Here is a 72,089-nt window from a genome sequence, read left to right as displayed (position 1 = left end):
ATCAAAATAGATATGGAAAAAGCTTTTGACCGTATGGAATGGAACTTTCTATTTGCCATCTTGGCTAAGTTGAGTTTCCACCCCACATGGATTAACTGGATCCGCATCTGCATCACTTCCCCTTCATTTTCCATTCTCATTAATGGTAGTCCCTATGGTCTTTTCACTCCGGCCCTTGGTCTTCGGCAAGGTGATCCCTTATCTCCATTCCTATTTATTTTAGGAACGCAAGTGTTCTCCAGGCTGCTTCATCACTTCCCCTTCATTTTCCATTCTCATTAATGGTAGTCCCTATGGTCTTTTCACTCCGGCCCTTGGTCTTCGGCAAGGTGATCCCTTATCTCCATTCCTATTTATTTTAGGAACGCAAGTGTTCTCCAGGCTGCTTCAAAGACAATTCTCTATTGGTCTTCTCAAAGGTATTAACATGGCTCGGTCTTGTTCCCCCATTACTCATATTTTGTTTACAGATGATCTTCTTATATTTGGTAAAGCTACCTCGTCTGAAGTGTCTACTATAAAAGATTGCCTTGATTCCTATTGTAAATGGTCTGGACAAGCTGTAAATACTACTAAATCTTCGATACTGTTCAGTAAAAATACTACAGCTTCGCCCATCAACAATATCAAAAACATTCTTCCTTTTAAAGCTACTTCAGCAATAGCTAAATATCTGGGACTTCCTCTGTTCATTGGAAAATCAAAAAAGGAAGCTTTCCAAGATATCTTGACAAGAGTGCTCAGGAAAATTGAAGGCTGGCGAGCCAAAACTTTATCTCAAGCCGGTAGGACTGTACTAATCAAAGCTACTGCTTCTTTCATCCCTTCATACACAATGAGTACCTTCCTTCTTCCAAAATCTTTCTGTACAGCTTTGGATAAATCTTTCAAAGATTTTTTGTGGGGATTTCCTAAAGGGAAATCTCGTAATCTCTTGCTCAAATCTTGGCGCTCTATTTGCATTCCTCGTCATCTTGGAGGCTTGGGTATTCGCAATATGTATGATGTCAATCTAACTCTGGTTACAAAACTTGGTTGGAAGCTTTTATCCAATCTTGATTGTCTTTGGGTTAATCAGCTTCGGGAGAAATATATTTATTATGGAACCTTCTTATCTTCGCCAGTGGTGTCTAATGCTTCTTGGTTATGGAAATGTATTCTTCATTGCAAGTCACTCCTCACCTCTGGAGCATGTCTACAGGTTTCTATCAATTCTCACTTCTCTATATGGACCACTTCTTGGATTCCTACCTTACCAAATTTCAGACCTAGCCTGAAATTTCTAGGTAATAGGGAGCAACCCTCTTTGTTTATTTCAAATCTTTTAATTCTAGGATCATCTATATGGAATATTTCTAAAATCCTGTCCCTGTTTGACAATCTTTCGGCACAAGAAATTCTCAAAATTCACATATCTCCTTCTTCTGCACCTAATTATATCTGGACTCCTCTGCTAATTCAGGAAAATTTTCAATAAGCTCCGCTTATCTTTCTATCCTAACTACTAATCATCCTGAGTTGATTGTCATTTCTTCCCAACCATTTTGGAAACATCTTTGGAAATTAAAACTAAATGATAGGCTGAGACTTTTCTTGTGGAAAGTTGCATGGAATATCCTTCCCACAACCTCCAGAATTAATTCCATATTACCTTTCCCTAATAGATTACCAGTTTGTTCACTTTGTAAAATTGGTGATGATTCTCTACATCACTTATTTTTCAACTGTATTATTGCCCGCTTTGTGTGGCGAAATTCCTTTTGGCCTCTAGATTCTTCACCCTTCAACTTCAGCACTATGGCACATTGGGTTCAACAGATTATTTCTCCAGGGACTTCCCTGCATATTCCTCCAACGGATCATCATAAATTTCAGATCTTTGCAGTGGTGGCTTGTGATCTCTTGTGGTTTTACAGAAATAAATCTCATCATGAAGGAATCAGCATTGATGTTCGCCTTATCTCTCAGCATATCAATAGGGTTACTATGGAGCACTTCAATGCTTGGCATCCTTCTCTTCCCATTGTTATGGAGAAATGGCAGCCTCCTCCACATTCCTGGGTGAAAATTAATTTTGATACAGCTATCAAAGGCTCATTCTCAGTCCAAGCTGCGGTCTGTCGCAATTCACAAGGAAAAATTATTCATATGGCTTCTTTGCTCTCCCCCCCTTGTCAACCAAATTATGGATAAGCCCTTGCTGCCAAGTTAGCTGTCTCGATGGCTTCATCTCATCATCTCGATCTTTTTATTTTGGAAGGTGATTCACAAGTTGTCATTTCTGCTATACATAATCCGTCTATCACTCAAGATTGGAGGATTTCTTCTCTCATCATGAATACAGTTGGCTCCATCTCAGCCTCTTCCTCTTGGAAAGCTCACAAAATCTCTAGAAGTGCAAACTTCTGTACCCATCATGTGGCACGTTGGGCCGCAACCAGATCTTTTTCTGGTAGCATTCCCAGTTCTCCCCTTCCTTTTTCTTCACTTCCTATTGTAAGTGGTAAAGACCCCCCCTCCATCCCTAGTGATGGTAGGAGTCTTTCCACCTAGTTTTCTTGCTTTCCCTGTTTGTTTGTTTCAAAGTATCTATATAATAATAATAATAATAATAATTATACCAATTTATAATTATAGCAATTATATAACCACATAAATTATCACCAATTAAATATAATAAAAACAATAAATCAATCCGCACAATAATTTGCTCTATAGTCTATATCATCTACTCTATCTGCTGCATCATCATCTGATTCAATAGTAAGATCTTTAGGAATAGCATCTTTGATGACTATTTATTTCATGAATTGAAGCAAAGGCCAATTTCTCCCTGTACCCAAAATAATAATAGCTAGCCTAGCTGCCTAGGCCCTAGACCATAGAGCTCCACCCTAGCCCTGAATCATAAATACCTGTATAATGTATATATCTCCAAATCGGTTTACGATCGAGAGGTAAAACGCTACAAAATTGCCCATGAATAATACTTGTTGTATTAATTTTTTTTAACAAGATCGATTGTCATATCATTCACAGTACGTAGAAGTTCTTTAAAAGGCCATGCATGAAGGATATATACATTAATCCTAGGAATTATATATATACGTATCGGATAAGAATTCTGACCTCAACAATGAAGACTATGTCTATAGGTTATTTCATGACTCATGAGTATAAAAATGTCCGAAAAGAAAAAAAAAAAAAAATAAATAAAATTAGGAGAAGTATGTAATTGATAATGAGACCAAAAAAAGAAATTTTAACAATTAACATTGATCCCTTATCGGATGTTTCTAAGCATGTTTTTTTTTTTTTTAACAAAAAAAAAATGTAGAACTGTAGAAGTACTTATATAATATTTTATATGCAAGTTGACGTGGTTGCATGAGTAATTATTACGCTCAATACATTGATTCGGCTCCACCACCACTATATTAATAACCAGTCCTTAACTTAATTTGTCTTCCCTATTTATATATGCTTCTTTAATCTAAATTAAAATGCACAAAAATTTGACTAATCATGTTTGCAAGTAATTAGAATATGTTCTGTACATTGAATATTGTCTGCGTATTTTGCCAAGAACTTGCTAGAAAGCGAAAGATCTCAACTTAGATTTGGTCAATCAGTAAGATTCCAAAATATATGCATCTTTGCGAAGATCTAGCTTACTCGCATTTTAAAGATCTTCTATTTATTCTAATATATATTGAATTTGAAGATATTCCAAATCCATATAAAGTATAACGTCTTGATGATATATATATATAAAAAAATGATGTAATTATTACGAGAACTTTAGGCTTGATGATTCATTAATCATAGAAGGTGCACTTGTTTGACTTTCAGAAGTGAATAACCATGACGTGCATTTTTACGACATTCGTGATGTGCGACATGCTTTTGATACGAGTTCTCTATGCATGACGAAAGAATTAATCCCGCATTATGCTGGTTGAATATATAAAAAAAATATTGAGAGGGACTGCTAGTGGGATTCGATCCCAACTATTGGTCATGATAAATCTCCCATACATATATTTGATTAATTAATTAGGATATGCTGTTCCCTATTATTAGTCCTTTTAATTAAATGAGAATTGCCATGAACAGTTCAACGACCATGACACAATTAATTACCATTATTTTGTCCTATTTATAGGGGGCAGGCTCCAACTCTTTCGACATGGGGATCGAGAAATTAAGCTCACATAACAAACTTCCAGAGAAGCAGACACGGCGTGATGTTGGTCCGGCTCATCTTCTACCGTAGCATCAAGAGCTTAGAGACGAGCCGGGACCAATATCACTCTTGTATGCTTCTTTGCATCAAGATTAATTTTCCTTATTTTCTCTTTTCTCTTTGTTTTGAATATATTGTTAAACCTCATCATGAGCAGCACTTAGGCTTGGGCATTTTATGTTGCTATAAGATGTTTTCCTAAGAAGTTAATTATTGTTCAATTTAGGTACGTACCATGCACAATTAGACAAAAAAAAAAAAAAAAAAGGTACGTGCGTACCGTTGACCCTAATACAATGTTGCACAGTCAACCCCTCCAAGCAATATGTACAATTCAGACATTTGGGTCACTTTTATACGGTAAGCTCTGTTGCTTTCCCATTACCCGGCCACTTGTAGATTAATTTATTCTGTCATTTTTCTCTTGCATTTTCGTAACCGATAATGATCATTTGCAACTAAATAGAACGTACGGCAAGAATATGAAGACAACCACACGTAATAAATCAAGAACATCAGAAATATTAGATAAGAAACAAAATGGTTAAAGTTGAAGTTATTCATTTGTCAGGCCTCCTACAACAGTGGTTGGTTAGTGTTAGAATTAAATATATCCTGAATATAATATTATTGATTTATATTTCCTAGTCTAGATTGATTTGTATTTCTTTCTGTAAGTCGATTTAGATTTATTTGTATAAGTCGACTTTATTCAACTATGAATAGGGACCTATGTATTGTAAACAACTAATTTATTAGGCATAATGTAGCCATTTAGGTTTTATTTTGTGAACATAAGTCATAGGCTGAACCACATAAATTCTCTGTATCTTTTCTCTCTCTTACTTCCACTTTTATTTTATTTTAGATTTATACACAAATCTCAACGGTTTATGATAGAATCTGTCTTTTCTGATGCTCACATATATAAGTGTTAGAGTTTTTCTGAGTGCCCATGCATGCAGGGTACGTAAAGGGTGGCAAGCTTCCATATAGTGGATGATCGATCGCTTTGTTTATTCTGTACATAGTGCATTAGTGCAACATTGATCAGGCTTGTTTATTGTCCCTTCGATCAGCTTGCATGCATGTTTATTGGCTGAAGAAGAAAGATACAAAAGCAGCAACAGGAGCACCGTACCATACCTTCGAGTTCTTTAATTTGTATAACTCAAAAACCAAATATTATGGATAATTTGTGAGCCCCCAAATAACATGCCATAAATTATATATATTGGTCTCACAGTGCATGTGGAATACTATTTATTTATTTTTATGAATAAGAAAGAATAGATAGAACAAAACAACAGAAGAAACAACAGCAACGCGCCTCATGTTGATCACAAAACCAGCCAAGGAAAAAAAAACCAGCTATACAATTACCCAACAAGCAAGACATCCTCTGCAATACTCGAAGAATTAATTGATCGACCAACCATCTATTAATATAAGAAGGCCTAAAACCAGAGAAAGAATTGATACTAAACCTTACATGTAAAGGGATGGCAGAACATGTTGGGGTTGTCCCACATTGGTTGTGGAAGGGGTTGGTGGTCAGTTTATAAGTGTGAAGGAAAGCCTCACCTCATGAGCTAGCTTTTGGGGTTGAGAGAGGCCCAAGACCACCTAACACTGGCATCAGAGCCCAGGTTTACTAACAAGTCTCAGGCCCTATAATATGCGGGAGAAACAGGTTGTTCCTGCTCCGACCTAAGGCCCGATGTGTAAGGGGGAGATTGTTGGGGTTGTCCCACATTAGTTGTGGAAGGGGTTGGTGGTCAGTTTATAAGTGTGAGGGAAAGTCTCACCTCATGAGCTAGCTTTTGGGGTTAAGAGAGGACCAAGACCACCTAAGTTTGAGGGAAAGCCTCACCTCATGAGCTAGCTTTTAGGGTTGAGAGAGGCCCAAGACCACCTAACACTGGTATCAGAGCCCAGGTTTACCAACAAGTCTCAGGCCCTATAATATGCGGGAGAAACAGGTTGTTCCTGCTCCGACTTAATGCCCAATGTGTGAGGGGGAGATTGTTAGGGTTGTCCCACATCGGTTGTGGAAGGGGTTGGTGGTCACTTTATAAGTGTGAGGGAAAGCCTCACCTCATGAGCTAGCTTTTTGAGTTAAGAGAGGCCCAAAACCACCTAACAGAACATTACCAGGCCAGAAACATTCATGTTCTTCCTAGCAAACAATCTTGAATTCTCGATCTTTCCAAAAGTAAACCCCAGCGGCGGCCAACATTATGAGCTTAACAACCAAATGTAAGAGAGAATTGCCCTTCTTCCCGCTAGCCACATCATGTCAAAAATCACTCCAGCCAATAAGAACAAGACCAAGGTAAGTGACACTTGCCAACCAGATCGAGAACACCAGTTAATTACTTTAGAGAAATTACAAGAGAATGTAATTAGAAAATAATCCAAGATTTCATTGTCACTATATATTAGAAAAGGGGCAAGTAAGACTAAGCTAGAAAACGCAAAGTTAGCAAATTTAGTGTTAAAACACATCGTTTAGGTTGTATTTAGGGTTATGATTTAGAGTTTTGTCGGTATAAAATAGGGTTCAAGATCGTTCAAACAAAATAATGCAATCCCTTGAAACCCTATAGCTTGTTCGAATGAAGCATGCAGCCGCAGAGTGTTTAATACTAAACTGTTCCTCACCTATAAAAGCTAGCCTTATGACTTGTCAAAAGACCCTTAGGTTGTATTACATTGTTCTTGGAGATCAGTTCTCTAAACACTATTAATTAAGTCTAAATAGATTTGATTTCTCTATTTGATTATCATTGTTCAAATTATATAAAACCTTTTACCCGGCCATTAGAGTTCTGGATTCTAGCTGTAACGCACCCTAGTCCCAAATTAATTGGGAACACGAATAGTCCAGATAGAGTCGGTGGTTTATAAATTAATGAGCTCATAGGTGTTAAATCTTACATTGGTTTCTTACTTTGTGATACTAAGATTTATAAGTAATTTTAGAAAAGCTTCAAATTGACTAGTTTTTTTATGATAATAAATCGAATATGGCTAGCATTTTTCTTAGGTTGTACGTTACAGTAAGGGACAAGGTTTGTTCATGAAGTTCTTCAAGTAGAAATTAAAATGGTCAAAGATTCTTCAGCCACCACGATGGAAGATGAAATGGTCGTTTGCCGAGGTTGCAAGCCAAGTCTTGGGTTACAAAGGTTGTGTAAGTTGACTAGTTTTTAATGACATAAATATTCTATAGTGTATACATTTGGAGCAGGCTGGCCTCCAAATTAGTTTTAAATTTGAAAAGTTCTTCAAAAGGTTTTCACTTTATTACCAAATTGTTGTTTTGATTTTTGATTTTTTTTTTCCCCTTTATTTGATTGTGGTGATTTTAACCGTAGTGTTTGCATTGGCTTATTAATTGTACTTGTTGTTTGGTACCCTGAAGTGTTATAATTAACTTAATTGGGGTCTAAAAATAATTTTTTACAAAATGAAGCCAATTTATGAAGGTAGGAATTACTTTTTGGACCATATTTTTGCCATAGTAGGCTAGTAGCATACAGCATTTGTTCTAGTAATTTGGACATCAATCATGTAAATTCTTATGAGAACTTTTTATGTTGTTGCATAAGATAAATGTAGGGAAACCAAATTGCTTATCCAAGGCAAACAAATTAATTTCATGTAATTCTCGTCAGCTAGTGAATAAAGAGTATGGAGAACTACACTTACAATTCTTGATCTTTCATTACTTTTGACAAAAAAAAAAAAAGAAAAAAAAGGAAAAAAAAAAAAAAAACATTCTAGGATTTAGATATCGGTCAAAATTTAACAGAATTTGTAAAAATATTTATGTCTAAATTTTTGAAAAAATTTATATATTCTTTTTTTAAAAAATAAACACATGGGTATTTTGAAAATTTTGATAAGATTTAATGAAAAATTCTAATGGAGTGTTGAAATTAAAAAAAAAAAAAAATTGAAATATGAATACCTTAAATTGATAATTTTTTAAAATTTAAATACATTTTTTTTTTAAAATAATAAAAAATCAGAATTTATTAGTGAAATTCTCCCTAAAAATAAGTTGAGAAACGTCCACCCTAAAAGTCAGAGAGGAAAGAACAACCAGTGGGACTAATTAAGCATCATAGAGATAGCCAATCAGCCAAAGCATCTGTCTTAAACCAAGGGAAAAACAAGAATTATTTGACGAATATTATGGAAGAGTGTTGTTTTAATAGTATCCTTTAAAAAATGATGTGGCTTTTAAAATTACTGTTTGATCAAAATTCAATTATGATCAATCACAAGACAATGGTTATTTTAAAAGCTACTTCATTTTTTAAGGGACACAAGAGAGATCGACTTCTAGCATTACTCCACTTAAGAATACATATGAATGGTTTTTAGGGTTTTTTTTTTTTTTTTTTCTATAACCAAATAGTTTTGACGAGACATAAATTTAAAATAATTTTAAGTATTTTGTGAATTAATTATTTTTTAGGGTTACTTGTAAGTATTTTTTTTTTTTTAAAAAAAAAAGGAAATTTTTTTATACTTTTATCAAACACATGCAGCCATATCTATATATCCTGTTAAAATAATAGATTAACAATTGGATGTCTAAAAGGCCTGAGATGTTAAAAAGTGATAAATATTATATTTTATACTTCACTGTTTGGTTTTATTGAAAAATAGTATTTTACATGTGCTGCGTAAAGACAAAAATAGAAAAAGAAAAAGAAAAAAAATTATATATATATAGCTTTCTGTTTCTTTTCTTTTACTACTGATTCAGTGATGACTAGCTAGCTAGATTGACAACCAGAACAGCTCAAATTAGGGAGAATTGCATGTGATAATTAATGGATGTTGCTCATGTCCAACTTTTAGGAACAATTTGAGAATGAGAGGCCTGCACCTTCTAACTTTATTTGTAGTATACGTATGTACGTTTCTTTTAAGGAAAGGTAGCTAGCAAGGCTCTTATAATCTGGAACGTCGAAGCCTGTTTTATATAATACATGAAGTTTTATGAGGAGCTAGCGCGCATATATTATAAGTCAAGTTTATAGTCTGGGTTTGAAAAAAAAATGGTGGGAAATCACAAAAGCAATCACATATATATATACCATCAGGCCGGCTAGGGTAAGAGATAAAAGTATACTAGCTAGCTAGATTATCAAATTGCACCCTGAATTTTCAAAAGTGACTGAAACGGTTGGCTAAAAGCTGCCCGGCCATCCGAGCTAATGCGATCGATCGAGTAGCTTTCGATAAATACTTTGAGAAGCAGCCTTGGCCTACATGGGAGAAGATATTTGCAAATTGACTGTTGGAGTACATGAAAGGGAGAGATGACGCTGTTGTTTGGCAAATAGATTTACACAAGTAGTAGATCGTTAATTTTAAAATTAGTAAAAAGTAATAATGTGATATAAAGTAAAAAGTATTTGTATAGAAAAGTATAAAAATTTTATATTGTAATGAATTTTTTTATTTAAATAGTAATAAAAAATTATTGATGTGATATAAAAAGTGAAAACATTTTAATGTTGATTGTTATTGAAAATTAAAAAAAAAATAAAAAAAATTAAACAGTAATGTCCCCTACTTTGTTCTGTCCCTGGCGTTTTCAAACAAGGCTGACATGCACTCGCACACACTCATGAATTGGATCAAAGGGTGCAGTAAATGCGTGTTATTCTCCTCTTAAACAATAATTCTTAAAAGTTTCCAGACTTTGGTCCCGTTTGAAATTCATCGTTCACTTTCCTTTGGAATTTTTTTTAATGATTGAAAAATATGACTGATGGAATATAAAGTTGAAATAATTCATATAAAAAAAGTAAAAAAATTTGTTTTGTAGTGAATTTTTTATTTAAAAAATAATAAAAATGTTGATGTAATATAAAAAATGAGAAAAGTAAAAAATGTTTTGAAATATATGTTTTCTGAGAAAGTAAAAATAAAGAAAAAAACATTTCAAACCGGGCCATCAATTAATTGAATGGCATTGCTCATAATTATAATAGTACTGTCAATCTCAAATAGTACTCATTTCTGCAGTTATATATTCCCAATCATATTTCCTCTATAGTACTGATTACGTAGGTTTGTTTGTAATAATTGCTAGATTTTTAATATTTTTATTTCTTTCCCCCCCCCCCTCTCTCTCTCTCTCTCTCTCTCTCTCTCTCTCTCTCCCTAAGAATTTGAGTAATATTTTGAATTTTGATATGTACGCATATATAATAATTATGTGAAAGACATTTAATCCAAGTACTTGGGCTTGATCGATATCCCAATTAAATATGAATCTAAACTGTGAGTCATTGTGTGTTAATAATGTATAAAAATCGTAAAAGTTGTAAATTAATTTGTTACTCGGGCGTCATAAGATTATTTTGTGATTTATAGAATCTTTCTAAAAGCATTATTATCATGTAAATTAAGGCCGGCGACCTAAAAGCAGACATGGAGTGGCCCGGAATTTTGACATCTCAAATATGGGTCCCTGGCCATATATATAGGAATCCAGGTTATCTAACAGTATAAAATAAATTAAAAAAACAACAATAAAAAAAGAGGACCCTTTTATTTTTCCCAAAGTTTAAATTGGCATGGCATGTTTATCACATAATCTTGCAACGACCCTTGAAATGACTAATTTTATGCTCAACTTTGTGTTTTCTCTCTAATTATGCTTTCCAATCTAATCCAAATTAATTAAAATGCTTAATGGCCGGGAGGACCTTTAGCTTTTCTAGCTGAGCAAATCTAGCTAGCTCTAGCATCAGGAGCTAAGCAAATCTCAAAATATGTTGCCTTTTCAAGTATTTAATTAGAATGTATATGTCAATGGCGGACCTTTAGCTTTTGTATCTAACATCTTCAAATTTTTTTTTCAAGCAATTGGAATATATATGTCCCATACACCGAACTTATCTTTTTCCTTGAAATCTCAATTCAGATTTTGTCAACCCCTTATATTCTAGAGCATATATATATGCTTCTTTTCCAAGATCTTACGAGCAATTTAAAATCCTTTCCTTTCGTTTTTTTTTTCTTTGTTCTTTTTATCAAACAATAGGATATTTAAAAGTCACTATTCCTGCTAGCTCCATAATATTTATACCCATCAAGTTAATTATAATATTTTAAGACTGCTAAACAATTTTAGAGATTTTATTGGATGATTTACAGTTCAAAAAAAATAAAATTCTTTTGGTTATAATTGAATCCTCAACATCTATGATGTAACATTATAGATTGAAAATAACCACCCCCCCAACCTCTTTTCATAAGATGTAACATTTTGCTGTATAGGTGATGCGGACGTGATTAATTTCCATATCCCACCAATATATATGGGACAAGCTAGAGATAAATTTCAGAATCGTTTCACACCCCCAGCTAGTATTAATCAACAAAATAGCTGGTGCATCATCATTGTTTGGCTTGAAGCTAGATTCAATAACTATATATATATATCACGTGCATTTCTGTGAAATTTTGGTGATGTACGTACGTATACGTATATACTTTGGCATAGTATTCATACTAGCTAGTTTTCATGTCATAACAAGAGAATAATTATTCCTCTCCATTATGCAGCTTTTTTCAAAAAGTTGCTGGATATATTCCTAAATCTTGATCACGATAAATCTCACATATGGTTAGTATATGCACGTCATTAATTAACAACATACAGGATCCGTCGAGAAAAACCTTTTCAGTCCTATATATATGTAGGAAGGAAGCTCCATATATCATTCCCAGCATAGGGAGGTGAAAGCTCAGAAATCTCTAAGAAGACAATAATATTCCTGGGGAAGTAGACAAGGCGTGATATTGGCTTGGCTCATCTTCTGCTTCACATCAAAGCTCTGAGACGAGCCGAACCAATATCACTCTTGTATGCTTCTTTTCTTTCCATATTTTCCTAGCTTTTTGTGTGTGCGTGTGTGCATGTGTGGAATATAAGCCGTGATCAACCTGTTGAATGATAACAGAGGTACGTAGTTTGATATCAGAAAAACCCCTCTTTCTTTAGACTCTTTGTTGGTACAGTTTCCGGTATGGTGACGTGTCGCCTGGTGATTCGCTGCTGGGTTCTGATCTACTACCTCAATCGTGCAAAAAGAACAAACAACTCGTCGGGGGTGCCGACTACGCCCACTCCGATGCCTAAGTCAGTTCAAATCAATTTTCTGAAGAGTATTTTCAATCTCAATCTCAATCTCAAGAGCTCAGAGAATTCGTAGTCTCACACCTGGTGTGACGGTTTTATTTATAGGCCAGACTTGCGGTCTTACCAGACTTCTTGACGCCTAGTTGGATTAGGAGTTTGAGTCCTAGCTTGGTTGAACTTTAACCATATCTTCAGGGAATTCGAATGGGATTGTAGAGTCCGGAGTTGATTGCGTTTGTACCTCTTTAAACTTGATTCCGTATCAATAACTACCTTATCCCATTAATTATGGAATTGTGGTTTTATCCCTGATCTTCTGGGATTCTATCTTTATAGCATTCTAAGACGACTGCGGTACACTTCAGCTAACCTCCGAGGTGATGATACCCGAGATATGTTCGCTCCGACTTGGAGATCTCGGGATATCGCCGCACCATAACAGGGTTGTGTAAGGCCGAGATGTTGTTACTCCGAGATGTTGTCGCACCGGCTTGATATCACACCGAGGTGTTATTACCCTGAGGCGTTATTACTTCGAGACTCAAATATCCGAGATATGTTCGTTCCGATCAGACTAGGAGATCTCGGAATATTTTATATACCGTAACCTGGAATGTTAAGACCGAGACGTCTTTATACCTAGACGATCTTTTCTTTGCTGGGTCGGAACGAGTGTCCGAGACTTAACTCCGAGATGTTTCTGAATCCACGTGTCCCTAGGGTTAATTTTATCCCTAACACTCTTGTTTCCAGAAGAATTGACATGCTGTCATAGGTGTAATGCTTGACTTATTCTTCATATATTTCATGCATATAGACTTTGATTAATCATCAGAGATCGAACGCGATCTTTTTTGACTCATGCATTACCACTATCCTGTTCCAAATCCATTTACCCATCAAAACGATGATAAGTTGTTTTGTGATGATCCTTTGTTTATTGCAGTCACTTTAAAATCAAAATATTTCAGTTGTTGTGAGCTTATTTTGCACTGATCGATACAAGGAATGTTTCAAGCTTTGAGAGATTTATATTAGACATCTTACGATCTTCTGCTTTGTATGAGACACAACCATCTTTGTCCCGTGGCCTGAAAGAACTTATGCTTCCAAGAAAAATAAAGCAGAAAGCATGCAAGAGTAAGCTTACTACGGCTATGATTCTTAGAATGTTTGTTTTGTACTTTAATTGTTTTCTAGGATGAAAACCAAATCTAGGAATACTGCCAACCGCATCAGACAACAGCAAGGAAAGAACCTCCATAGCCATAACAAATAGGTAAGGAGAGATAGGATCTCCTTGCCTAAGTCCCTTCTTACCCGGGAAAAAACCCACTAGTGATCCATTAAGAGCAATGGAAAAATAGGGGCTAGTTATCATCCACAACAACCCCTGCCTCATCCTTAATAGACTTGATAAGATTAGAGGAGTTCCTCACTTTAACCATTTTATGGAAAAAAAACTGGTATTACTATCCCCCAAATTCAACCATTGGACTCTAGATTTCTGCTTTAAGAACTTCTCCTCAGCCAAAGAAATAGTTACGTATTGATGTAAACACTCCTTTTCCCTTAATCGACATCTCATAGAACCATGAGAATTTATGAAAGCAGCTTGAGCAACATCAAGATCCTGCCTGGCTTTGATAACTCTCTGCCACAAACAACAAAAAATCTCCTTATTTTTTATTATCAGAATCTGCTTAACAGCTTTGAATTTAGTATAAAGTTGGAACATTGAAAAACCAACTTGATCAATATTCCAGCCCTCCTTAATCCAATCCAGAAAATCCTTATGGTCAGCCCAAAAATTGAAAAACTTAAAAGGCTTAAGACCATAACTGACATACTTCTCCACCGAAACCAGAGCAGGTGAATGATCAGAAATACCTCCAGCTAAAAATTCAACTGAAGTGTTACCATAACCAGATAACCAACTAAAATTGGTCATAACCCTACCCAATTTCTTGGATATAAAGGCATCTCCCTCCTGTTTATTAGACCAAGTATGAAAAAACCCTGTAAAGGTCAAATCCTCCACCTCCAATCTATTAATGCAGTCTCCAAGATCTCTTTCATAACCAGAGAGATCAGAACCTCCCCATTTTTCCTGTAAAGACCTCACAACATTAAAATCACCCCCAATTATCCAAGGACAAATCCATATATGATCCTTAACACCAAACATTTCCTGCCAAAGCAATCTTCTCTCAGCCCCTTTCGTAGAACCATACACAACTGAAATAAATCAACATCTCTTATCCTGAGAAATTATCCTACAAGTAATAATTTGCTCATGAATAGAGATAGATTGAATAGCAACAATATTCGGATCCCAACAAATCCAAATTCTTCCCAAACAATGATTATCATAGTTATGAAACCAGCCCCACTTTGGAACAATAAAATCTTTGATCTTCTGAGCTTTCTCCTCCCGAATTCTAGTTTCCACAATACAAATAATAGAAATATTCAATTGCCTCACCAACTTTTTAACCTCTTTTTGTTTGAAGGGATCATTAAGACCCCTTACATTCCAAAAAAGGATCTTCATCCCCGGGTTGGTGAGAACCCTCTCTCAAAGGGAACCCCATCACCTTGATCTCCTACAATTCTTTTCCCTTTGTCATTAGAAGAAATGGCTTTTTCAAACACCTCTAGAAAAGTAATAGGAGTTCTCAACGCAACCCCTTCATCATCTTCCTTATCCAGATTTCCTCTACCAATAGCAGCAAAGGAATTTGAGAGTCTAACCCCTTTCATTTTTTCCTTTCCCTTAGAAGGTCCTAGGGATTTCCTCACAACCCCAATTCTGTCATCAGACTGCTTAGATATTATAACTAACGTGTCCTTAATTAGGTGAGGTGGCCAAAGTGGAGACTATCATTGAAGCCATGAATTGGAAATGGCACCTAATTAATTAGCCACCTCCTTTGACTGGCAATTAAGCCAATTATTAGCTCTGGCCATCCCGCTAATCTCAAGCTTAATGCCGCGCTTAGTGATAAGGCGAAATATAATGGACCCATGGTACCATGATTCTCTGGCTGGCAATTCCAAGACGAATGGCTTGCCCAAGGCATCATCCAGCAGACAAATCAATGTGCTCTTTGCAATCTTCACCTGCAAGACCTCAACCAATTTGTTCTTCTCATGCACACACCTTCTCGATCGATCGGACCAAGTCTAGGGTTCTCTCTGTCCATGATAAATGGAACTTAGCCTGGGACCAACGTAGCTAATTAGAGGACATAATGCATTAATGAGTTGACTATGCTATGTATGATTCTTAAGCTAAAGCTTACTATCTTTGTATTTTGTACTTGGAATGAGAGGATCGGAACAACATAATATATATACTTGACCCCAATTTATAACAATATAGGAAATATCTCAATTTTATCACACAGTTCCAATTATCAATTGAATTAACAATTAATCAAACCAAACGCTAGGTATTATATATGCTACCAAAATTCAAATAATAAGCAAGTACAACAAAACGATTTTGGTAATGAAGTAGAAACTTTTAAATAATTCTTTAAAAGAAAAACTATTTTGTCCAACAAACCCCAAAGGAAGTCCACTAGAAGAAAAAAAAAAATTGTAGTCTAGACACATGCTTGTAACCCAGCAAACGACCCATTTTTCTTTCACCGTAGTGCCTCCAAAACTTCTGATCTTTGATATTATATATCTCGAATCTCCTCCATGATGTAAGGGATATAATAGTATAAAGGATATAATTGTAATACTAAGACTTTAGACTTTTGTTAGTTAAATAGTTGAGCTTTTGTTAGTTAGTTAGCAGATGTAGGTTGAGAGTATAAAAAGCCCAATGTATGGGAAAGAAAGGTTATCGAAAGTGTTGAAGTGTTTTCTTAGAAATTGTAATCTTGGAGCCTTTTTGAGTGAGCTCGAATCATCCATTCTTGGAGCTTTGGCTGAGCTCGAATCAGCCTATTCTATCTTCAATGCAATAGTCTACGTATTCATCATTCAATTTCCATTCTTTTCTCTATCTTTTAGATTACAAAATACACAAACAAAATCAAAAAACAAGAAAGTTCATTACAAGTGGTTGGTCATTGCTCCTCAGGGAGTTAGGAATTTCGAATGCATATTCTTGTGCAACACCTTGCGAATTCACAACACCGTTGTTCCCTTTGCTGAACCACTCACGTAATTTCTCCATAGCCTGGCGTAATTCCTCATCAATTTGCCTCCGTAAAATCTGTTGCTGCACTTTTTGGTTTGCTTCCTCTTCTTCTTGCATTTCCTTTACTTCTTGTATTACCTTTCGGAACTGGTAATCTGCTTCACGAAGTCTTTGAATTTCTTCATGTTCTTCTTGTATTTCCTTTCGGAACTGGTACTTCAATTTGCTGATAAATGATTCCCAATTGCCAATCAATCCCCATCGTTCAACGTCCCCAAACCAAATGGCAGCTTCCCCTCTCATGTGAAATGCAGCAATGGGAATTCGGTCCCAAACTGGAGTTTGATAATATTCAAAGAACGTGTTTGCCTTAAAAAGCCAGGTATTAGGATTTTTACATGTAAATCTTGGAAATTCCAATCTTGCAGGACGGGGTTGTTGGTTTCTTTCCCGTTGATTCTCATCACACCTTCTGCCAACCCTTCTTTTTTCATAACAATACTGATTCGCCTGAGAATCCTCTTCTTTATTTTGTCTCTCGTTCTTTCTTCTTTCTTCAGAATACTTGTTTTGGAACTGCATTCTTGGATTTCTTGCACTGCAATTGTTCTCCATGGATTAACTTTGATCCCGTTGCCATCTTGAATGTATATTTCTCCTGATTGTCGCCATTGTTCGATCGAACGGCTCTGATACCACTTGTAATGTGCTTTTTTGTTTATAGAATATTTTCTATGATTTAGATGGAAATGGATATGAAATTGGAATGGATATTGATGAATTTGTAGAATGAAAGAATGGAATGGATAAACTGTATATTGAAATTGATAAAAGGTTGACTAATTCGAGCTTAGTCGGGCTCCAAGAATGGTTGATTCGAGCTCACCCACAAAGGCTCCAAGAACTACACAATTCTGAGAATTCCCTTACACAATCGATAACCTTTATTTCTCATATATTGGGCTTTTATACTCTTAGCCTACGTCTGTTAACTAACTAACAAAAGCCCAACTATCTAACTAACAAAAGTCTAAAGTCTTATTATTACAATTATACCCTTTATACTATTATATCCCTTAAACAAGAAAGTTCATTACACATGAACTCGCTCGCTTGCTGCAGCCCAAAACTTCGGCCGCTAAAGGTTTTCTTTTTGTGGTTTAATGGTAACGTAGAGAACAAAAGAAAGGTTTCAATTTAGGCACAAAGGTTTAGAATCTCTCTCCAAAGTATTCAAAAAAAGTCTGTCTCACATTGAAAATTGTGCAGGGTATGCTTTAAATAAGTAGGGTAAAACCTGTGTTTAATAAGGTAAGTCGGTTTTAAATAAAAAATATTGTCTATTGCAACTTCAATCAATCTAACATCAATCCACTTTGATCGTACTTTTTGGGTTTTAGTAGTACTAGACTTTATGCACAAGTTTGATCGTACTTTATGTATCAGATTTTCAAACTTTTGTTGACAACTCATTTTAACTTAATAAGCAATGAACTTCATGAAAACTTTTCGTTAAATACATAATTAATGTAGCCCTTTGAGTCTGAATTAGCTTTCCAACACCATAAAACTTGCCTTTTATATGATGTCGGAATCAAAAGATTTAATAGTACTTTCACTCCAACTAATTTTTACTTGACTGTGCGCATTCATAAATTTGAATTCTTGAACTATTTTGAACCCTAACTCAAGTACTACTAAATACGACCCAAAAAACGCTCTTGTTTTAACACTTGAATTTGGCAACACAAATATAAAACCTAACATATACTTTAGGAGATTTAGAACCGCTACCAATGTCCTCCACTATATTATTTTATGAGTTAGGATGAGATTCAATCCCATGGATTAACAGGGACAGAGCCAGACATTTTAGTGAGAGGGGGCAAAATTTTTTTTTTTTTAAAGTAGGGGTTAAAGTGTATATATATATATATAGCGAAGTAAATTAAACATAACCCATTTTTTATATTTTTATTATTCCCTTCAAATTAAAAATAATAAGCAAAATTGAAAAAAAAGTTTTTTGAAAAAGTAAAGAAAACCGATTTCCAAAGATTCAGATAATGAAAGAAAAGAAAAAAATGTCTTAGTTTTTATACTGAAATTGAGAAATTTCAATTGGATGAATTGTGTGCTTCTCGACGTTCTCGCAAAGCTTTACCAAGATAACATGGCTCCTGAAGCTAACATTATTTTGCTCCTTTTGTTAGAACAGCCAACTCTAACTAACACAATAGCCCATTAATTGTTATACAAAACACAATATATTCTACACAAAACACATTTTGCTAAATGCAACACAAAACAAATGAAACACATATCTTTTAAATTTTTCTAATGCCATCTAGCTATATTGAAATGAATTTCCATTTTACATTATATTTATTCTTTGCCACACATCCTTAGAAAATCGAGCTTTGCCAGGTGTGTGACTCATCGAGTCCACACCTATCTTCTTCCAATGCACTGCTTTACTAAACCCCTTTCATTTACTTTGAACAAAACATATGCAACTTTGTAAAGCTATGTTACCCTTCTCAAACATGTATGTTGCTACCCGTGAAATATTAGAGGAAAAAATTTTAACAATGAAGCTATCGTTCCAAATAAGATGAAACCAGTTGACGAGATGATAAAAGGGAATGGGCCAAGGGGCAAAAAAAAAATTATTACTAGGGGCCAATAGGCAAAATATCTTATAATTTTTATTTTTTATTTTTTTATGATTTAATTATAAAACAGCACCCAAAGGTTCACATATGCTTGCATCTTCAACCGGTAGGGACAAGAATGATACGCTTCATGATTAGGTGCTTAATGATGTTTCATTTAGTTAGTTTTTTTTTTTTTTTTTTTTCTTAAGAGTTGAGGGGGGAGGGGGGGCCATGGCCCCTACCGGCCCCCCTTGCTTCTGTCACTGATAGCAACTAGGTAAACCAAGCAAATCAACAATAAATCAAATAGAAATTACAAGAATCACTTACATAGGGGAATTTCCGCTCAATACAGAAAAATTCACCGAAAATCGCCTTTGTTCTCACCGGGAAAATCCTCCACGAAAGCATTCGGAATACGCGCCCTCCGTCGACCCACCGTTGACCGGACCCCCGGAAGGATCGGGTCCCTCTATTCGGTCCTCCAGCCTCACGTGTTCACTCTCAGGGTCTGATCTCTCCCTCTCCTAGGCTCTCTTCTCGTCTCTCTTCGTGTATCTCTCTCCCTCTCCCTCTCGATCTCTCTCTGTTAATCTCCCTCTCAATCTCTCACTCTTTCTATTTCACCAAGAAAGGAAGAACAAGAAAGTGAAGGGAGAAGAATCAGGAGAAACTGGGAGGAAGAAGAGAAAAATAGAAAACGAAGAGGAAAAGAGAAAGAAGAAAGAAGAGAGGAAGAGGGGGCTGTAGACAAGGAAGAAAACGAGAAAAAAAAAATGGGATTTTCGGCAAGAGGGGAGAGAGAGAGTGCCGGAGATGGACATAGAGTGAGAGGGGGTTGTGGACGAGGAAGAAAATGAAAAGGAAAAAAAAATATGATGTGGCATTGCCACGTTAGGGTATAGGGATTTGGGAGTGGGGAGTTTGGTGTATACCTAGCATTTCCTATGATTAATTCATTGTTCGCGTCATTTAAGAAACCAAACACTAATTTTTTTTTTTTTGTTTTTCACATGCAGCTTGCAAATTCTTTTTTTTTTTTTTTTTAACAAAATAACCGGAGCTACCATAGATTAATCTGAAGAGGCCGAAGGAAAATACAGTGAATAGAGGCACATCAACACTCTAAGTCAAAAAAATCTGACTTGGGTGATGCCTACAAATAAACAAATATTATAAGGACAAATGTTTCAGTTACTCTTTAACAATAAAGCACTCCTAACAAAGAAAAGATGGCTGATCTAGCTAACAAGCCATAAAAAGTCTAGTAAAATATGCAAATCTAACAGACAGACTTTCAAAAAAAATTCTAAAAAAACAGAGAAAAAAAACAACTACAGAAAGCACCCAACACAAGCCGGCGTCGAAAGAGAAATTGCGCCTGTCTTGCAAGATCCAGCGAAAAAACATAGATCTGGACTCAAAAGTAGATGTAGAAGAAGAAAGCTCAGCCAAACTTTCGTCGGCAACACAAACGGAAAGGTCGCTTACTTACGAGACGTCTTGTGTTAGCCTTCCTGCCTGAAGAAAAAAGAAAAGAAAAGAAAAGAAAAGAAAAGAAAAGAAAAAAAAAAAAAAAAAAAAAAAAAAAAAAAAAAAAAAACAAACAAACAAACAAACAAAGCTCCATAGCCTTAGAATGACTAGGAGACCCAAAGCTTCATAGCCCTAGAATAACTAAGAAAACAAAAGCTCCATAACCTAGAAGGATTAGGAGAACAAAAGCTCCACTGGATCGAAGCTAGTGGGAAAACAAAAAACCTTCATAGCCCTAGAAGGACTAGGAGGGAAGCACCATTGGGCACGCCCCCCTCCTCCTCAAACACCTCTCTTCTTCCTTCTTTTTCTTTCTAGGGCCGGCTCTCTTATGTCTTTCTCCATCAGTAGTTTACATGCGAATTGCAAATTCTGAACACTACTCTAAATAAGAAATCACTACAAAAAACTTGTATTTTAGTCACGTGGCTATAGTACCCAGTATAGCCACGTCGCGATTTTGCTACATGGTGATTACCCACGTCGCGATTTTGCCATGTGGGTAATCAACCATGTAGCGAAATGCTTTGCGTAGGTAATTAGCCACGTGAATTTTTGCCTCGTGACAAAAAAGCCACGTAGCTAAAATATTCATATTTTTTCTCCAATTTTTTTTGGAATTTAATTTTTTTTTGGAATTTTTTGAGGTTTGAAATTTTAGCCATATGGCACATAAAACACGTGGCTAATTTATTGAAATTATTTTAATTTATTTTAAGATTTAAAATTTTAGCCACGTGGTTTATTGGCCATGTGGTAAATAAACCACGTGATTAATTTATTAAAAAAAATTAATTTTATTTAGATTTAAAATTTTTGTTACGTGGTTTATTGGTCACGTGGCACATAAACCACGTGGGTAATTACTTCCCTCCAACCAATTTCTAATTTCCATCCTCTTTAATTATCTCTTTAGTCGTTCTTACTTTTTCTAAATTCTCCCCCCCCCCCCCCCCCTTTTTTCATTTTCCTTGCCCCCTTTAACTTTTCTTTTCATTTTCCTTTTATTTTTTCTTCCTTCTTCCCCTTTTTCCCACGCAGGCCTTTTCTTTCTTCTTCTCTCTTCTTCTTCTTCTTTTTTTTTTTTTTTCTTTTTTTTTTTTTTTTTTTCACACAGAGAGGGAGATGGAAGAGGGAGACTGAGAGAGCTAGAGAGAGAGAACTGGAGCGTTTCTGAGAGAGAGTTGTGGTTGATGACGGCGAAGGAGTCCGGAGGGTCACGACCCGACGCCGGTGAAGCCAATCGGGTGTTTTTCCGGCGTTTTTTGGGTTTTTTTTTTGTAGTTTCATTTCGCTCCATCTCTGGTAAACATGCATCTCTACCGGTAAAACTGGAACAACGACGTGGTATTTTTGGTTTTTGTTGGTGATTTTTGGTGATTGTTTTGTGATTGTTTTGGTGTTTTGTTGGTAATGCAGTCAATTGAGGATTTTTGGAAGATTTTTTGGATTGGATTTCATGGGAGAAAGAAGGGGAAGATTTCGCCGGCTTTGAAGAAGTTTCCGGCGAGGGAAGAAAAATGATTTTAGCGACGTGGGTTAGTTCCGCATGGCTAAAAGTGCCTATTTTTCTTTTTTCTTTTTTTTTTAAAAATAAAAATAAAAAATAAAATATATTTAGCCACATGTGAGTGGCACGTGGCTAAAAGCCATGCGGCTAAGTAACCACATGTATAAAAATACCACGTTGCTAAGTGACATTTAGCAACAACTTGATTAATCACTTGGGACCCACGTGGCTAACTGCAAGTGGCTAGCAGTTAGTGACGTGGATGACCCTCATCCACAAGGCTAACTGCATGTGGCTAAATATCAAATTTTTTGTAGTGAATTCTATAACAACAGAGAAGAAGAGAAGAAGGAAAAACATTACTAAAATATTCAGGAAAAAATATATTTTATAAATTACAAAAGCAATTTATGGCAGTTTCTAATTATTGAAAAACCAGTAATTCTAACAGTTAAAAAAATAGTTAAATATGACTGTTAGAATAACAGTTGTACACACGTAAATAATAAGCTCGTATGTGACGACTAACTGGGTGATACAACTAGCATGTGTTTACTCAAAAAATTTCAATCTAATATAAGAGTAAGATAAAAGCTTATAAAGCACACAAAAAATTCATAACTTTTTAATGTGGGATAAAGAGTAGTTGAAAAAATAAATAGAAAAAAGTTAAAATATTCAAATAGAAGGAAAAACTTAAATTTTCATAAAATAATTTTCAATAGAATAAAGCTTACTTAAATAGTTCAAGAAGTATTGGTTGACTAACTCGGGGAACGTTAACGTGAAAACCATTTCTCTAGAATTGTCATTGAGCACAAAATATATATAGTTTATTTGATAGGATTTGGCCATATCTCGATCCTAGCTAGCCATTATCTTCTTTAATATATACCATGTCAACACGACTGCATTTGAGAGAATCACCTATGGGTACATCAATATATATATTTGGGCACAATTTTAATTTAAAAATTTAAGTTAATGAGTTTGAGTCCACTTATATATGTATATTAACTAATATTCATTTTATTTATTTTCTTCAATGAGACGCAATATTCACATGTGTACTAGCTCATAACTAATCTTTCCCTTCACGTCTGAGTCTTTTTCACATTGACCTAATTAACTCATCTTCACAAGCGAGTCATTTACAAATCTAAGAGTGTTACGTGTACAAGGGTTGCATTAATTGTTGGTCGCCAAATGCAACTTTCTTTAAAGAGCCATCCACACTCTTTACCAAACACTTGCATCAAAGACCATGACACTTGTTTAAGCAGAAGCCATACATAAATCTCATACAATTTTTTTGTGACAATAATTGTTTGAAGTCATTTTAAGTAAAATAGAGATGAGTTATTTCATGATCAATATTTCATTTCATATATTTAACGGTGTACATTATATCACAAGAAAAAATATATTGCTACGTAAGTCATTTAAAATTTATAAATAACTGACGTCATATCCACTTTAGCCTTGGACGCAAATTCGCGCGTATTTAAAATATGAAGGTTCTGCCTACCATTTCTTTTAGGCAGTTAGAAAACTCACAACCTTCATATTTTTATGATCACGAAGATGATCACACTGTTTTGGAAGTTTGTTATAGTTTTCTCTATGATGTTACATTTTGAAAAACTGGTTGACTGCCTAGGGGCTAGGACCCTAGAGGTAGATGCAGTAGACCGATTGGGATTGGAATTTCCTATAATTCTTGGTCCTTTTGTACTTCGGATAGGGGCTAAATATATGCTATGCAAGGCTTTTGATGAGGCCTTTTGCCTGACCAGGGGCTCCTTTGTTCGTATAAGAATCACCTATTTGAATAAGTGAGCTAATTTCACCCTACCACTTGTGCACTTGGAACAGTAAATTATAGGAAATTCACATCTAAATATGGTTGTCTACAGGCGTGCTGTTGCCTGAGTGCACACTATATATCCTAAGCCTAACCAGCATGCATGGTCAAATAACGTAACATTAATATCTAGACCCGATGGATGGAAAATGGACATTTCCTGGTCATCAAACATGGATTTTGGAGGTTTGTAGAGAGCTCATCCCAAAATGATATATGCTCTTTTGAGGAAGCATATATAGCTCTCAGAGAAGATCGATAGGATTGTCTCCTGATCATTTCTTATATTGGTGTTTTACTTTATCTTCTTTTTCAGCCAGAAAAGCACCTGATATATTCCTCTAAATCCATCTTTGTGTCTTGGATTAGATCATTGCTCGATCTCCATAAGAAGATGCTAATTTGTGTAGAACCTACTTATGATGGATGCTAATTTGTGCAGCTAAAAGGAATTCTTTTTAAGCGTTCGTTAAGAATCTGAATGTAAACTTCGACTTGATGGTGGAACCTACAGTGATGGGCTATTGTCAAATTGGGTCAATCTAGTCGAATTGGTTGTTGGGTCTCTTCTATGGGCCGATTGAACTTGCCCCGAATAGCATTATTTTCATTTCAAATGAAATTATTTTTATTTGTCATGTGCATGCACTATAAACGGTTAATTACATCCTATCCAAATCCGTAGCCATCAATTCTTGTTTGGGAGGAAAAAATCTGTTCAACTTTAACAATTTTCCACATTCTTGCCCACAATTTCAGCTGACAACTGACAATTGACAAGTCGAGCATACCCATCAATCAAACAAAACAGAGGACAGATTTTCCTGAAACATATTGATCAGGCCACGTTACGTACCCTCGTGTTTGTGTTTGGAAGCAGCTTTGTCATAGCATGACTTCTTGATTTATATTAGATTCTCCGAAGATCGATCATTTTGTTTTGGAAGATTTTGATAATTTTCTTTGAAAAAATGGTTGTGGGTGTGGATTTCTCTAGAGGTAGCTGGATAGCTGTCCACATTCCACAAGACTAGTGTAGCCTGAAACTTAAACAGCATTTTTATTGAACTAATTAAAAGAGAAATGATTCATTTTTAATAAAAGAGAAATGAATTTTTTTTTTTCGTCTTTCGATCTTCCATTCTCCTATATGTCAAAATTACCAATGAATTTGTACGATCCATCAACCGTCCATGTTATCTTACACATGAACCTACATATTCAAGAAATTATTTATATATAGCATGTCTCAATGCCCGTATAGAGCCAATGGAAATGAAATGGCTGCCAATTGCCTAATCATAAGAGATATTATTGGACGTTTGTAAAGCTCAGCTCAAAATGGCATATGCTCTAGCTTATCATGGGTTTTCTTTTTAATTATTCTCTTTTTGTATGGACAAATGAATGTTCTTCTTTCAACCAAAAAATCACATGATATATTCCCTAAATCCATCTTTGCATCTTGGTCACATCTTTGCTCTCCATAAAGATATTGCTAATTCCTAGAACGTACTTGCAAAAGTTCGGTATATACTCAAAATTGACCACATTGCTGAAAAAAAGTCAAAAAAGAAAAGCATATTAGAGGAAAACACAGACCATATTGCACAAAGAAAGATATGTACATATTATATGTCTTATTAATTTTTAGCTGAAGTTAACAAATATGGTAACTATATATATGTGATATATATAATTGATAATACGCTCATAAAAAAATATATAATTGATAATACTAATGAGAAATGTAGAGATAACATATCTTTAAGACTTTAAATAAAAGTTCAATTTAGAAAGGAAAAAAAATCTTGCATTGCTGCACTATTGGCAAAGTTGTTTCATTTTTAAGTTGTTATTGAAATTCACCCAACAAGGAACTCTATAATGGATGTAAAGAAAACGGTCCTTCTTAGCCCAAAAAGCCTACAGTTTACTTCTTTTTTTTTTTTTTTTCTTTAATTTGTATCGTCAATTTTTGACACGATCCGCGAATTCATTATAAATTCAACATAAAATTAATGGATTAAGGTTAAGGGGTTTGACTCGTTTAACTAAATGAGTTAGGTTAATATTGACTTATATAATTTTATATCAATGTCTCGACATGATTCGAATCTGACACACAACATTTAAAATTGACAATTTTTTATACGACTAACGAACTCAACACGAATTTAACGAATTAGAATTAAAGGTTCTAATCTATTTAATTAAAGAGGTCAGATTAAGGTTGCACTATACCTCCAAATAAGCTTTTGATTTGGATACTACTGTAGCCCACCTAGGGCCTATAACTACATGAGAGCCCCTTCTATCAGGCCAAGGCAGAAAACCCTTGTTTTCTGCCCACCAATTACATTTCGACACGTCATCTCAACCAAAAAAACTCAGAAATTTCAATTGTTGTTGAAACACAGGATTCCGCCCCTGCCCAAGCCGACATTCCGCCACAGCCAGGCCGGACGCCGCCGCACCGCCCAGGCCAGACCACGCCGCCAACGCCCGTAATGGACTCGCTGCCACCGACCGGGTCGGAAAACCAGCCAGGCCACCCCCAGGTTGCCGATCCGTTCGAGTTCCGTTCGTTGCCGATCCGTTAGAGTTCTGACGCCATGGAGTTGCCGATCCGGCCGTTGCCGCCGAGCTCGAGGTCGGAACACCAGCCAGGCCACCCCCAGGTTGCCGATCCGTTCGAGTTCCGACGCCATGGAGTTGCCGATCCGGCCGTGGAGTTGCCGCCGAGCTCGAGGTCGGAACACCAGCCAGGCCACCCCCAGGTTGCCGATCTGTTCGTTGCCGATCCGTTCGAGTTCCGACGCCGTGGAGTTGCCGATCCGGCCGTGGAGTTGCCGCCGAGCTCGAGGTCCGGCTTGGCCGTGTGGGGCAGTGGCTGGGAGGAGGATTTTTGGAAGGAAGGAGGATGATCCGGTGTTTTTGCCTACACTTACATTTTTGTGTTTTTTTTGTTTCATGCTGATTTGTCACCTTGCTATTGGTGGGCAAAAAGGTGGTGGATTTTGCCACCACCGAATAGAAGTTATTTCCTAACTACATAGGTTCACCTAGCCACCTTTTGACCTTCAGTTGGCTTCATTAATTTAAACTCTACATGAATATATCACGGAGACCAATCTGTAAGAGTACTAATAGCAGATTCCCAACTATTTTTCATATATTTAGGGAACAAAACTATTTTTTGCTTTCCTATAAAAAAAATCTCACAATATATTCATTTACATTTCCCTATATCAATTAAATATTATTTTTTTTACTCTTATTATTTCTTTTTTCTCTTTTTCCTACTTTTTCTCTCTTCCATATATCAATTAAATACTCTTATTTTATGCACTAGTAGCAGTTTCTTACTATTCATTATCAACCCCCTCATCTAAATATAGGGCATCTGCTGTGGGAGATTTTTTGATATTTTTCATGAAATTTTCTTTAAATATTGAAATGGAAATCAATATAAGATAACTGCTACTAGTGCGCTAAGATGGATATGACATGAAAATATTCTTAAAAATCTTCATAACTTTACGATGCCCAATTGCACGAAAGATGTTTTAAGATATTTGTCTGCATATCCCCCAATCGTTTTTCTTTATTATTTGTTTTTTATCGAGAATCTAAAGTATAGGGGTGTAAATCCGGAGCGGGTTCCCGGGTATTGGGTGAAACCCGGGAACCGGCTCCGGGTATCCCGGGTATCGGGGGTGTCCGGGTACCCGGTTTTACACGGGTACCCGGGTAAAACCGGGTATCCGGTCCGGGTTATATTTAAAAAATAAAAAAAAAAAAAAAAAAAAAAAAAATTGCCCAATTTTTTGAAACTGAATGCTGTAAATAATTTCAACCGAACCCTTGTAATTGTCTAACTAGATCAGTAGCCAATAGAGTAATAAAGTCCCATTATCCTTGATGTTTTCTTAGCCAAAAACTTAGTAGTAATGCCCAGAATCAAGATTGTTATCTAATTTATCTGATTTACAGAAATCTCATAATGTCATTGAAGAGGGAAAAAGAAGTAAAGAACAATGTAATAGGCATTATATTACTGATATAAAATAAATGAATTGAACCACCCCTGAATGTGTACAGAGAGAAAAGATGCAATCCACCATAATGCATTAATTCTCATAAACATATTACATATTAAAAAAGTTCAAACTTCAAACCCAAAAGTCCATAACTAAAAGTCCATAGACATTAAAAAAGTTCATAACCAAAAGTCCATAAACATATTAAAAAAGTTCAAACCCAAAAGTCCATAAACATATTAAAAAAGTTTATAACCAAAAGTCCATAAACATATTAAAAAAGTTCATAACCAAAAGTCCATAACTAAAAGTCCATAAACATATTAAAAAAATTCATAACCAAAAGTCCATAAACATATTAAAAAAGTTCATAACTAAAAGTTCCCAGCATGGTCCGGTTTCTGGCTTTTTGTAGCTTTGCCTTTGCTCTCAATCATCTACAACTACAATAGAAGGAAAAAAAAGAAGAAGAGAAGAGAATTAGTTAAATGAATAAATAACTAAAATGAATTAATAATAATGAAAACTAAAATGAATTTATAAACATTTACCATGCTCATCAAACATTTCAATAAAATTCTCATACTCCAAGCCTCCATTGCTCTTTAACCAATCTTGTGTGCAAACCAAGGCCTCAACTGTCAATGGAGATAAAGAACTCCTAAAGGGATCCAATATGCGTCCTCCATTGCTGAATGCAGACTCAGATGCAACTGTAGAAATAGGAATGGCCAATATATCACGGGCTATCTCTGCGAGGATAGGATATTTAGGTGCATTAACCTTCCACCAAAGTAAGATGTCAAATTCATTTGTTGATGCTTCACACCCATCCAAAAAATAACGATCCACCTCCGACATACACTCCGAGTTGCTCTCTTCCTCAAGGTGTTTCATGAAAACCTTCATATATTTCGTCTCTGTAAGTGCATCATCATCATCATCAACATCAACACTAACATCTATAGAAGCAACACTTGAACTTTCCACACCCGCATCAAGGTTAGACAAATGCCTCCCATATAACTTATCATATTGCTCCCACAAACGGTTCAAGAGGTCTTTCACATTTGTCTCGATTTGTTTCGCCCAATCAGAGCCACTACATTTTTCCAAATAATATTTTAACGCCTTCAACTTGGTACGCGGGTCAAGAACATGAGCAATATACAACAATAAGTTAATCCTTTCCATAGTCCCCCAATACTTTTCATATTTTTTTTTCATATCCCAACTCACTACACTAATGATAGGATTACAACTCATACACCCATCGGCCAATGTCTTTATAATAATACAAAGTTGAATGAAATATGAGTTGGAGGTGACATGATGAGTTGAACTAGAAAACTTCAATGTGGCTTCATAAAAAGGTTTCAAAAACTTCACAAATTCCCTAGCATTTTTCCACTCATCATAGCTAGGAACAACAAAAGGATTACCATCTTCCTCCCCAAGTCGAGTAAAAGCTTTTTCGTACTTCTCAGCCGCACTCAACATTAAGTACGTAGAATTCCATCTTGTTTGAACATCTAGACACACTGTCTTCGTACTTTGAATTTTTTCACACTTTATGCATTCTTTAAACCTTGCCATTCTCTGCGGTGAAGACCTCACAAATTTCACTGCGTTCCTAATATTAGAAACACAATCACCCAATCCTTTCAAGCCTTCATTTACAATAAGATTTAATATATGAGCGGCACACCTCATGTGAATGAATTCACCTCCCAAAATAGAACCTTTCTTGTCCTTCAACTTCCTTTTCATATAATCAATCACCACATCATTGACTGTCGCATTATTAGCTGTAACAGTGAACACGGATTCAATCTCCCATTCTATCAATGTATTTTCCAACATTCTTCCAATATTTTCACCCCTACGACTTGAAATCAAGTTAAACTTGATTATTTTTTTATGCATTCTCCAACTAGAATCTATGTAGCTAGCGGTGACAACCATGTAGTTCAAATTTTGAAGAGATGTCCATGTATCAGTAGTGATGCAAATTCTTTTACCCCTCAAAGAAGCCTTCAATTTAAGTTTTTCTTCCTCATAAAGTTTCATGCAATCTTTTTGTAGAGTAATGCGACATGGTAAATTGAACCTTGGTTCAATTCCATTTATCAATTCTCTAAACCCATAACTCTCCACATGCCTAAAAGGTAATTCCTCCATGATGAAATATTGAACAACCAACTTCCTTATTTTAATCGGATCGTACTTCACAAATCCTAGTTGGGTGGTAGTGGTATGGGAACTACCGCTCTCTGACATTTTTTTAAATGACTGTTGCAAGAGAGTTTGACCTTTGGGTACACTGCATTTTTCCAAATCTCTAAGTGGAGAGGTTGGACAGTTATAGGTAAGGTGGTTCTTCAAAGCAGTAGTGCCATGTCTCCAGTGACACCCTAACATCTCATGGCAATGATTGCATGCTGCCTTAGGCTTTTCCTTGTCAATTGGTGTCACTTTTGTAAAGTGCAACCATACTTTTGATTGATTCATAGCTTGTGATTTGTTTTTGGAGGGATCCAATTCAGTTTGCAAGGAAGGCGAAGGGGTTTCAACATTTGTAGTTGGAGGCTTGTCATGTGAATCATTGTCATTGACATTTTCCATAATAGGCCTAGTTGGAGCATAAAAACAATATTACACTTAATAGTATTGACCATACAATAAAGAACCATAATAATATAAAACAACATTAACAACATAATAATACAAAGTTTCTTGCAATCATATTCATCGATAATATGAAAAACAATAAAACATGCATAAATTTAATTATTTTCTGGATTGTGGCCAAGTTTTTATACTCCAAATGAGGTTTCTGTGCCCTTCTTGGTTTATGTAACTTATTCCATCTGAATGGTCAGGACTCATTCTTGTTTTAAGTTTATTAGTGGTGGTTGAAAATGATCTTTTGGGCCTGGCCTAATAAGATCATCCAAACTGGAGGGTAGTGATATTGCCTCTGAAAAGGCCAACATATAATTTTCTGTTGATCATGATGCAGGTTAAAGATCAAGGAGAAGGCTGTACTAACTTATGTTTTCTCTAAATATGGAGTACAAGCTGCTTTGGCTTCAGAGGAAGGGAGCTAATCAGTTTACTGTAAATCATTTGAAATTTGATAAGATGAGACCATTACTACAAATATGGAATGGAAATGACATATGCATGAAGAAATTATGGTCCCCATGAATTTTTTGTTGGTGCTTTTCATCTGGGTCAGATGATAATTGATAATTGATCAGAGAACCTGTTCTGCGACCTCAGATGATGTAAATTTCCAATTCTGGGCACTTTTGATCCAGCCTGAAGCAATACTTTCACTTTTGTGTGAACACGAAGTATATAGAGAAAACGAAGTATATTTCCTAGGATTAAATTAAATTTGACCAACCAATCAGATTAAATTTCCTAAATGCATCAGATTAAATTTCCTAGAGAAAACATGAAATCAAAAGTTTGACCAACCAATCAGATTAAATTTCCTAAATGCATCCAGATCTTTGTGTCAAAGAAAGAACCCAATTGATTTTATAATTATTGTTGCTATCTACAAAAAACAGACTCAAATAACCAACACTCAGAACAACCCAACTCAGAACAAACCAAAACAGACAAGAGATAATGAGATATATTATTTCTTACAGTGATGCCGTGATGCCGTGAATCCGTGATGCCGTGAACAATGTGATGCCGTGTCGCCGTGAGCAGGAGATGGGTTCTGAAGATGAAGAGAAATGGAGCGGCGGCAGTGAGGCGTGAGCAGGAGATGAGTTTTGAAGCTTTTGAAGTTTTGATACTTGATTCTTGATGAGCAGGAGATGGGTTTTGAAGGTGAAGAGAAATGGAGCGGCGGCAGTGAGGCGTGAGCAGGAGACGGGTTCTGAAGGTGAAGAGAAATGGAGCGGCCGGCGGCGGCAGTGAGGCGTGAGCAGGACTGCAGGAGATGAGTTTTGAAGCTTTTGAAGTTTCAAAACTTGATTCTTGATTTGGATGATCTGATTGCCTAGGGCAACAGTGAGTCAACAGAGAATGACCAAATGGTCCTCCCCTCTTCCTATGCATGTAGTTTTAGGATAAAAGGGCAGGGGGGTAATTTTTCATTTTTTAATTAAATAACTTACCCGGAGCCGGGTACCCGGGTATATCCGGGATTTTTTGAAATAAATATCCGGCTCCGGCTCCGGGTACCCCGGATACCCGGATCCGGGTATCCGGGTTCCAACCGGATTTCCCGGTTTCCCGGTTTCCCGGAGTCGGTTAATGCCCGGATCCGGATTCCCGGCTGGTTATATCCGGTCCGGATTTACACCCCTACTAAAGTACCATCCATGAAGTGTGTTCCTACTTCTATTGCTCGCTCCATATGTAGAGATTTTGTTCGGATTTCCCATAATTAAGAACAAATTAAATTTGTTTTGGCCTCGTATATTGAGCTGATTCCAATATCAGTAATGGATCCAATATGAAGGGTACCGTTGGATCAAATTAAATTAAGCGCATCGTTTATGCCCTGAATAAGCAGCTCCCAGAGAAATAATCTCTTCCACTTCGAGTGTTGTCACTTGTCAATAGCAAGCCGTACAAGAAGAAGAGGAGGATGTGTTAAATGAATAGTGCTTATCTAAAAAAAATGTAAACTAATAAAAATAATAAATTTAATTATTAAATTAATATTTTAACACTTCTCTTCACACTTGGGCTTAAATTTTTTTTCTTAACTAGTAAAGCCAATTAAGTGAGATTAGAAGTAAATTATGAAGTCAAGTTGAAACTTAAAATTTTATTTTGAAATCATGTTAAATTATAGTTCTAAAAGTTCAAATTGATTAAAAAAAAATATATATTATTATTATTATTATTATTATTATTATTATTATTATTATTTAATTAATATTAATTTAACAAGGAGGAGCATGCAATTAATGAAGATTTTCGTCGTCAGTACTTTATGGTTGTTATTGGCTCCATAACTAAATGTTTTATGATCTTCCGGCCAGCTGATTTTATGGCTTTTAAAGATCTCTTTATAAAATACTTGCAGATAATTTCTTTACTTTAACAAAAGTACTACGGTAAGTCGGTAATGCAAGGCTAAGAGAGTGTATTCCAGTTCTGTTCCGAATAAATAATATAAAAATAGCGATGTATTTTATAGTGGAAGTTTAATGAAAATGCAAAACCAGGATATATATGGCATACTAACTTCATCGATTCCTCTTAAAATTCTTCCGATGTGTTGTAACTTGATCTCATTTTTCTTTTTCTCTATTATTAAAAGAAAAAAGAAACAGAAAAGTGTGTGTTGTTGTCCTACATCGGAAAGAAAAGTAGAGTGGGATGGCCTTATAAGCTCCTTCCTCTCTTCAAAAGATATGTCATTTCGAAGAGATGTGTTGGATCAAGCTTGTAAGACTATCTGTATCTATCTCTTCCTCTTAAAATTCCTCTTATGTGTTGTGACTTCAACTCATTTTCCCTTTCTCTTGTTATCAAAACAAAAAAAAAAAAATTTATCGAACAGTCAAAGGGTAATAAAGCGTACGAAAAGGGCTAGTTGTCATAAAAATAAAAATACAATATCCATTAAAGATAGCGAAACATCTGTATATATATTGATCTGTAACTTATTCATGTTAGAAATATTCAACATATTACTTAAACTAACATGCGCAGCGGAAAACAAATAAGACAGGATTCAGGCTTACCTCTAGCCATATTTGCTCAAGCTTTTCCACGATCCATATGAAGAACAAGAAAAGATTATTTGAGGGATCTTCTAACCTATGCCTATGACTGTATTGCCGTACTGATGGTGTACACAGGCTATTAATTTATAGGCTAGGTCAGGGACCCTCAAATATGGTAAATACCGTATTGTTCCTCCCATCAAGGAAACAATATTATTAATTGATTTTTTAAATCAATTAAATGGTTCCATTACGGTAATCTAAATTAATAGAAATTATTATAACCATAATACCGTATATTATATTTACAATAAATATAATAAACACCGTATATGTGGCATATAGGCCATATATGGAGATAATATCTTACATTCTCCCACTTGGCCTTTATGACACATGACCTTATGGTATTAGGTTCTTTTGTTTGGCCAATCACTTATGGAATCCTCCAACTCAGATAAGAAATGTTTCACACGAATCATGGCGGTAAAACCATTATAAAATTAGGTCGTCCCTTCCATGTATCACAATGTAAAACACTCCTTATATGAGTACCTTATGGATAATTAAGCTTTATGAATGAACTTCCTATAAGTCATTCGGTTCCAACTTTATTTATCTTCATGGATAAAATAACAAATGTGCACAAAATCTTTATTATAATAACTTTATGTCTATAGACCAAAAAGAGACAAACCAAGCAAAAAATGAATTAATGAGTCTCATATATTCCGCATGACTTTATTCTTTATTTATCGGTAAACTTTAAATCATGGGATTCGCAATCATTAATTCAGTACTTATATGCTCAATAGACCCTTTATGTCTCTTAATGTTATCTCTCGTACTGAGATACTTGATGTCGATTTACTTCTGCTTCTACTCTTTATTCTTATAAAAGAAGATTATAGAAGAATTACCGCAGAGTATCTTTATGGTCTAACTGTGAAATCGACAATATTGAGACTTTCAACAAAATGTCTCATCCATCATGCATGTGTACTAAATTCATAGCACGCTAGAATTTTAGCTTTCTTGGTAGACGTAGCAACCATAGTCTATATACTGCATCTTTAAGATATATCTCTCAATAAAAAGATATATACCCTAAAGTAGACTTTCTACTATCTACACAATCAGCAAAACAACTAACCACCTTCAAATGGAAACTGTATCCTTAGGTTAAGTTGTACTTCTTGGTTCCTTGCATATACTGCAAGACTTTATTTGCAGCACTTTATTGACTCAATATACCTATTGTCAGTCATATGGTTATGTATAATACAGACGTTTAAAACTTTTCATCTGCCCATATTCCAATACCTTTTGGGACATTAATCTGTATTTAATTGGTCCCTCTTAATTGCTACTGAAGGTACATAATCCTTCATTCTAAATCTTCCCAAAACTTTTTCAATTTAGGCCTTCTGAGACAATGTTAATATTCTTTATGTCTATGTGAATCTCTATGTCAAAAGACATAAGAGATTTCACTCAAATTCTTCATTTCAAAGTTTTGTGAAATGAACTTTATGTAGCAAACCTAAATCAGTACTTGCAAAAAATAATATCCACATATAGGACCAGAAAGATTACTGTACTCCCACTGACCTTAAGGTATATATACTAATTAACAAGGTTTTTTAATAAACAATAAAATAATAACCTTGCAAAAAGTATATCACCGATGAGAGATCTATCACAGCCTATAAATAGAATTCTTTAATTTGCAAGCTTTCTGACTGTTATTTATAAAACCCTTTTAATTGTTTCATGTAAACCTCTTTCTTGAGATCCCTATTCTCGAAAGTTGTTATCACATCCATTTGATGTAGCTCTAAGTCAAAAAATGAGCTACTAATACTAAGATTATCTTGGTGAACTATTCTTAGATACTGGAGATAATGTTTCATGATAATCAATGCCTTCTTTATGAGTAAAACCATTGGCTACGAGTCTAGCTTGACTTTTGAGCCATAGATTTATCTCTTACTTCATTGCATTGAATCACTATGTGGAGTTTTCTCCACTCATAGCATGTGAAAACAATTTTGGATCATCTTTATGTCCAATGTCAACATCAGACTCTGGGAGATATACAACATGATCACTAAGAATTGTTGATCTCCTTATTTTATAGGATTTTTCTTAATTCTACTTCCTCTGCATTTTGCAATGGGAGAATAGATTTTGAACCTGTTCTGTATGAGTTGATTGTTCTAAAAGTGATTGTGGCTCAGGATAATCAATCTGATTTTCCCTGAATACAATCAATCATCCTCTATGGGGAGGAGATTTGGCCAACTCTAGTGCTTCCTCAAATTCCAATTTATGTGAATGAGCACTCCCACTAGGTTCCGCATCCTCTAGAAATTTTACAATCAACAACTCTAGGATTATATGAAGGATAATAAAACATTAAAACTCTTTAAAGTTTACTAGATAGCTTATAAAAGATCCGCTGGTTGTCCTTGAATCTAATTTTCTAAGGCGAGGATTATAAATCCTCTCTTTAGCAAGGCAACCCCATATGTGTAAATAATTTAAACTAAGCTTTCTTCTATTTCATAATTTAAAAGGTGTCTTAAGGACAACCTTAGATGTAATCTTGTTTAACATATACACAACGGTCTTCAAAGCTTTACTCTATAAGGGTAATAACAAATTAGTATTACTAATCATTTCCCTTTTTGTGTGTACCTACCTTAATACTCTATGCCTATATTAGATCTTATGATCTTCATATTGTTTATCTTCTTCTTCCTTATAGGTATTGAAAGCATTTAATACTCCAACTTTAATATTTAGAAGATAGAGATACATAAACTTTATATGGTCATCACTAAAAGAGATAAAAATATCTCTGACCATTTAGGCAATGAGTATGAAAAGGTCAACGCCTTTCAATGTACATGATCCCAAGAATCTCAAAAGGCTCTCTTTGGCACCTCTAATAGTCTTGTTGGTATGCTTTCCCTTATGCAGTCCACACAAGCACCAAAGTCAGTAAATTACCGAATTTTATTTTCTGTATGGAGATATATTTCAATCCCCAAAGCCATAATAAGAGTATTTTTAAATTCTCAAAGACTCTGCTTTACGTCAACATCAGTATGCAGAAATAAACAAATAATTTTGTTTCAAAAATTGGGATGTAGGTCAATTTTAAATTGACTTTAATTAAACCCCAACCAATATTCCACCAAAAAATAAGAAAAATTTCAAGTTTAAAATAAAATTGAAATTTTTAACAAGCCAAATTAGAAAATAAATATCTAAAAGATTATAGAATATAAATCATTTTAAAGGTAAAAAAAATATAACTGAATTTCAAAATTAACCTATAAATCCCAACAACATCAAATTATAAACACGTGTTATTCATTTTAAAAAGGATTCTGCATTTGTGTTGACAACGTGGATTGTTAAATCATAATCAATCCACAACATATTTGAATGAGTCACTAAAAGAGATTCACGACATACTAGATATATGAGATTATCTTTATTTTAAATCATTTCTTATACTTCATGCAATATTTCTTTATATGCCCTTAATTTTCCTTATTGCATGAGAAATAGGTATCTTGATTGCCATAATACTTTATTGGCACCTTATTCTCATGCTTTAAGTGTTAGACATGATTGCATTTATCGGTCATTCCCTTGACATGAGTAACCATGTGAACCCTTTATGAATTCTCTCATATCCTTGAACACACATGGTTAGAAGTTCACTTACTAACTATTTATCCTTATGTTTGTTAAAAGATAAAATTCTACACTTAGAAAAGAGAATTCAAAAAATGAAATAGACCAACAATGACTCAAAAAATCTCAATCTTTAATGACTTAAGCTAAGCTATAATATCTTTCATTCCCATAATGAGATTATAAACACTTTAAAAAATGTAAAAGGTTTGTCTTTAAAGCTTTTTCTATTAGGGTGATGGCCAAGTTTTGTTTGAACTTACTAAATGTTCATAAACAACCTTTATAAAATTTTGGCTCTAAAACATTCAGGAATAAATACCTGATGACTTTAGTGACATGAGATTTCATGAACATCTAACTTAAGTCATTAAATCACTCCCACCGTTCATGCTTAATAATCTCACGTGGTGTACTTAATTCTGCGGGAGTAGGTGGTTTGTCCACACGGAGCACCAAATTTTTAACACACCAAATTTTTAACACCCCAAATGAAAAAGCATATTAATATTTTTCAGTCAGAAAAAATATTACCTTAAAGTATTGGAATATAAAACTACAAAAAGTAGAGTAATACGAATAGCTGCAATGACCAAGAATATAAAAAATAAAAATACTTTAATGCTATAAAGTAACTTTATTTCAAATTGGCCAATGCCAATTTAAATAGTAAATAGTAAATTTCAACCTACTTATGGGCAAAGGTTGCATCACGCATGAAATTTACTTTTTATTAATAAGACTAAAGCAAATTTAAATATTAATAAATGAAATTCTCCGTACCTGTGGGCAACCAAGAGAAATTTTACTTTTAATACTAAATTTGTTATCTTATTCTAATTAAGTCATAAAAATAAAAACTTCCCTATGGGGATAAGTAATTAAATTTATGAATTAATTACAAGACGATGTTAACTTTATTTTAAACTAGCCAATGCCAATTTAAATAGTAAATTTCAACCTACCTGTGGGCAAAGGTTGCATCATGCATGAAATTTACTCTTTATCAATAAGACTAATAAATTTAAATATTGATAAATAAAATTCTCCGTACCTGTGGGCAACCGAGAGAAAATTTTACTTTCAATACTAAATTTGTTATCTTATTCTAATTAAGTCATAAAAATAAAAAAAACTTCCCTGTGGGGATAAGTAATTAAATGTATGAATTAATTACAAGATGATGTTAATTTTTCTATATGAAGTTCATGTATATGATCTTTATGCAATTATTATAAAATCGAGATGCTGTGGCTCTCCCAAAATCATAATAATCACTCTGCAGTTTATGAACATCTAACAAAATTCTTTATGATGTTCTTATGTGTAATCCTGATGTAATTATCATTAAAAATCGGGATGCTGTGGCTCCCCAAAATCATAATGATAATTACGTGTGTGTAATCCTGATGCAATTATCATCCAAATTTGGGATGCTGTGGCTCCCCAAAATCATTATGATATTTGCGACTTCATTAACATCTAACAACTTTATAGATGCCCCCTTAATAGCCCTAGGAATATAACAAACCAATACCTAAATAGGGTAAACAGTATTTTCCAATGTGCAACCAGGTGAGTTCCCAGGAAAGTGAGGGGGTCACTTGGACACACTTAAATCCCAAGACTTTCCTAGCCAGAACTTTTCTAGACATTGCATTCTTGGATATTACTGTAAACACACCAGTGTATATGGTATTGTTAATTATTCTTAGGTCTAGGCATCAAGCAATTTATATTTAAACAATATAAATTTAACAATTAAAAAATATTCCTCAATTTATGTATTAAAGAAACAATAATTTTAATACAGATCAATGCAAATCAATAAGAGAAATAAAATTGCAACATGAAGACATAATAAAATACATGGCTCAATGGTTTAGTAAATGGCCTTAGCTCTTTATACTTGGTCAACCCAAATTCTAAACCCCACATGAGCCTACTATTTTTAATTTTATTTAAAAGCTACTGTAATGGGCTACTATATTGGGTTGGGCTTTTGGGTCACAAGACTCTAAAATAGGCTACTGTATTGGGCAATTAGGTCAACCCACTTAATCGAGTCGGGCCTCTGGGTCTATGTATAGTACTGGCCCAAAACTGCATGGGTTTTAAAAAACCCTACCCGAAAATATATCAAATTCAAAAACCTTAATGGGTCGAAACCCTACCCGGTCACCAACCAACCCGACCCGTAATGTTCCAGATGGGTTGAAAACCCTAAAAATTGGAACCTTAGCCGCCACCCCTTTATGAAAATACCCATATCAAGATTACGGCAATTCAAAAATAGGCAGTATATCACAATACACAGAATAGTGATAATAATAATAAAAATAAAAATAAAAATAAAAAATAAAAAAAAATTGTCATATCAAATTTATGAGTTTTCAAACGTATGTGAACAACAAATTTAATTGTATTTACAAAACATCTACTGGATTGAACAAAAATATGTTCACAAAACTATGATTTAACAACCAAACGTGAGCAATAAAAAAACAGACTATGTTCATAGAAATTATGGATTAAACAAAAACTTATTGCTAAGCAAAATAGCATAGAAGTTGGCTCTGATACCACGTTAGAAATATTCAACATATTACTTAAACTAACATGCGCAGCAGAAAACAAATAAGACAGGATTCAGGCTTACCTCTAACCATATTTTCTTAAGCTTTTCCACAATTCATCTGAAGAACAAGAAAAGATTATTTGAGGGATCTTCTAACCTATGTCTATGACTGTATTGCCGTACTGATGGTGTATACAGGCTATTAATTTATAGGCTAGGTCAGGGACCCTCAAATATGGTAAATACCATATTGTTCCTCCCATCAAAGAAACAATATTATTAATTGATTTTTTAAATTAATTAAATGATTTCATTACGATAATCTAAATTAATAGAAATTACCATAACCATAATACCGTATATTATATTTACAATAAATATAATAAACACCGTATATGTGGCATATAGGCCATATATGGAGATAATATCTTACAATTCAGAGGTTAGTTGGCTAGCTAGGTTACGCTCCATAGATAGGGAAACCCAATTGCATGTGTAACTTATTCATCAGGGCATGTGATGATCTAGACGCTGCCCTTTATGGCTGAACTATACCCATTATCCAACCTTTTGTTCCAAAGCATAACCCCTCCATACTTTGGTGAACTCTTAATGGATGGAAGAACTTGAGACTTGAGCACGTTAGCCGGAATAAATCCACCACTTGGAGCAGCCGTTGGCAGCCCCAATAACACTTGTTTAGCTTGAACCATGGTCCATGTCTTCCACGCACTCAAAAGATTGTTAGCATTGCCGGCATATTGACATGGAGGGTTGTTGTAGAATTGAACCCAAACATAATCAAACAGGCCTGTTTTGATAGCAGCATCTAGGTGAGCATCCGGGAATGGACACTGTGGAGCTGCCACTAAGTACACTTTTTTTTGTTGGCTGAACCCGTTAAGAGATCTAGCGAGTTCATCCCAGTGGCCTGAACTGGCCTCAATGTCAAAATCAATGCCATCCAAAACCGCATCACCTAGGGGACGTGAATTGGATCGACCGCCTAAGTAGTTACTCCAAAGGTAGTTGACTACTTGCTTTGCATCGTCGGCTGAAGAAAGAGAGTAGCTTCTGACGCCACCACCAATAGAAAGGAGGACTTTGATGCCTCGAGCTTGGCAAGCTTTGATGTCGGTGCTTAGACTGGTGCAACCATTGGCATTGGGATTACAATGCCCGGCTAGGTTTAGTATGGGGGTTTTGCCACTACCAAATGAGGATACGAAAGCTATATTCACATATTGATGATTCCCTGTTGCACAAGTGTCGGCCAAAGAGCCTTCATTGCCGCTTTGGCCCCAATAAATGGCAATCCCAGCCTCTTGTGAGGACTTGCACAAAGTGATGAATAGTAGGGAAAATAGTAATAGGAAGGACGCTTGTTTATGGGTTGCCATGTTTTGGTTCTTCTTTGGCTTAATTGTGAATGGTGAAGTGAGTGCATATATATATATATAGATATAGGTGCGGGGTCGTGTGAGTCCAAAGGGTTAGGGAGGAAAAGTACGAGAAAATAGGAAAAAAAACAAAAACAAAAATCAAGTTAGAATTCTAGTGCAAAGTTCACTGAAGAATTCAAACACTACTCCATCAATCAAACTAAAAACAAGCAACCCGCTGGTAGATTCTTATTTATCGTGGACCCATGAACATGAGATCGTCTCCCGAATTAAAGAACAACTTCACGCTAATTAGGTGCAAATTGTACGTAAAGCTAGCAGCCATCGATATTGAAAATAAAAAAGTTTATGACCCACCACAGTCAAGTGATTCATATCTAGATCTCGTACGTGGCAAACAGACTCTGCCAAATCACATTTGAATATGTGGAAATTCGTGAAGCTTCCATAGCATATGCTTTACGAAGGGACATAAATTTCAACTCTCTTCGATCTAGAAGATGCTAATATATATGCTGACTGCTTATCTTAATATCTTATCCCTTTTATCAGCACAATGGACGGTAACTCTATCCCTCCAAGTCCTTTTCCATGGATTGGATCAAAAATACATGTATACCCTTGTTAAAAGAAGACAGCTACCAATTGCTTATGAGAACGGGCGAGGCTTATCTCAGATTTTTATTAATACGACTAATTAGAAGTTTTAAATAATGTTTATCTTCTTAATTGAAAAGTTATTGTTGCATATTGAATGTGGACTGTTAAATCTAAATGATGGTTAGAATTTAAGTATTTAAAATCACAAATGTGAAAGAAAATTTGAAAGAATCTTGATCATTATCAGATCATACCCGTAAAACTTGCAGGCGAAAGTCAAACAAAATGCACGAGTGTGGGACAGATTTTCAGCAAAAGCAATTACTGATTCCTAGAACGTACTTGCAAAAGTTCGGTATATACTCAAAATTGACCTCATTGGTGAAAAAAAGTCTGAAAAGAAAAGCATATTAGAGGAAAACACAAACCAAATTGCACAAAGAAAGATATATGGTCAGCAAAACGTTATTAATTTGAACAAATATCATTATTATATGTCATATTAATTTTTAGCTGAGGTTAACAAATATGGTAATTAACTATATGTGATAACGTTTTAAAAACGTTAATGCACTAATTTCTGATTTTCATATCTCAACCAACTTTCTGAAACACTCCGTTCTCTCTCCTCTATCCTTTTCTCCCTGATTTTTTCCTATGCAAGCCGCCATGGGAGGGAAGCAGTGCTTCCCTCCCCACCACCCATCTCCGTTTTCCTCTCTTCTCCTTCCACTCCAACATACGACCACCCTTACTTCTCACTTTCCATCATCTATCTCTTCAACCTTCTACCTTCTTTCCAGTTTTTCAAGCCTTTGGAGTTAAGGCATAAGCTCCATTTGCCCACCTATCTTATTTGCTTTTTACTGGTTTTTGTGTCTTTACAACGGCTTTTCATGCTATTTTTCTCCGCCTTCCACCGAGTTTTTTTGTAATTTTTGGCAAGGGGTTTCATTTCAATTTTTCGTATCTAAATCTACACTCCTCCGCCAACAATTACAAGACACGCACCTCACCACCGAGTTCACCGGCGTCTCCGGTTTCCACCGACGGTCGTTTTTTCCTCAGCCGGCTTCTGCTCCCTCGCGCGTGGCACTCACGCTCCAGCGAGCTGTTTGCTCTCCTCCGCGCGTGTATGCCACGTTTGCACTCCCCACTTCCCCCCTCGACCGCCTCCGGTGTTTCTGGGCTACGTCGGTGAATCCGGCTGATGAGAGGCCTCTCCTTGGCGGCGCGTGTTCCCCACGCGCCGTCATGGAAGGCTCCCACCCCGCCTTCCTCTGGACTGCTTCTGTGTATTTTTATTGTTTTTGTATTACTGTTTTTTTGGGCTTCCTTGTTGTTTCCTTCCCCCCATGTTCACCCCTGTTTCGGTGATTGGGTTCTAGTGACTCAATACACTTGTGATATCACCTTTATTGGTGACCCCGACTTTGTGGCATCCATGCCTCGAGTCAAAGGGCCCGCATCTTCGGAAGCATTGCCCCCGCGTACTTACGTTCTTAGTTTAACATTTGGGTTGCCCATGCCCTGTTGTATTTGTGTTTTTTATTTTTCCTTGTAATCGGTTACTGTTGTATTTAAAAAAAAAAAAAAAAAAACTATATGTGATATATATAATTGATAATACGCTCAAAAAATATATCTTACATTGCTGCACTATTGGCAAAGTTGTTTCATTTTTAATTTGTTATTGAAATTCACCCGACAAGGAACTCTAATACTTTTTCTCTTTTCTTTCTTTTTTTTTCTTTTTTTTTTTTTTTTTCTTTTTTTTTTTTTTTTTTTTTCTAACAGAAACCTCAACATCTCATTAATCAATACTCAGAAAAAATTGATCCCATTATAGAAAAAAATTCCTTCTTAGCCCAAAAATTCCTATAATGGATGGAAAGAAAAATTCCTTCTTAGCCCAAAAAGTCTACGGTCTATCTATAAAAAAGAAAAAAAAGTCTATGGTCTATCTCTTTTTTTTATTATTATTTATTTTTTTTAGTAAAGATCTTCAATTTTTGACAAATTAACAGATTAAAAGACTAGGGTTAAGGGTATTGAGACCATTGATAATACTGTATTGAAAGAGATATTATATATGCAACAAAACATTGAAGGATATGTTACAAAGCAATTGATGACTAGCTCAAATCAATGAATACTAAATGAATTTGATTGTACACCTGCTGTGTAACGTCTCATTTAATGATTTGTTGCGTAACATTTATTTATTTATTTATTTTTTTAACGCAGTATTGTTAATGTATGGTTTCAATAAAGAGATTTGATTCGTTTAACTAAATGAGTCAAGTTTAGATTGATTTACTTGGTCTTATTTTAATGTCTCGATATGATTCGAACCCAATACATAACATTTAAAATTGAAAATTTTATGACATGATTCACAAACTCAACACGAAATTAGTAGATTAAGATTGTGGGGTCTAATCCGTTTAATTAAAAGCATCAGATTAAGGTTGACCCATACCTTAACATAGAGCAAATCCAATAAGCGAACAAAAATTGTCTTTTTTCTTTTTTCCTCGCAAGCTATGCTTCCAAATAAGCTTTTGATTTGGACGCTACCATAGCCCACCTACGATTAGGGCTGATAATTTTTTACACGACCTGCAAACCCGACACGAAGTTAAAGGGTTAGAGTTAAGCTTAAAGGGTTTGGGTCATAAAAGGGTTGACTCGTTAGACCCGTTTAATAAAAAGGTCATTACAAGGTCAACCTGCTTAACCCGTGGGTTGACCCGTATACTTAATTTTTTTTTTTAACATAAAAAATTAATTCTAAATAATCGATCATGTTACCTCTCTCTTTCTCTCATTATCTAAAGAATAAAGACTAATTTTTTTAAAAAAAATCTCACAAAAAACAAAACTATTCTTTTTCTTTTATTGAGTTAGAACTTGAAGAAAAAAGGCAAAAACTAAAACCAATTAGCGGAGTTTTTTTTTTTTTTTTTCTTCTTTCAAGTTTTCATACTTAGAAGTTGAACCAAAACAACTGAACAATAAAACAACTCAATATTTTATATTTCAACTGTGAAATAATATAATTATTCAAACAATATGATTTTTTTTTTTTAGTTTAAATTTGTTTTTTTTAATAGACTTTATTAATAAACGTGTCAAACGAGTCGTGTCGTGTCAAGCTGTTATTTAGTAGGACCGTGTTAGGGTTTAAGATTTTGACATTTTTATCTAAACGGGTCGTGTCAGGATTAACCCTTAATATGTTAGCGAGTCAAACGATTTTGACAACCCTACCTACGGCCTAAAATTGCGAAAGTTCTCCTAGCCACCTTTTGACCTTCAGTTGGTGGGTTCATTAATTTAAACTCTACATTAATATATCACATAGACCAACCTGTAAGGTGAATACTGAATATGACATGAAAATATGCTTAAAAATCTTCCTAACTTTACAGTGCTCAATTGCACGAAAGATGTTTTGAGAAATATCATTTTTTGGGGAGGTTTTCGGATCAAATATATTTGTTTGCATATACCCCCAATCCTTTTGAACAGAAATCTCCTATAAATCGATTTATAGAAAATACATACAATCTACATATAAAATTTACATGTGTCCATTGACATGTGAGAAGCACATGCTATTTAAATAACATGTGCTTCTTACATATTTTTTTTAATAGTATTAATAAAAAAATATGTTATTCTTATATATTTAAAGGACATATACTTTTTTATATATGAAATCGTAAAATTTTTTCTAAAAAACCAATTTCTATGAAAATTTTGTCCAATCGTCTTTATCTATTGCTCGCTCCATATGAAAAGATTTTGTTCGGATTTCCCATACGAACAAAATTTGTTTTGGCCTCGTATGTTGAGCTCATTCCAATATCAGAGTCACTAATGGATCCAATATGAAGGGTACCGTTGGATTAAATTAAAGCGCATCGTTTATGCCCTGAATAGGCACCTAGAGAAGTTATCTCTTCCACTTCGAGTGTTGTCACTTGTCAACAGCAAGACGTACAAGAAGAAGAGGAGGATGTGTTAAAAGACAAAAATGACTTTAGAATTCTTTTTAATAAAACAAAAATATCAATATAATTTTTTTTTTTTTAATTTGTTTGAAAAAGGGAAAGAAAATTATTATTTTTTTAAAAAAAAAAGAAAATTTTAATTTTTTTTTTAAAAAAGCGAAATTTTTTAATTTCTTTTAAAAAACAAAAAATTTAATTTTTTTAAAAAATGATTATTTTATTTTATTTTAATATTTTTAAATTTGACCACCCTTGATTTTTATTTATTTCTTTGTTCATTTTATTTTTTATTTTTTCTATTTTTTGAATTTTTATTTTATTTTATTAAGGGTATTTTCGTCATTGGAGGAACATTAACTATTTTTGGTAGTTTGGGGAACATTGTCCAAATTGAAAGTTTGGGAGGAGGATATTGTCAATTGAGTGGTAGTTTGAGTAGGGTATATAGGAAAAATATAAAAAAAAAAACACTGTTGAATTAACAACCGATTTTAGAATAACTCACTGAATTTTTAAGTGCACTAATTAATGTAGCCCATCAAACTATTAATGCTAATGCTGTATATATTTCGAGAGTACTAATGCCATTTATATTTCGATAAAAGTGGTATTTTTGGCACATTTTAATAGTTTGATGGGTCACATTAGTGCAGTTGAAAATTCAGAAGGTTATTCTAAAATTGGCTATTAGTTCAGATGGATTTATATACATATATATATTGAAACCATGCTAAATTATAGTTTCAAAAGTTTAAATTGATAAAAAAAAAAAAAAAAAAGGTATTTAATTAATATTAATTTTAACAAGGAGGAGCATGCAATTAATGAAGATTTTCGTCCTCAGTCCTGTATGGTTTTTATTGGCTCCATTTATATATATATATATATGTCTTATGATCTTCCAACTGATTTTATGGCTTTTAAAGATCTTTATAAAATACTTACGGATAATTTTTTTACCTGACAAAAGTATTATGGTAAGTCGGTAGTGCAAATGGTTTGTTTGAGTTTGTGATTTTAAAAAATGTAATTTAAAAATAGTAATTTTAAAATGTGCGATTTGAAAATTTGATTTTTAAAAACAGAGTTAAGCGTTTGGCAAAATTGTAATTTGACATTTAAAATTGCAGGTTAGCTTTTTAAAATTTTGCGCTATCAAAAAAGCACCGCATTGCCTGCGATTTAAAAAATCAGTTTTCTAAATTTTCAAATCGCAATTTTTAAAAAATACAGTTTCTAAATAATTCATTTTCTATAATTTAGTTTAAAATCACAATTTTTCTCAACAAAAACGCATTTTCAAACGCACATTAAGAGGGAGGGTGTATTCGAGTTCCATCGAACAGTCAAAGGGTAATAAAGCGTACGAAAATGCTAGTTGTCATAATGTATACATAATATTGATCTGTAACTTATTCAGAGGCTTGCTAGCTAGCTAGGTTACACTCCACAGATAGGAAAACCCAATTGCATGTGTAACTTATTCATCAAGCCTCAGGGCATGTGTAACTTATTCATCACGGCATGTGATGATCTAGACGCTGCCCTTTATGGCTGAACTATACCCATTATCAAACTTTTTGTTCCAAAGCATAACCCCTCCATACTTTGGTGACCTCTTAATGGATGGAAGAACCTGAGACTTGAGCACGTTAGCCCGAATAAATCCACCACTTGGAGCAGCCGCGGCAGCTGCTGGCAGCCCCAAGAAAACTTGTTTAGCTTGAACCGTGGTCCAAGTCTTCCACGCCCTCAAAAGATTGTTAGCATTGCCAGCGTATTGACATGGAGGGTTGTTGTAGAATTGAACCCAAACATAATCAAATAGGCCTGTTTTGATAGCGGCATCTAGGTGAGCGTCTGGGAATGGGCACTGTGGAGCTGCCGCTAAGTACACTTTTTTTTGTTTGCTGAACCCTTTAAGCGATCTAGCAAGTTCATCCCAGTGGCCTGAACCGGCCTCAATGTCAAAATCAATGCCATCCAAAACCGCATCACCTAAGGGACGTGAATTGGACCGACCACCTAAGTAGTTATTCCAAAGGTATTTGGCTACTTGCTTTGCATCGTTGGCTGAAGAAAGAGAGTAGTTTCTGGCACTGCCACCAATAGAAAGGAGGACTTTGATTCCTCGAGCTTGGCAAGCTTTGATGTCGGTGCTTAGACCAGTGCAACCATTGGCACTGGGATTACAGTGGCCGGCTAGGTTTAATACGGGGGTTTTGCCACTACCAAATGAGGACAAGAATGCTATGTTCACATATTGATAATTCCCCGTTGCACAAGTGTTGGCCAAAGAGCCTTCATCGCCGCTTTGGCCCCAATAAATGGCAATCCCAGCCCCTTGTGAGGACTTGCACAAAGTGATAAATAGTAGGGAGAATAATAGGAAGAATGCTTGTTTATGGGTTGCCATGTTTTGGTTCTTCTTTGGCTTAATTGTGAATGGTGAAGGGGGTGCATATATATAGGTGCGGGGGTGTCCAAAGGGCTAGGGAGGAAAAGTATGAGAGTCGTGTCTTGCGGGTACGTAACAAATTGCTGGTATTCATTATTTCTTCTGTGGAAAAAAAAAACAAAAATAAAAATCAAGTTAGAATCCTAGTGCAAAGTTCACTGAAGAATTCAAACACTACTCCATCAATCAAACTAAAAACAAGCAACCCGCTGTTAGATTCTTATTTATCGTGGACCCATGAACATGAGATCGTCTCCCGAATTAAAGAACAACTTCACGCTAATTAGGTGCAAATTGTACGTAAAGCTAGCAGCCATCGATATTGAAAATAAAAAAGCTTATGACCCACCACTGTCAAGTGATTCATATCTAGATCTCGTACGTGGCAAACAGACACTGCCAAATCACATTTGAATATGTGGAAATTTGTGAAGCTTCCATAGCATATGCTTTACGAAGGGACATAAATTTCCAACTCTCTTCGATCTAGAAGATGCTAATATATATGCTGACTGCTTATCTTAATATCTTATCCCTTTTATCAGCACAATGGACGGTAACTCTACCCCTCCAAGTCCTTTTCCGTTGGTTGGATCAAAAATACATGTATACCCTTGTATACCAATTGCTTACCAGAACGGGCTATGCTTATCTCAGATTTTATTAATACGACTAATTAGAAGTTTTAGATAATGTTTATCTTCTTAATTGAAAGGTTATTGTTTTATAACTTTATGTTTAATTTACGTACACGAAGTCACTCGCTGCAACCCGAAACTCAGGTGGATGATGGTTTATTGTGGTTTAATGATATAAACAATGAGAGGTTTGGAATATCTGTGTGGCTCAAGTAGTTTTGGTTTTTTTCTTCAAGGTTTATGGAACAACTGCACTCTCTCTCTCTCTCTCTCTCTCTCTTAAAATCGTGGTAACTGAGGCTTACATATTTTAGGGTAAAACTTCGGTTGGGAAAGCAACTAAAAAGAAAGGGAAAAATATATCTTACCTCTTAAAGTTTGTTCATTTTTTTTTCCTTTTGATTCTAATGTTTAAAAATACTCCATTAAAGTTTTTAAATTTTTTAATGTAAGCACTCTGTTAGCCATTTCCATCTTCTTTGATGAAAAATGGTTCACATGTGTTGTACATGCATTTTTTTTTTGTACAAAATTTTTAAAACTACCTCGTATACTCGTGCTAATTTCCAAAATGTCCTCTCTTTTTTTTTCTTCTTTTTTTCTTTCTTTTTTTTTTTCTTTTTTTTTTTTAAAAAAAGAAAGGAATGGCTACGATCACTCTCTAAGGGTTTGGGGGTGGTTTGGCCACCCCCATGGGCCATTTACCCTCATTCCGGCCATATGGGGGCGCATCAGCCACCCTTTTGGCCAAATGGAGGTGGCTATAGCCACCTTTTATTTTTTATTTTTTATTTTTTATTTCTTAAAAATATAGGGCATTTAGGATAGAAATAATTAACGGAGTGTTTACATTAAAAAATTCAAAAACTTTGTTGGGGCACATTGCTGTTTTTTAAACATTAAAGGTAAAAGTGAAAAAGTGGTCGAACTTTGAGAGGATAAAATGTATTTTTTCCAAAGAAAAAACAGGTTGTTGCAAGTTTACTCAATCGAAATCTTGGGTTTCAATATTCCACTTGATGCACACATTCAATTGATTCAACATCGATCATGGAATCGATCAAACTCTCATGCATGTCATTTATGTATCATCTTCAATGCACTACTTCTTTCGATCAAACATCAATCAAAGTGTTGATAGGACTCTCAGGAATTTTAAAAAACCCATGTCACACTAGTTCGGTTGAGAGAAGAAGTCGATGGTGCATCGATCAAGTATTTAATTATGTTAGAACACTTGGGAGTAACCAATCCAATCCTAAACTTTATGCCTCCTACTTTTATGCTCTCCACGGCCGATACTATACATATTTAATCCAATTTGTATACCAATTAGGGAAGGACCTTTAATTTTCCAACAAACCATTTCAGCAAAATTAAATTAAAGTTGCCTAATTTAGTTATGTAGAATATGTTCCATACATTGAACTTGATCAATTTCCTTGCAATATCGACATTGATTTGGTCAACTCGTAAGATTACAAAATATTTGCAACTTTGAGCGCCAAGATCTTACTAGCAATTAAGTATTTAATATATATATAATAAGTCAAGGACCTTTCTCTCGATGTTTCATTAACCATTAATGTAGGTGCATCTTTAACTATATGACTCTCAAAGATTCAATAACCATGGCGCCGCGCGCGACATTCTGCAATAGCAGCCTAGTTAACGTGTCATGACTAAGGAAGAGTAAATAATATTATTGCTCCATCATGCAGGTATATATTATAAACAATAAAAAGGGATATATATATATATATATAAAATATAACTAGCTAGCTCATGGGATTCCTAAATACTGAATTTCACTTTGTGCATGGCCAGCCAAGTGTTTCTCTATTTCTAAGTGTGCTGCACACCCCTGCTAGGAGTATTTTTCTAGTGCAAATCGGCCGGCCAGGCCCTAAATGAGAATATTAGCTTGAGAAAGGACCTAAGAGACAAATAAACCTTGCTCTAATGATCCTAGTAAATTTTATTTTACTACCGTCTTTCTAACATGCACTGAAAGTTTTATCAAAGTTTTTTCACAAATTGACCAAGTTGGAACACTAGCTTGGGAGTACTAACCGGCCAATCCAATCCTTATATAATTAACTTTATGCTGGCCTCTTATTTTTATTGCTTTTCAATATTATAATTAATCCACTTTTTTTTTTTTAAGGGATAATTAATCCACTTTTATGTACAAAGGGAAGGATCTTTAATTTTCTATAATTTTTTTTTTTTTAAGGAAACTTCCCATTAAACTAATTCTACAAACGATTACGCTTAATTTAATTAATTAGAATATGTTCCATACATTGAACTTAATCGATTTCGTTGCAATGTCGACATTGATTTGGTCAACTAATAAGATTTCAAAATATTTGCATCAAGAACCATTGGCTTGATGTTTCATTAACTATATGTCTATAAGAGTACTATATGCAGCAGCTTAACTATTTGACTCGAAGGATTCAATAACCACGGCGCCGCCGGCGATACTCTGCATGCAATAGCATCCTAGCTAGCTACTTCACGTGATGCATGCATGACTACAAGGAAGAGTAAATAATATTGCGCTCCGTCACTGCATATAACATAGCGAAAGATTTGGTAACAATAATTAAAAGTGTTTGTGTCTTCTCATCAAAAAATAAAAAAAGCCTGAATGCTAAAAGGACGATAAACTTTGTAGAGTGTTTGAAAAAATTCTCTGATTTAATAATAATAAATTCAAGGGCTTTTTTTTAATTTTTTTTTTTTTTACGTTGCAAACTCACTTATAAACGGTAGAGAAATACTTGTAGAGAAAGTAAACTATTCCTAGTAGCAAAAGTAAACCTAATCCTAATAAGAAAAGAAAATACTTGTACAGAAAGTAAACCTATTCCTATAGTAGTGAAAGCAAAACTAATCCTAGTAAGGAAAATAAATAAATAAATAAAGCAAATCTAGTCATTGTAATTAGGAAATGAAATAAAGTCTTAATTTTAAATAAGAAAAATAAAATAAAATAAAATCCCGACTTAACGATCAGGTTTTTCCTTTTGTACTTCTATTGTCTAAGAACATGTAAAGTTCTAATCAAATAGCATTGCTTCAATATTATTTTTAATATTTTTTTAATTTTTATTTTCACCAAAAATATAAGTAAATTCCGTCCTAAGTACATCATGCGGGTACTTATTATAAACAATTAATAAAAGGGATAACTAGCTAGTGGGATTCCTAAATACTGATCTTGATAAATATTATCCCATATGCTTATAGTATAATGCTCTTTCTCGATATGATTAATTAGTCCTTTGTAAAAAGCGGTATACAAACAGTTAAATTAATGAATATGACCACCTGCTGTACTCTGCGTCGATTATTAATTCTATATAAAGGGAGTAGGGCTTCAACTCTCCAAACATGGCGGAGAAAGCTCTAAGCTAGAAGTGAGCTCCGGGGAAGTAGACATGGCGTGTTATTGGTTCGGCTCATCTTCTGATGTCATCAAAAGCTCTAATTAAGACGAGCCGGAACCAATATCACTCTTGTATGCTTCTTTGCATGCATAGCTAGCTTTTCTTTCCTGAATTGAAGCCATATATATATCGTCATTCGTCAACAGCTTCTGCCTGATCATCCAAGCTAGAATATTCCTTTTGCAAAATACGAGTAGTACTCTCTATCGATCCTATTTTATTTTCATCTTGTTCTTACTGTGGTTAATTGTAAACTTACCAATGCTAGATAGCTTGATTTTAGTGAAGGTACAGCACAAAAAGATAGCGGCCGGGAAAACCTTCTACAATCAAGTATTGGATAGACAGTTGATCTCTCTAGTCATTTAATTACTCATTAAACTTTAATTAATTCTAATATTATGATCTTCAGCCCATTGGTGAAGTTAAACCGCATAAATAACCATTGGTGAAGGATCATATATAATTAATAGATAAGTAAGAGAAATAAATTAATGTCTTGCAGTTGTTAATTATACGTTATTCACTTTGAAGGTGAGCGAGCTTCATGGAGTTGTTTCTTTCTGCTTGACTGAAAAGCAATAGCGGTGTGCTGTTAGCACTTGTATTTGGTAATTAAGTACGGCCTCAAGCGAAAATCCGTTGATAAGTAGTACTGCTCTTCTGTCGTCATTGACTCCTTTTTTATGGTTACATAAATTAATTAACGTGGCCACTGTTCTGAACTCAGGCATATTAGGCTGTGATCGAGTCGAGTCGAGCCGAATTTTTAGATTTTAAAACTGGTTCGTTTATGAGTCGAGCTCAACTCGAATCGAGCTATGAAATATGTGTTCAATTTTGGTTCATTTAAAATGTCATTCGAGCAACTAGGTTACTCAACAAGTTTGGATTAACTAGAGCTCGAATTAGGCTATTAAATTTTTCAATGTATGATTAAAGCGGAGTTCAAACATGAGTTTGTGACCAACCTCTATACATTTATTAATAGTGTATATATATATATATATATATATATATATATATATATATATATATATATATATATATATATATATATATATAGTACATAACTATGGTCTATAAGTTTGACTTCACCCCTCAGAAAACAGATCTGAGAGGAGGAGAGAGTAAATCTGCTCCCTTCTCCTCTCCCTTTCCCTTTCTACTCCCCGCTTCTACCCTTCCCCTCCCATTCTAGTTTTTTCTTTTGTTTGAAGGTGTTCTCCGACCAGATTAACAATTTTGGTATTTCCGCTATACATCCGTCTATCTACCTCTGTGTTGTGCCGTCCATCTCCTCTCTGGTCATTGCTGCTGTTTACTGATTGTGTTTTTGTTTTGAATAAGAATTTTCTTCTATTTAAATTTGTCCACATGAGCGATCTAAGGGATGAAGGTTAGTCAGGTGTAAGAGATTATTTCTCACGGACTGAATAGGTCGGTGTGAGGGGTTATCTCTCTAGACCGGTTTAAATAAATTTTTAGGATACTACCCTTATCTTAGATCTACTCTGCTCGGAGCAAATATACTCTTTCACTATTTTTGTACATGAGTTAGCGGAAGATGAGAGTAATAAATAATACTTTATTGTAAGAATTTTGTTTGTATCTATGATTATGTAACCTCATAGCATGTGGTTATGATTTTGTAGAGCTTTAAGTTTTGTTATATAAGAGCTTTTATGCTCGTGATCTTTAATTAATGAAATACTCAGATCTTTTGTTCAAAAAAAGATCTACTCTGCTCGGAGCAAATATACTCTTTCACTATTTTTGTACATGAGTTAGCGGAAGATGAGAGTAATAAATAATACTTTATTGTAAGAATTTTGTTTGTATCTATGATTATGTAACCTCATAGCATGTGGTTATGATTTTGTAGAGCTTTAAGTTTTGTTATATAAGAGCTTTTATGCTCGTGATCTTTAATTAATGAAATACTCAGATCTTTTGTTCAAAAAAAAATATAGTTTATAAGTAACAAATTAACAATATGTTATTATATATAACTAGCTAGAGAATATAAACTATGGTATATGTATAATGTGAACAAGTAATAAGTTTAATGTATTCTATATAACTAAGTAACTATAATATAAGTATAATATATAATTATTGTTAACCATGTGTCACGTGATATATGTGTGTTTATATATAGACTAACTATTCAATATAATTATATTATCAAAGTAATATAACTATTAATTATAATACTAACTATTAATAACTTAATATGCTAGTTTAACATACGCATATTGGATGGTAACTCTACCTCTCCAAGTCCTTTTCCTTTGGTTGGATCCAAAATACATACCCTTGTTAAAAGAAGAAAGCTACCAATTGCTTACAAGAACGAACGAGGCTTATCTTAGATTTTAGGGAAAACTACAACTTACCCTCTCCAAAAGTTTCATCCAAATTGCAATTTTGTCTCCAAAGTGAAAAAATTTGCAATAGACCCTAACAAAGTTTCAAAAATTTGCAATGTAGTCATTTCGTTAGTTGATTTCGTCTTCCCTGATGGAACACTGCAGTGCGATTTTTGGTCTCGGCTTCACGAAAATACCCTCATTTTGCCACCTGTTGAATTTTCCTCCCTCCATTTTCAACCAAAGAGCTGACGTGGATTCAGGTACACATGGAGCCCATTCTTCATGAACAGCGTGAGAGACATCTTCTACTCCACCCGGTGATCGGGATCCGACGATAATTGGTACCTCAAAAGCATAACCGAAGCCACAAACTTCATTTGCAAGTAAGCCAAGTCCTTCCCCAAACAAGTCCTTTGTCCAACATTGAAGGCCACAAACTTGTACCCATCTTTGGGCAATTCGAACCGGTCTCCATCAGCCGAGAGCCATCAGTCCGGTTTGAACTCCATGCAATCCTCGCCCCATATACTCTTCATCCTCCCAACCAAATATATCGAATACATCACCGTCGAACCAGCGGGTACGAACATGTCATCCAGCAAAACATCGTTCGAGACGACATACTTGAAGTCCTCCGACACAGATGGGAACAAACACAACGTTTCGGCCAGTGCAACTTTCAGGTAGACCAGTTGGTCGGTCTCATCGAAAACCAACAGCTCTTGGACCCATTTTCGATGGTCGGCGCCACGTGTGTCGTTCAGGACCGTTGATATCTCCTCAACGATCTTGTCCTCTACCTTTGGGTAGTGCATGACAAGCTAGAAGAACCAGCTCAGCACCACCGACGATGTGTCACAGCCAGCGAGGACGAAGTTTAGAGCGATGCGTTGGAGGATGGACATTGAGAAGGGTTTGTCATCGACGTCACGTTTGTTCATGAAGCGAGAGAATAAATCATCTGACAGAGATTCCTTGCGCGCCGTGATGACATTGCTCATGTAGTTTTTGACGACTTGAAGGCTTTCTTTCAATCTCCTCTATGCTTTGATATTGAATATCTTTCCCAATCTCCAAAGAAAACTTGGGTGGAGAAGGTGTTGGAGAGTGGATTCGGTGGCAATGTCAAAGGCCATGGCAAGTGGGTGGAAAAATGAGGGCATTTTCGTGAAGTTGGGACCAAAAATAGCATGTGCGGTACTTTCCATTTGGGAAGATGGAATCAGCTAACGGAATGGCTACATTACACATTTTTGAAACTTTATTGGGGTTTATTGCAATTTTTTTTTTCACTTTGGAGGCAAGATTACAATTTAGATGAAACTTTATAGGGGTAAATTTTTTATCATACCACTAATTAGAAGTTTTAGATAATGTTTATCTTCTTAATTGAAAGGTTATTGTTTTATAACTTTATGTTCCCTCCATGAACAGACTTGCTTGCTACAACCCGGAACTTTGGTGGATGATGAAGGTTTATTGTAGTTTAACGATATAAACAATGAGAGGTTTGGAGTATCTGTTTGGCTCAAATAGTTTTGGTTTTCTCTCCAAGATTTTTGGAACAACTGCACTCTCTCAAAATCCTGTAATTGAGGCTTAAATATTTAGGATAAAACTTGGTCAGGTTGGGAAAGTCAACTAAAAAAAAGGGAAAAATACATTTTACTTTCTAAAGTTTAACAACTTTTTCACTTTTGCTTTCGATGTTTAAAAAGTGACAATGTACTCCAACAAAAAAAAATTTCAAAATTTTCAATGTAAGTACTCCATTAGCCATTTCCGTCTTCTTTTACGAAAATTGCTCACCTGTGCCGCACGTGCATTTTTTTGTACAAAATTTTTAAAATTGCCCCATATACAAGTGTTAATTTCCAAACTGCCCTCATTTAAAAATAAAAATAAAAAAAGGAGTGGCTACGACCACTCCCAAAGGGTTTGGGGGTGGCCGAACCACTCCCAAAGGGTTTGGGGGTGGCCGAACCACTCCTATGGACCATAAGGGTAGCCCGCCACCCTTATTTCAAGCAGATGGGGGTAAATCGGCCAACCCTTTTGCTAAATGGAGGTGGTCGAACCACACCCAAAGGGTTTGGGGGTGGTTTAATTTCGGCCACCCCAATTCCAATCAGGTGGGGGTGGCTACGGCCACCCCTTTGTTTTTTTTTTTTCTTCTTCCTCTTCTTCTTCTTTTCTCATTATAAAAATAGGAGAATTTAGGTCTTTTCCATAATTTATATTAAAGAACACATAAATAATTAACGGTGTACTTATATTGAAAAATTCAAAAACTTTGTTGGGGAGTACATTGCCATTTCTTAAACATTAGAGGTAAAAGTGAAAAAGTTATCAAACTTTGAGAGGATAAAATATATTTTTCCCATAGGAAAAACAAGCTGTTGCAGGTTTGCTCGATCGAAATCTTGGTTTTCAATATTCCACTTGATGTACACATTCAATCGATTCAACATCGATCGTGGAATCGATTCAACATCGATCGTGGAATCGATCAAACTCTCACGTTTATGTATCATCTTCAATGCACTACTTCTTTCGATCAAACCAATCAAAGTGTCAATAGAACTCTCAAGAATTTGAAAAAACTCACGTCACACTAGTTCGGTTGAGAGAAGTTGATCGTGCATTGATGAAAGTATTGAATTATGTCTAATTCTTTATGCCTTGAATCAACTTTTACACTGACTCAACCAAAACTCAAAACCTAAACTTTACAACCCAATTACCCAAATACCTTGTGTTTGAGGCATGAATTTGTCAACACGTACACTAAAAACCTAACATCTCAGAAATTATCTTCAATGTTAGAGTTGGGATAATTAAATTCCTTGGATGGTATATAGCCATCTCCTATTCGTAGGTGGCTGATGGGTTTTTGGAGTGTTTATCATTATTATTATTATTATTATATAATTAATTGAATTAGTGACAGATCAATTAGCTCTCCTGGCTTAGGCTGCTCTTTGAAGCCTTAGTTGTTGTTGCATGACCCCCTCAGGGAGTTAATTCCCGCTGATCTTTGTATTACTGGACTTTTTTCAATGGATAGTTTTTTGAGTTCTTTGCTCAATAAGCTACAAGTACACCCACCAATCTACTTAAACAGGAAACAGAAATTAGCAGCAAAATATGGAAAGAGGTGAAATGCCAATCTTGAAAAAAAAAATTAATAGAACAGATGACAAGCTAATAAATCACCTTCCTTCACGTTGGAGAAGTATAGAACTATTAATTAATTAGTTGATCATCAATATTCTTCTAAGGCTCGGAATTCGTAGTTGCTAAATTAATAAAGAAATGAGGATAATTATGTGGCAAAATGGAAAAATAATATAATAATAATAATTTTTTAAAAAAAAATTCTTAGTTTTCATGGCTATATATATATATATTTATTGACAGGCTTGGATATGTTTATGAGCTAGCCCATTAGTTTATACTAATTAAATAATTAGATAATGCATGAAACTAAAAATATCAGACAAGTCACAACCCCATCGCAAGTTAGAACACTTGGGACTTGGGAGTAACCCATCCAATCCTTACTTTATGCCTCCTACTTTTATGCTCTCCAATACTATATATATTTAATCCAATTTATGTACCAATTAGGGAAGGACCTCTAACTTTCCATCAAACCAATCCTGCAAAATTAAATTAAAGATGCCTAATTTAGTTATATAGAATATGTTCCATACATTGAACTTGATCAATTTCCTTGCAATCTCGACATTGATTTGGTCAACTCGTAAGATTACAAAATATTTGCATCTTTGAGCGCCAAGATCTTACTAGCAATTAAGTATTGATTAGATATATACTTCAAGGACCTTTCTCTCGATGTTTCATTAACCATTAATGTAGGTGCATCTTTAACTATTTGACTCTCAAAGATTCAATAACCCTGGCGCCGCGCGCGACATTCTGCAATAGCAGCCTAGTTAACGTGTCATGACTAAGGAAGAGTAAATAATATTATTGCTCCATCATGCAGGTATATATTATAAACAATAAAAAGGGATATATATATATATATATATATATATATATATATATATATATATATATATATATAACTAGCTAGCTCATGGGATTCCTAAATACTGATTTTCACTTTGTGCATGGCCGGCCAAGTGTTTCTCTATTTCTAAGTGTGCTGCACACCCCTGCTAGGAGTATTTTTCTAGTGCAAATCGGCCGGCCAGGCCCTAAATGAGAATATTAGCTTGAGAAAGGGCCTAAGAGACAAATAAACCTAGCTCTAATGATCCTAGTAAATTTTATTTTAGTAACGTCTTCCTAACATGCACTGAAAGTTTTATCAAAGTTTTTTCCCAAATTGACCAAGTTGGAACACTAGCTTGGGAGTAACCGGCCAATCCTTTATATCCTTATATAACTTTATGCTGGCCTGGCCTCTTATTTTTATTGCTTTCCAATATTATAATTAATCCACTTTTTTTTTTTTTTTTGAAGGGATAATTAATCTACTTTTATGAACAAAGGGAAGGACCTTTAATTTTCCATAATTTCTTTTTTTAAGGAAACTTCCCATTAAACTAATTCTGCAGAGGATCTGCGCTTAATTTAATTAATTAGAATATGTTCCATACATTGAACTAATCGATTTCGTTGCAATGTCCACATTGATTTGGTCAACTGGTAAGATTACAAAATATTTGTATCAAGAACCATTGGGTTGACGATATATGTTTCATTAACTATATGTCTATAAGACTATCTGTAGCAGCTTAACTATTTGACTCGAAGGATTCAATAACCATGGCGCCGCCAGCGATATTCTGCATGCAATAGCATCCTAACTACTTCACGCGATGCATGCATGACTATGAGGAAGAGTAAATAATATTGCGCTCCATCATGTAGTTACGTAGTGGAAGACTTGGTAACAATAATTAATTAAAAGTATGTGTCTTCTGATTAAAAGATAAAAGAAGTCAACAGGCTAAAAGAATGTTTAACTCTGCAAGTGTATTAGAAAATTTTCTGATTTAATAGCAATTCAAGGGTTTTTATTTATTTATTTTATTACATTGCAAACTCACCTATAAATAGTAGAGAAATACTTATTGAGAAAGTAAATTATTCCTAGTAATAAAAGTAAATTAACCTAATGCTAATAAGGAAAGAAAATACTTGTATAGAAAGTAAACCTATTCCTAACCGTGAAAGTAAATATAATCCTAGTTATAAGGAAAATAAATAAATGAAGTAAATTTAGTCCTACTAATTAGGAAATGAAATAAAGTCTTAATTGTAATTAAATAAGAAAAATAAAATAAAAAATCCCAGTTTGACGATCAAGTCGATATTTTTTTTTGTACTTTCATTTTCTAAAACGGGTAAAATTCTAATCAAGCAACACTACTCCAATATTATTTTTGACATTTTTTCTATTTTCATTTTCACTGAAAACTTTAGTAACTTCCGTCCTAAGTACATCATGCAGGTACTTATTATAAACAATAAAAGGGATACTAGCTGGTGGGATTCCTAAATACTGATCTTGATAAATATTGTCCCATATGCTTATAGTATAATTAATGCTCTTTCTCGATACGATTAATTCGCCCTTTGTAACAAGCGATATATATACAGTTAAATTAATGAATATGACCACCTGCAGTACTCTCTATCGATTATCAATCCTATATAAAGGGAGTAGGGCTTCAACTCTCCAAACATGAGGGAGAAAGCTCTAAGCTAGAAGTGAGTTCCGGGGAAGTAGACATGGCGTGTTATTGGTTCGGCTCATCTTCTAATGTCACCAAAAGCTCTAATTAAGATGAGCCGGAACCAATATCACTCTTGTATGCTTCTTTGCATGCATAGCTAGCTTTTCTTTCCTGAATTGAAGCCATATATCGTCAACAGCTTCTGCCTGATTATCCAAGCTAGAATATTCCTTTTGCAAAATACGAGTACTCTCTATATATCGATCCTATTTTATTTTCATCTTATTCTTATTGTGGTTGTAAACTTACCATTGCTAGCTTGATTTTAGTGAAGTAATTAGAGCACAAAAAGATAGCGGCCGTTATTCACTTTGAAGTTGAGCGAGCTTCATGGAGTTGTTTCTTTCTGCTTGACTGAAAAGCAATACCAGTGTGCTGTTAGCACTTGTAGTTTGTAAGTACGGCCTCAAGCGAAAATCTGTTGATAAGTAGTACTGCTCTTCTGTCGTCCTTGACTCCTTTTTGATGGCTACATAAATTAATTAACGTGGTGTTCTGAGCTCATGCATATATATCGCATGAGCCATTAATTTGATCATCCTATATATGTTTTCTTCGTCTGGAAATTAAATTACATGATCTGGCCGGACTAAAAAAAAAAAACTTGAGGGCATTAATAATCTAATTAAATTCAATACCTACCATTAATGGCTTAATATATACTTTAGAGATAATGCAGAAATTTGTCAGATTTCTATTTTTCACTTCAACTGTTCTATTTTTTTTTTTTTTTTTTTTTTTTTTTTTGTCACAAAAGCCTGTTACAGCCGTGACATATACTTGACGTACTGCATGTGTTGAGTCCTACATCAAATGTATACTAGGTCAATCTAGTTGTACATATACAAGTGATTAACGAGATCCTCAATTGTAATTAGTCCTTTTAGAGTATCGCGTAGATATTATAACTAACGTGTCCTTAATTAGGTGAGGTGGCCAAAGTGGAGACTATCATTGAAGCCATGAATTGGAAATGGCACCTAATTAATTAATTAGCCACCTCCTTTGACTGGCAATTAAGACAATTATTAGCTCCGGCCATCCCGCTAATCTCAAGCTTAATGCCGCGCTTAGTTATAAGGCGAAATATAATGGACCCATCGCACCATGATTCTCTGGCTGGCAATTCCAAGACGAACGGCTTGCCCAAGGCATCATCCAGCAGACAAATCAATGTGCTCTTTGCAATCTTCACCTGCAAGACCTCAACCAATTTGTACGTTCTTCTCATGCACGCACCTTCTCGATCGATCGGACCATGTCTAGGGTTCTCTCTGTGCATGATAAATGGAACTTAATTAGCCTGGGACCAACGTAGCTAATTAGAGGACATAATGCATTAATGAGTTGACTATGCTATGTATGATTCTTAAGCTAAAGCTTACTATCTTTGTATTTTGTACTTGGAAGGAGAGGATCGGAACATCATAATGTATATACTTGACCCCAATTTATAACAATATAGGAAATATCTCAATTTTATCACACAGTTCCAATTATCAATTGAATTAACAATTAATCAAACCAAACGCTGGGTATTATATATGCTACCAAAATTCAAATAATAAGCAAGCTAAGTACAACAAAATGATTTTGGTAATGAAGTAGAAACTTTTAAATAATTCTTTAAAAGAAAAACCACTTTGTCCAACAAACCCCAAAGGAAGTCCACTGGAAGAAAAAGAAATTGTAGTCTAGACACGTGCTTGTAACCCAGCAAACGACCCATTTTTCTTTCACCGCAGTGCCTCCAAAACTTCTGATCTTTGATATAATATATCTCGAATCTCCTCCATGAACTTGCTCGCTTGCTGCAGCCCAAAACTTCGGCCGCTAAAGGTTTTCTTTTTGTGGTTTAATGGTAACATAGAGAACAAAAGAAAGCTAGGTTTCAATTTAGGCACAAAGGTTTAGAATCTCTCTCCAAAGTATTCAAAAAAATAGCCTGTCTCACATTGAAAATTGTGCAGAGTATGCTTTAAATAAGTAGGGTAAAACCTGTGTTTAATAAGGTAAGACGGTTTCAAATAAAAAATATTGTCTATTGCAACTTCGATCGATCTAACATCAATCCAGTTTGATCGTACTTTTTGGGTTTTAGTAGTACTAGACTTTATGCACAAGTTTGATCGATCCAACATCAATCCAAGTTCGATCATACTTTATGTATCAGATTTTCAAACTTTTGTTGACAACTCATTTTAACTTAATAAACAATGAACTTCATGAAAACTTTTCGTTAAATACATAATTAATGTAGCCCTCTGAGTCTGAATTAGCTTTTCAACACCATAAAACTTGCCTTTTATATAATGTCGGAATCAAAAGATTTAATACTACTTTCACTCCAACTAATTTTTACTTGACTGTGCGCACTCATAAATTTGAATTCTTGAACTATATTGAACCCTAACTCAAGTACTACTAAATACGACCCAAAAAATGCTCTTGTTTTAACACTTGAATTTGGCAACACAAATATAAAACCTAACATATACTTTAGGAGATTTAGAGCTGCTACCAATGCCTCCGCTATATTATTTTATGAGTTAGGATGAGATTCAATCCCATGGATAGCATATATATATACAAACCCTAGCCTTCCCATGAGAATAGATGGTTGCTGAGATTGTGGGAATTTTTTTTTTTGATATCTTAAAAACCTAATTAGACCGGATTACTATTCTTTCTTGTGTGTTTTTAGCCTCCACTCCTTTTGGGAGTGGGGCTGCTTTATGGGGTTTGCTCCTTTGCATTGTTTTCTTCTTCATGGCCGTTTTGACTCAAATTATGATATTCTGATCACTGGCACCCAGCATGAGTTTAACTATAAGGTCACAGAGATACTTGCTTTCAAACTGTATCAACATCTTGAAACAGATCCTTCCAGCAATAAGTAATGCTATCATCATATCACTATCTCATCGTGCTGACGTGATATTGCCAATCCACTATTAGATCAATCCTCGACAAAAAAAAGAAACCAATCTAGTAATGAATTGACCATGTCACATCAGCATAGTAGGATAGTACCTACATATATAATAAAAACATTACTCCCCAACAAGAATAAGCACAAGTAGGACCGGTTCAATAAATTTTGAAACTTAGGGCGATATTTATAAAAAAGACCTTTTTTATATTTATAAAATTAATTATTATTTATATTTATTTTTTTCCTTTAAAATCTATTCTTCTCGTTTTACTAATTAAGTTTTTATTTTGTTTTAGTGGTAGACGATATATGTCTCTCACACGAGTAGAAATGAACAGCCAAAATACAAACCTGTCACAGAGAGAATATATAGGCTATAAAGTGTTGAAACTCCTACAAAAAGGACAAAATATACTCACAAGGCAATTACACCTTCCAATCAGGGAATGCCAAATTCTACTAGAGAACTGGCATGAAAAAAAATATTAGATTAAAATTTCCTGAATGCCAAATTCTACTAGAGAACTGGCATGAAAAAAAATATTAGATTAAAATTTTCAACAAACCGGTTTATAAAAAATTTAAGTTCAATAAATTTTTTTTAAAAAAAAATAAAATAAAAAGTAATTTGAAGGAAATATCTGTCCAAAAAGAAAACTACGGCTCAGGCTCTCAACATCCCCCAATATTGCATTAGCGATAGAAAAGGAACCTTTATTATCACTTGAATAAAAAAAGACTCATGGGTATAGTGCTAAAATGAAATTTCCCATTGATCATAATGGATTATTAATTAATTCTTGAGATAAATGTTTGAGACATCATAGATTTTATCCGGAAAGACTTACAAATTGATGTGAATGATGAGTTGACAAACCACACGTGTCTCAAAAGCAGCTGATCATGAAAATCATGATCGATTTGGAATATTGCGGGTAGCACGCACGCTAGCTTCTATTGCAAATGATAATATTAACTTGTACGTAATTGAATATGTGATTGCAAATGGTGTTGATGGGAATTTTGACGTGGCTGTAAGGGACTTTTTGCTGTAGCTATTGCTATCATTAGTGATTCTTCTGGTAATTAATATTATGATGGTTGCTACCCAAAGATTGTATTAATTCTATAGATATTCTTGTCGGTGAAGCTTCTGCAGCTCTTCTTGTTTCTCGGTTGGCTTTATCTTCGAAATAGTATTGAGGGGATATATGTTGTTTTAGTTATTCTTGCGATTAATTCTCTTAAGCTTTTCTCCTTGCGGAACTTTTCTAATTTAGTTTCTGATATTAGTTTAAGTTCATATATCCTTCTTTCAAAATTGGAATGCTTTGAAAGTGTCTCAATGTGCCAATTATCGTGTACATGTTTTAGCAAAATGAGCCGCTTCTCATCTTGTATTTGGAAACATTCTCATAAGTTATCCCATTCTCTCTTCAATCCGGATCAAGAGTGAGAAAGATTTTTTCCTGTAGCCCTTTTTTCCTACTCAATTAAATAAAAAATAAAATAAAATAAAAAATAAAAGGAGAAGGAGAAGAAGAAGAAGAAGAAGAAGAATATGTACTAAAATTTTACTGTATTCTTAAGCAATATCACTCTACTCTAGAATGCTCTCACCATTACTCGCACTACTTGAATAATTTCTTGCTTACCTCGATCTACTCTTTCTGATCAATCTTAATTACTGGACATTAATTTTTCAATGGATATATAGTTTTTGAGTTCTTTACTCAAGTTACAAGTACAAGAAACAAAAATTAACAGCAAAATATATATGGAAAGTTGTGAAACGCTAATCTTGAAAAAAAATGACTAATTCATGTGTGGTTACTAAAACAGATGACAAGCAAAGAAATCATGTTTCCTTCACGTTTGAGAAAGTATAGATCGATATCGATTTTTTTAACTGATCGATCATCAACTCTTGTAACTTGTAAGGCTCGGAGTTTGTAGTTGAAAAATTATTAAAGGAATGAGGATTTTAAAGATAATGCTGCAAAATGTATGTATACAAATAAAAGTTACTTTACAATATTCTCATTTGTGTTGGCGATGTCTCCAGCTAAGCCCAATATTTGTCACTAAATAAGATAACATATATATATATGCATTAAAAGTTGTCACATTTTCTTCACGAATTGGCCAACTAAGTTTCGAAACTACATATATCAGACTCGTCCATCTTAAAAATATTACTAAACCAATTTTTGCATTATTATTTTATTTTTACTTTTGGCTACAAATGGTGGAATTTGTATCCACAACGTGATCTTGTCCATTCATATATGGCTATATACCTTGCTGCCAAGTACTTAGGACACTTTGGAGTAACCAATCCTATGCTTAACTTTATGCCTCTTTCTTTTATGCTTTCCCATATTTAATCCAATTTATGTACAAAGGGCAGGGTTCCATCTTACTAATTTTGCAAAAGACGCTTAATTAGAATATGTTCCATACATTGAACCTAATCAATTTCCTTGCAATCTCGACATCGATTTGGTCAGCTGGTAAGATTACAAAATATACGCATATTTGCCAAGATCTTACTCGCATTTAAATATCTATTACACATTTATAGAATTTTCTATTGCATAACTAACTGAAAATGACTAATTGTCAACTTCTTTTCATAAAATTACTGTAACAATTTCATGCAGAGCACATCATGTTATTATTGTAAGGACTTTTCACTAGGGCTAGCAACTTTTTACATGCAGCAGTAAACTCGACACAAACTTAATAAGAAATTAGTGGGTACGTTATGGTTGAAGGACCTGAACTGTATAATTAAATGGGTCGGGTTAGAGCTAACATATATATATATAGTCTTATATCCATGTTTCGACACGACCCGCGAACCCCATCAATACGAAATTATCAGGTTATGGTTGAGGGGTCTAACTCATTTAATTAAATAAATTAAATTAGAGTTAATCACCTATATAATCTTATATTTATACTCATTACGACCTAAATCTGACCACATGAAAACGAATTATCAGCAACACTTTTCGGCCCGCACAATGTTTCGTTAACCGAAACTAAGAGGTGCCTCTTAACTACTTGAGTAAGAGATTCAATCACCATGCACCGTGCATGCCGCGACATGCTGCTGTAGAATCCAAGCTGGTTGACGTGCCATGACGATTGAGGGTAGAGTAAATAATTTTCACCATGCATACAGGGCTAGATTATAAACAAATAAAAGGGATTGCAAGCTAGTGGGATTCCTAAATATATACTGACCATGATTATTATTTCATGTCCATATTATGCCAGGTATAATGCTCTTTTCTTATGATTAGTCCTTTGTAATGATCAGGGGTATACAGTTAAATGAATATGAGCAGCATATAATACGTTAGATATTATAGTCCTTAATTCTATATATAGGGGGTATGCTTCAGCTCTCCAAACATGGGGAAGAAGCTCTAATAAGTGTTTTCCTGGGAAGTAGACATGGTGTGGTATTGGTTCGGCTCATCTTCTAGATCTATAATGTTACTTCAAAAGCTCTAAGACGAGCCTGAACCAATATCACTCTTGTATGCTTCTTTGCGTATATAGGTTTTCTTTCCTTAATTGAAGCCATCATCAACGTACAGCTCTATGTATATATATATATATATATATATATATGCTTGATTTAAGATTCTTTTCTTGTAAAATGCAAGTTATCTCTACCCTATTTTTATTTTCATCTTGTTCGATCTTACTGTGGTTTAAACTTACAAATGCTTTGATTAATATTCTAGTAAATGTAGAGCACAAAATGATATATAGCGGAATCCAGTTTTGTAGCTATAGGAAGAAAATAAAATTTTTGCACCAATCCACGAGAGAAATTAAAATTGCTTCCTTTACACCCCCCTTTATGACAAGTATTTTTCCTCAAAATTTAGTGTTCAAGAAGGGTACTCAAATTAAAAAACTTAGATATATATATATATATATGAAATTATATTCATTATTATGTCAAAACTAGCTAGCTAATCCATTTGACAGTTGCTTTTACAGAACTTATTGTTGAATAATAAACTTAATTTTTAGTAACATTTATTTGAGTCTTTTCTTATTTTTGTAAGTTACTAATTAAGTGACTTGAAGAGGTTGTGTCTTTTGAGTGTTCAAGAGTTGAATGTTCAAGAGTTATTTTACATAGGAGTTACATGGGAGTTATTTGAGATGTAAATGAATGTTAATGTGAAAAAGTTAAAATGGTCATTTGTATCCTATAAATACTCATGTAAGCAAGTTATTTTTAATCAAGTTGAATAAAAGTATTCAAAGTCCTCTATCAATTTATTGTCTCTCTTCCTTTTCATTCTCTCTCTTAGTGTATGTGTGGTTTCAAATTTCCAACAAGCTGGTATCAGAGCCCAGCTTATTGATCCTAGAGAAATGGCCAATTCAACCTTTACATTTCAATTCCCTCACCTTTCCAAAGACAATTTTGATAATTGGTGCATTCGTATGAAGGCATTGCTTGGATCACAAGATACTTGGGAGATTGTAAAAAAAGGCTACGGTGAGCTTAGTGACGAAGTCCTTTGAGTCCTAATCAAAGAGAGGCTTTGCAGAAACTTCGAAAGAAGGATCAACAAGCTCTCACCCTCATTTATCAATGTTTGGATGAGGCTATGTTCGAGAAGGTGGCGAATGCAACCACCTCCAAGCAAGCATGGGAAATTCTCACAAACTCTCATTAAGGAGTTGATAAAGTGAAGAAAGTTCGCCTTCAAACGTTAAGAGGCGAATTTGAAGTTTTACGAATGAAAGAATCCGAGTCGATTGCGGATTACTTTTCAAGGGTGTTGGCCATAGTAAATCAAATGAAAAGAAATGGAGAAAGATTGGAGGATGTTCGTGTCATTGAAAAGATCCTTTGTTCCTTGCAACAAAGATTTGACTATATCGTTGTTGCTATTGAAGAGTCAAAAGATTTAGAAACCATGAGTATTGATCAACTCATGGGATCTCTTCAAGCCCATGAAGAAAGGCTCAACAAGAAGAAAGAAGAGTCATTGGAACAAGTTCTTGCTACAAAGATTTGTTTCAAAGATAAGGAAGAAGAACAGGAAATGAGTCAAAGAGGACAAGGTCAAGGACGTGGACATGGACGTGGACGAGGCCGTGGCCGTGGTAGAGGAAGAGGCGGACGTAATAGTTTCAATTACGAAGAGAAAGGTCAAGCATCAAGAGGACGAGGACGAAGAAATAATTTGAAGCAATATGGAAGAAGGTATGATAAATCTCAAGTCAAATGTTATAATTGCCAAAAATATGGTCATTATGCTTGGGAGTGTAGAAGCCATACTAACAATGTTGAAGAAAAAGTTAATTATGCTGAAAATGAGGAAGCGGAGCCCACTTTGTTGCTAGCTTATAAAGGAGAAGAAAGAGGAGAGAAGAACTCGTGGTATCTTGATAACGCGGCAAGCAACCATATGCGTGGAGACAAAAACAAGTTTGTGGAGCTTGATGAATCGGTGAGCGGGAATGTTACTTTTGGAGACTTGTCTATAGTTTCAATAAAAGGGAAAGGTACAATCTTAATTCGCTTGAAAAATGGAGAACATCAATTTATTACAAATGTTTATTTTGTTCCAAGTATGAAAAGTAATATTTTGAGCTTGGGACAACTCTTAGAAAAAGACTATAAAATTCATATGAAAAATCGTAGTCTTTTACTAAGAGATGACAAGAAGAATTTGATAACCAAAGTTCCCATGACAGGCAATAGAATGTTTTTATTAAATATTCAAACGGATGTGGCTAAATGTCTCAAGACTTGTTTGAAAGATTCATCTTGGCTTTGGCATTTAAGGTTTGGACATGAAAATTTTGGCGGATTAAAATTGTTGGCACAAAAGAAGATGGTGAATGGCTTGCCTTCCATTAATCAACCGGATCAACTTTGCGAAAGATGTCTTGTTGGTAAACAATTTCGGAAAAGCTTTCCAAAAGAATCTACTACAAGAGCAAATGAGCCGCTTCAACTTGTTCATGCGGATGTTTGTGGACCAATTAAGCCATCTTCATTTGGTAAAAACCGTTACTTCCTCCTTTTCATTGATGACTTTAGTAGAAAAACTTGGGTCTATTTTTTGAAGGAAAAGTCTCAAGTCTTTGAAGTTTTCAAAAAATTCAAAGTCTTTGTAGAAAAACAAAGTGGTTATTGTATTAAATCCTTGAGATCTGATAGAGGAGGCAAATTCACATCTAATGAATTTAAAGAATTTTGTGAATCAAATGGAATTCGTCGTCCTTTAACGGTTCCAAAATCGCCACAACAAAATGGTGTTGTTGAAAGAAAAAATAGGACAATTCTCAATATGGCTCGAAGCATGTTGAAGACAAAGAGAATGCCTAAAGAATTTTGGGCGGAAGCTGTTGATTGTGCTGTATATTTATCAAACCGTTGTCCTACAAAAAACGTATGGAACAAAACACCACAAGAAGCATGGAGCGGAAGAAAGCCAAGTGTCTCTTATTTGCGAGTTTTTGGAAGCATTCGCTATACACACGTACCGGATCAATTAAGAGCGGTCCAAGCTTGATGATAAAAGTAAGAGGTATATTTTCATTGGTTATGACTTAAGTTCTAAAGGCTACAAGCTTTACAATCCAAATTCCGGCAAAATGGTGATTAGTAGAGATGTGGAGTTTGATGAAGAAGATTTTTGGGATTGGAGCACTCAAGAGGAAGAAAAATATGATTTCTTTCCTTTTCTTGAAGAAGAAGAAGAGTCAAGAAACGAAGAGGTTACTACACCTCTCCATCACCAACAAATTCTAGTACACCGTCGTCATCATCTTCAAGAGGAAGTTCTCGTGAAATGCCACCACACATGAGAAGTCTCCAAGAACTCTATGAGGTAACAGAGAATTTAAATGATGATCTAACTCTTTATTGTCATTTTGTGGATTGTGAACCAATAGGTTTTGAAGAAGCGGTGAAAGATGAAAAATGGAGAAATGCCATGGATGAGAAAATCAAAGCAATTGAAAAGAACAACACATGGGAGTTGACGACTATTCCAAAAGAACAAAAACTCATTGGAGTGAAGTGGGTGCTCAAGGCAAAGAAGAATGCTAAAGGAGAAATCGAGAGATACAAAGCAAGGTTGGTTGCCAAGGGTTATAGCCAACGACCCGGCATTGATTATGGTGAAGTTTTTGCTTCTGTTGCATGGTTGGAAACCATAAGGATGGTGATTTCTCTTGCGGCTCAAAATAAGTGGAAGATTTATCAAATGGATGTAAAATCTGCTTTCTTGAATGGAATTCTTGAAGAAGAAATTTATGTTGAACAACCTATGGGCTATGTCATCAAAGGGGATGAGAAGAAAGTCTTGAAGTTGAAAAAGGTGTTGTATGGCTTAAAACAAGCACCAAGGGCATGGAATAGTAGAATTGATAACCACTTTCAAAAGAATGGCTTCACCAAATGTCCTCATGAATATGCTCTTTATGCTAAGGTGTGTGAAAATGAAAATATTTTGCTTGTTTGCTTGTATGTGGATGATTTAATTTTTACAGGCAACAATCCAAGTATGTTCGAGGATTTCAAGAAAGCAATGACTCAAGAATTCTAAATGACAGATGTTGGCCTCATGTCCTATTATCTTGGAATTGAAGTAAAGCAAATGGAGAAAGGAATTTTTATTTCTCAAGGAAGTTTCGCAAGGGAAATGCTCAGAAAGTTCAAGATGAACAATTGCAAACATGTTAGCACTCCAGTAGAATGTGGGATTAAATTGTCAAAGCACGAAGAAGGAGAAAGGGTGGATCCAACAATCTTCAAGAGTTTAGTTGGAAGTTTGAGATATTTGACATGCACAAGGCCGGATATTCTCTATGGAGTTGGGCTTGTTAGTTGCTATATGGAATCACCTACTACAACTCATTTCAAGGCGGCTAAAAGAATTCTTCGCTATGTCAAAGGTACAATTGATTTTGGTCTACTTTATCCATCCTCTAATGAATTTAAACTTGTGGGTTACAGTGATAGTGATTGGGGTGGAGATGTAGATGATAGAAAGAGCACAACTGGAATTGTTTTTTATTTGGGGAGTTCTGCATTTACTTGGAGTTCTAAAAAGCAACCAATTGTGACACTTTCAACATGTGAAGCTGAACATGTTGCCACTACATCAAGTGTTTGTAATGCAATTTGGTTGAGGGAATTGTTGAAAGAGCTACACATGCCACAAGAGGATGCTACGGAAA

The 72,089-nt window shown here is 34.7% G+C and overlaps 3 protein-coding genes and 1 pseudogene across 3 annotated transcripts in view; 1 reads left to right on the top strand and 3 right to left on the bottom strand.

Annotated features, from left to right (window-relative positions):
- Positions 1–2,193, top strand: part of LOC133861592 (uncharacterized) — a 3,942-nt gene extending 1,749 nt beyond the window's left edge. Inside the window, exons 4-5 of the mRNA XM_062297385.1 lie at positions 224–1,201; positions 1,819–2,193. Coding sequence (XP_062153369.1) covers positions 224–1,201; positions 1,819–2,193 — 1,353 coding nt within the window. The remainder of the gene's footprint in view (positions 1–223; positions 1,202–1,818) is intronic.
- A 38,448-nt stretch (positions 2,194–40,641) lies between these two features.
- On the bottom strand, positions 40,642–41,598 carry LOC133862529 (acidic endochitinase-like). The gene has a single exon (XM_062298364.1). The coding sequence runs from the start codon at positions 41,589–41,591 to the stop codon at positions 40,716–40,718; it is 876 nt and encodes a 291-aa protein (XP_062154348.1). The 5' UTR covers positions 41,592–41,598; the 3' UTR covers positions 40,642–40,715.
- Positions 41,599–47,718: 6,120 nt separating this feature from the next.
- Positions 47,719–48,635, bottom strand: LOC133862517 (acidic endochitinase-like). The gene has a single exon (XM_062298353.1). It carries the CDS (start codon positions 48,627–48,629, stop codon positions 47,748–47,750), a length of 882 nt encoding a protein of 293 aa, XP_062154337.1. The 5' UTR covers positions 48,630–48,635; the 3' UTR covers positions 47,719–47,747.
- Positions 48,636–55,375: 6,740 nt separating this feature from the next.
- Positions 55,376–56,305, bottom strand: LOC133858356 (cytochrome P450 86A1-like; annotated as a pseudogene).
- Between the last annotated feature and the right edge of the window lie 15,784 nt (positions 56,306–72,089).

The sequence above is a fragment of the Alnus glutinosa genome, chromosome 1 (assembly GCF_958979055.1).
Source record: "Alnus glutinosa chromosome 1, dhAlnGlut1.1, whole genome shotgun sequence".
Taxonomy (NCBI): Eukaryota; Viridiplantae; Streptophyta; class Magnoliopsida; order Fagales; family Betulaceae; genus Alnus; species Alnus glutinosa.
The sequence above is the reverse complement of the archived record's forward strand: the minus strand, read 5'-3'. Positions and strand labels throughout refer to the sequence as shown.

Bases quoted from the DNA above. Each gene is read 5' to 3' on its own strand.
- LOC133862529 (XM_062298364.1), bottom strand. From the start codon at position 41,591: ATGGCAACCCATAAACAAGCGTCCTTCCTATTACTATTTTCCCTACTA.
- LOC133862517 (XM_062298353.1), bottom strand. From the start codon at position 48,629: ATGGCAACCCATAAACAAGCATTCTTCCTATTATTCTCCCTACTATTT.